This window comes from Pistacia vera, unplaced genomic scaffold (genome assembly GCF_008641045.1).
Source record: "Pistacia vera cultivar Batoury unplaced genomic scaffold, PisVer_v2 Contig461, whole genome shotgun sequence".
Lineage (NCBI taxonomy): Eukaryota > Viridiplantae > Streptophyta > Magnoliopsida > Sapindales > Anacardiaceae > Pistacia > Pistacia vera.
In genome coordinates, this window is record NW_022196292.1 from 506,670 (window position 1) to 578,758 (window position 72,089).

Genomic DNA, 72,089 nt, shown 5'->3' on the forward strand with positions numbered 1-72,089 from the left:
TACTGAGAGTAATCAATCACTTTTTGATGACTTTGAGGATGGTAAATGGCAGAACTGTTTTGACAGGATTATTAAAGGTGAACAGACAAGATCCGAAATCTTGTAAAGAAGAATGAGAATTAAGAATTAGATGATATAACATTAAAAAACCAATGTTCATGTCAAGGGAAAACCGAACGTAAGAAATCCTAAATCCACTTAGTCATATAATATTTCCATTTTGAGCTGCCACACGGATTTGCTTTTGGGTTTCACTCGAAATATTTCAACCAAAACACATATTTAGTTAAGTGGATCCCCAAGTCTTACATTTGAATCCAACTTCCTTTTTTGGTATCCGGGTGTTCGAGCTAGCTTGTGCGCACCTTAACTATTTTTTTGATGCCCTGAAGTTAACGCTGTCATAAGCCTCCATGACTACCCTAGTATTCGTGGAGATTCAACTCAAGACCTCTTGAGTAATACACCCAAGAATCCTAAAACAAAGCATCAAACTACTTAGAGATAGTTGTCCAACTCATTCAATAATGTGGATGTGACAATAAATACTCAATGTAAGCCAACTTTACTAAATTTTTTTCCTAAATATAACTTGAGTTCTTGGATATGCCTTCAAATACAAGTGGGAACTGGGTATGCAAGTCATCTAATATAAAATATTTGACTAAAAGACTTCCAAATGGCGTCCCCTCCAAGCATACTGATGAAAAACACCCATCAAGTATCAAACCAACGTTTCTTTGCACCGCACTTGTTTCTTGAATGCCCCACAAAAGTGGCTCCCTCATTGCCATGAAGAGTTAATCATCTCAATATAAAATTGTATGCAGGATTGTTTACCAGCATCTGGGCACCAATTTTTTCAAGTATCATTTTGTGTATCACATTCAATCTTTAGTTAGTATCTGTTCATTGTCACACCAATGGCCATGAAATACTTGTGAAGGCAGAGGAAGCTTCACTGAAGAGCAAGAAGCTCTTGGTGGTCAATTCATGGAATGTAATGAAGAAAATACTGGAGAATTGGGTCTGAATTCTTCTTAAGTAAGCATATGCCTGTACTTGATCTTCCTTATATTATATAAATTTTCTCCACTATTGATTTTTTTCTTAATAGGATATTTGAGATTGCACCATCAGCCCAGAAGCTGTTCTCATTCTTGTCGAAACCACCTGTCCTCTAGGCAGAACCAGAACTCACAAGTCTCATGCCATGTCTGTTTTTTGTCATGGTGAGTTCATTAATCGACACATATATTGATAAACAAGCTTGCTTTCTTTACTATTTTTGTTTGTGTATGTATTTCTTACAGACATGTGAATCAGCTGTACAACTCAGGAAAGCTGAAAAGTAACAGTACAGAGAGTCCAACTCTGAAAAAATTAGGACTAACCCATTTTCAAATATGAGAGTTAATGAACATTTCGAGTATAAATTCATTCTGTTATTGAAAACATGCATACTTTCTTGTTTTCTCTGGAAGTTAATTAATTTTATGGCCATATGAACTGTTCAACAGGTCCAAATTTGCACTATTGAAACCATAAAGGAAGCATTTCAGAAATGTGGTCACCAGAATAAGATGCTTGGGGAGAAGCTTATGATCAATTGGTTCTGCTATAAAGCTGAAATGAACCTTCCTCTTAGAATGTTGCTGAAAAATAAAACACATACGGTTGTATACGTCGTATTTGTATCTTTTAGTGTTAGTTGATGATAATACCCGTTTTGATTATTGTCTCAGCCATATTCCTGAAAGAGTTTGCAGAAGAGACTGGGACTGATTAAATTAAATAGTAAATGCTAAACAGTTACGAAGATTGCGCACGAATGACTGTGGAAAATCCTGAACCATTTAGTCATTATTAGTTAATATTAACACGTCTAAGATTTGTCCCATCATTGGTGTACAATCGGTTACACTTCGTGGCCTATTCTTTTTCTATTAAATTCCTTTACTCAACAGTAAAGTGCCTTTTGAGTGAAAAAGCTGGGCAAAAGTTCGGGTCCTCCCCAAGAACGGCCCCTGTAGACCGTCCCATGCTCGGCCTGGCCGATTATCTTTTAGAATGCCTCTTACCAATAATCAAGACCTCCTGGCAATAACCTAATCCCTTTATAATATATGATACTTAAAAATTTACAGGATCATTCCCTTGTAATTACAAAACCTCCTTACATATTATCTAATATATATAAAAAGGGGTTAAATGGATATTTTAGGCCTGTATAGCACTGGCTCAAGGTTGGACCGATCTAAGCCCTCACAAAAGTGACGGGTCAGACCGGTCTTTGAGGGCCTGGGTTTGGGACCAACCGGGCCCCAACTTTGCCCAAAGCGACTATAAATTTGCAATCTTAGCCGACTCAACAGTGTTAGATCAATTAATAACATCCAATTAGGGATGAATTCTTTCTACAAAAAAAAAAAAATATAGTGTACCTAATAACGACTAAACAGCGAATATCCTCTATAATAATACTCGAATGTGAAAACACAAAGGGCTCCACTAATATTTTATTTCCCCTTACAATTCCAAAGCTCTAACAACTATCTATGCTGTCAAATATGATCAACTGTCGCTTTATCACTCAATTCTCCGTGCCACGCTGTCACCGCCACCTGAGCTTTTTTTTTGTAGATGGTGTTACCCTAATCCGTACTGTAAAACATTTAACATCATTTTTGTCCGATACATTGCAATAATTTAATCCGATGAGTAACCCCATGTGGGCACTAGCTTTAATGGCTAATTACACAATTTCCTTGAGAGTGAAAATGGAAGGTGTGATTTGTCAGTGCTGAGAAATAAATCTTGCCCAGTTGTGCAGTTCTTCTTCCGCCGCCAATGTGTGGCAAGTGAAGTCAATGGTACATGAGTTTCTGAGTGCAAATTAAGCAGCTTGGTATTCTGATAAGGACATGGCTGGGCTTTGATTGTTTGTTGAATTCTGCAGCCTGCCATCCAAGTGAATTATTTTGGCAGTTGATGATCCCATTTTCAGCCTTCTCCACCTTGTTTGTGCAGTGAGAAGAGCCACAAACTCCCCATTGGAATGTCTTGTGTTTAGAGATATAAGAGAAGAGAGAATCGGTCATTATGGATCTGAGATGTTGAGGATGCATTTAGTTAGGCAACTATGTTATAGTCCAGATTCCCCACTAATTTTTGATTTTACAAAATCAGCTAGCCCTTCTCAGAGGTCTGGATCGTACGAACTCCAACTCTTTGTAATGTGTGTTTTTGAATAGGGTGAGCATGTAGCGTACAGGGCGGTTCTTAGGTTCCTAGAAAAATTGGAAACTGAATTTTCCTATGTCCGATTCCATTCTTATATACTGAATCGGGGAACGGAACCGTTCAGGTCCAAGTACTTGTAGATTGAGACTGAGTAATTATTTGTAAAGTTTGTTGTTTGTTGTAATTTTTGTGGGTTGTATTTGTGTCTTTTTTTTAAAAGTAGGGTGCGTAATTGAATTAACTGGGTAGCCAGAACCGAAACCGAAACCTATGTTTTGTGTCGATTCCAATTCCAAATCTTATGAACCTGACCAGTTCCGGTTTCTTCAAATATGCAGGGAACCCAAACCACTCACCCCTAATTTTGAGTATAAACAAATAGATGTTGTTCACTTATCAGTTCATAATTTACTCGAAACACGTCTAATTAGTTAAGAGAATTCACAGCTTATGCATAATTCAAACTCTTATTCACTTTTTTTTTTTTTTTTTTTTGTATGACGAGGATATGTCTGAGTCTGCTTACCATACCTCAATTAATTTCTCGGAAACCTTGAAACTACAATCGAGTAAGAGCTCCAATGGCTACTCTATTAACAATCAAGAAAGAATCTCGAACTTAGAATCTCTTGATTATACACCCCAAAGTCCCTCTCGAACCATTCAAATCAGACTCTTATCTCACTCATCCTCGTACTATCTTTTAAGTCGAAGCCACTATAATAAGACTGATATTGTCCGCTTTAAATTATACCATGAGAAATTTGCTAACGGATACATGTTAAATTAATGTTTTGGTTAGGTACTTGATTTGAAATTTGTAGAATATTTGACAAAGATATCACTAGCATAGCAGATATTATACAAGGGGGAAGCTGTCTACAACTTGGACAGTCTTGAGAGGCTCAAAATATCCTTGGGATAAAGAATCCAAGGCGTAGGCTCCATGCCTCTCATATCCTCCATCACTTTTCTGACGCTTCTGAATCCATTTTTTAACTCCAAATATTTTAAACAATGTGTTTCTAATGTGAGTTTTAAAAAAAAAAACAAAAAAATCTACTTCTGAATCCTACACATCCACGTCATGGTCCCCAACAGTAAGAACGAACCAAAGAGATGTGTACTATACTTCAATCCACAATTCCAGATCGATTCTCGTTCGACCGTAAATATCATATATTTCTTTATAATATTACTTAAGGGTCATGACGGTCATTGTCTATGAGATAGCTATCCTCTAAATATTGAGGTTTCTAGGCCTGTCCCACACTCATGACATGTGTCAAGTCCAGGGGACTCAGCCTCTCAGTCTTTTTGAAAACATAAAACATTTCCTTTAACAAGTTAATCAAAACGAAATAGTAACAAAAATAAAGTTATAAAACCATAAAAGGAAGGGACCTAGAGGACCAATTACTAGAATATCTTGTAAAATTTATACTAAATTTCTAAGGACACAATTTCTAAAACATTTACAATAGAAGATTCTTCTGATTTTTTTTTTTCATTATGTTGTATTTTAAAAAACCAAGACTATTTTTTTTTTTTTTTTTTAACTATGTATTCATACTTTACCAATATATAACTTCAAGGGAGAAAACTATATTATACATAATCCACCGCGTCCATGGCTCCTTAGGAAAGATGCATTTATTCCTAACAAAAGCTCATTTCAACCGCATACCTAACAATCTTAATTAAAAAAAATTAAACCCTTTGTGAAGGTAGTGTGAACAAGACATTAACCTATTAAACTCTAATTATTGACCAATCAATCTATAATTAAGCCAATTCACTATTATAACACAATGTAAATTCATATAGTTATTTTGAAAATAAGTTTTTCTTTTCCCCTTAACAAAATTCAAACCCTCTCTCAATGTTTCAAGTATTATTCATCGAGCTACAATATTAATCTTTTCAAATTCAAACACATCCTTTAAAATTTTAAAACCTATATTCTATTAAATTCATATATTTTATGAACTTAATAACAATTATTAAGCGCGTTACACACTAAACTCTAACACTTAAAAAAAAATATTAAAGCTTCCAGCTAGGGGACATCTCTTTCTCTGGTTCATCGGTCTCGGTCGTCAGTCTCCCTCGCCGAACCTGAAAGCGTCGGAGACTTCACAGAAACCGGCTGGCGCGGCGTGGCAACCACTTGATACTTGAAAGGTCCGGTTGTGGGGTTAACTTGGGAAGAGATGGCTAGCTAGCCTTTTATGGCTAGTGAACACAAGTCCTGGAGAGTGAGCGGCGCCTGAGACTTGGAGAGTGGCATGAGGAAGTAAATTTGACCCTGTTGGAGTTGTTCTTCTTTTGCGAGATGAGGGACTTGGGAGCCGATGAACATGGACTCGGAGCTGCAGAGATAGCAGTTGGGGTTCTGGGAGAGGATGTTTCTGGCTTCAATGGGTTCTCTAAATTCCTGTAGCCGTCCATCCAAGTGAATGATCTTGACTGTGAGTGGCCTCTTGAAGTTGTTGTTGTTGTTGCCACCATTTCCCTTCCTGTATGAAGGAGATATTGCGCAATTCCCCATTGATTGATTCTGTAAAATGAGCTGAGCTGAGTTGAGTTGAGTTTGGTTGGATTGGATGAGGAAGAAGGTAAAGAGAATTGTGTTATATATAGGGAGAGAAAAAGCATATTTCAAGATCGACATTCCAACAGTGATTCCTGCTGTATTATATAATATTAAGTACAAGCACTTGGAATTTGATATATGTAAGAACTTTTTATTTTTTAACCTTTATGGGCTGCTAAGCGAAGATATGTGAAGTCAGTGATTATGTATGATTATAAAGATAATCATCTATGATTAATTTAATATAAAGAAAAAGCCACATGACATTTACTAGTGGATCATAGACTAGTTTTCTTTTTTAATAATTGAGATGTTCGGTTCAGTTTACGTACATTTTAACTAATCTTCAGGGAGAGTTATCCCATAACAACTTACAGTCGCAACCCTCCAAATAAATCATGAGTAAATGTATTATCTTTACACCTAACAAGGAATCAAACCTAGGATTAAAGGTTAGACCATTTGTAGCCTCATCGGTTCGCCCTTACCCTGGACTACCCATGGGTGGGTAATTGTTGCATGTTTGCTTCCAGGATCCACTAGAAAATTAAAGATGTTAGGAGGATGATAACTTGAAAATCCGGACTAATTTGTATACACCTCAACTAATCCTTGAAATCTATTGTATACCCTACAAACTCAAAAGACTAGGTAAGCTATAATGTTATTGTGGTAAGTGAACCAATGTTTGAATCCAGAAATTCAAGGAATGGAGTAAATCTCTTTAATCGTCAGGCTAACCTTTAGGGTTAAATCGATATACTATTCATTAGTGTATGCCTCCCATTTACAAAAAGTATTAGCATAGTTTTAGCCTATCAATCTAGAATATACTCAAATAATTAATAAGAAAAAGAAAAGCGTGTGTTGGGAGGAGAAATGTACAGATTTTGATAGTGAGATCACGAGGGGACACATTACAGGAAGGTAGAGAGGAGAAAGAATCGAGGTCAATACAGGGAAATTGACAAAACCGCGGCCTTCAATTAACAATTTATGATGGTCGTGTGATTCACATTTGAGAGGCAAAGACTTGGTTTCTGAAACTGCTTTTCCTCTTTTGACCTTTTTTTTCTCTTCTCATTGGATCTCTAATCCTTTAATGGGGTCCCTCCTCCATTTTATATAATCACTTCACTTGCTACACGAATGAGGATGAAGCAGATGAATTTAGATACAGTGAAAGGTCTTAACAATAATTTATAGTCAATATTCTTCACATATATATGGTCATTCTTTAATCAAACAATCGCTTTAATTAATCTTTATTAGGAAGTTCAGAAATCGGATCAGTTTGAACTTACTTTAACTAATACCTTAAAACTCTGAAACTACAAATAATCGTACAAGAGCTTTAGAGGTTACTATATATTATTAACAGTAGCGGGCTTCGAATTCAGAAAACTATGTAAATTTAAATATTTTTTTGTCTTTACCATTAATTGATTAAAGTTTCCCTTAGCATTATTGTTACTTTTCTCTGTAGATGTCACTTCAAATGGAATAATATGAGCATTTACACTTTAATTTCTTTGACTCTTTCTTGTTGGAATAACCAAGAACAAGCTCAGCTCCTTCCCCAACACATGCATCTCACTTCTTGACTCTCTTTTAATTTGATTTCTTCACGTGATTTTCCGCCTTCATTGCATGTAGCTTTCACTATATATCATAGCAAATTTCGACTGTTGTTTCCATATTTAACAAAAATTAAAATTAAAATTCTAAAAAATATCTTAGTTGCAAGAGATAATGAGATTGTATTAACCCTAAGGGATTGGTCTGGCGATTAAACAGGTTTGCTCACTTTCTTGAGATCTTGGATTCAAACCTTGTGGCCATCTACCTCAATAATATTGTGGCTTATCTAGTCTTTTGAGCTTATAAGGTGTTTAATGGATCCGAAGATTAGTTGAGGTGCGCACAAGCTAGCCTGAACACCCTGATTATTAAAAAAAAAAAAAAAAAAGGGTTGTATTTACAAGAAAAGCAACGACTAGGGTTTTCTCTGAAACTTAACTGGAAATGCAAATTTTTTTTTTTTTTTATGAATAAGGATGTCTGGGCCAACTTATGTACACCTTAACAATACCTCGAGATCTTGAAACTATCGGTCGAGTAAGAGTTCCAGTAATTACTCCTAATAGCAACCGAGGAGGGACTCAAACTCCAAACCTCTTGAGTAATATACTCAAGAGTTTCTATTGAACCACTTGCCTACCCAGAGATAGTTAAAGTGCAAATTCTTTAAGTCTGCCATCTTGCAGGATCACTTTGGCCGTGGCTACATTTGTTGCCTAACGAACTGAAAATGCCCATATGTTTTCTTGATCAATTTCATGAAAAGATTCCAATCCCATGTTTTTTTCGAAGCAAACCAATCATAAGACCATTCGGCTAACCCCTCGTGGATGGATGAATAGTACAAGAATTTAATTATATACTGAAAATAAATAGATTCGAAGCTATTGCTATGGCATATTGATGTGGTCAAGATTTTGTCGCAAGAGTAATACTACATCAACAACCCTTTCTCACAACTCTGACNTTCCTACCAACAAGCCCATTGTTTTCAGATAAAATAAGAATGAACTAAAATAATATATAAGAAACTTTGACCCTTTCATAGACTGAAAGGTTAATTTAGACTCCCTTTATTATATGCATAGCCAAGTTGAGGACTTTAATTACTAAGTAAAGTTGACTGGTGCAGCGACTAACTACCTAGGGGATGATTGCTTTGTAGACTATTCCTATAAAGAAACCTCTTTAAAATTTTATGCTGATATTTTGCAAGGTCTTTCTCAATTCTCTGCTATGGATCTCATGAACATTAACACTGTTGCTTCAAAAACTACCACCATGCTCCTCTCCAATGGTTAGCATCATTTTTGCACTTTCTGTTTTCTACTTTGACTTGTCTTTTGCTGAACACTATTTCTCATCTCAGCTCCTGGCATCCTATGCGATTCAAGGGATGTTTCTAAGATGTGTTCAACTCCAAATTCATCAAGACTAATGCATAAGCAATATATGGACTTATCATGGATCAGGAGAGATGGATCATTGAAGCGGCTAATTTGCAGAACTCCAAATTCTATCAGAAGTACTTTTTATTTCTTCTTTCTCTGCCTTTTTTACGGAGACAATTTTCATTTCATTGTGTTTTTTAACATTATTTATGTATTTATGTATGTATATATATATAAAGGTGTGGAGAGGAGTGGAAGATTCAAAGTGAGAGCTTTTACAGAAGAACAAGAGGCTTTGGTGGTTAAGTCTTGGAATTCTATGAAGAAAGATGCTGGAGAACTTGGTGTTAAGTTCTTTTTGAGGTCATCAACAGCCTTCCTTTATTATTACATTTTAGTTTCACATTCCTTTCATTCTAACTGAAGGGTTGGTTGTTAACTTTGAAAACTTTACAGGATCTTTGAGATTGCACCATCAGCAAAGAAGCTGTTCTCCTTTCTGAGAGATTCAGATGTTCCTGTAGAGCAAAATCCAAAGCTAAAACCCCATGCCATGACTGTCTTTGTTATGGTCTGTTAATTCTCTTCACATCCTTCTATTTTAGCTGAACAATCAGCAATGTTATTTGCCTAGGATCTTACAATTTTTGCATTTATAATATATTGCAGACCTGTGAATCTGCTGTGCAACTTAGAAAGGCTGGCAAAGTTACTGTGAAAGAGTCCACTCTAAAAGATTTAGGTGCCACTCATTTAAAATATGGTGTTGTCGATGAACACTTCGAGGTAACACTTTTGCTTATTGAGTATCAACAAGTTAAAACAAAGTGCAGATCAATCCTCAAATTGCTTGTTTAATTAATAAACTGCAAATAGTCCTCTGGACTCTCCCAAATGTTGGAGTTGTCGACCACTTCAGCATTAATAGGCCACACTTTTCTCTTGTAGCGGGGGGTAGCAATCAATAGGACAAATTCAGTGAGATGTGAGGTAGTATTGAAATAATATTGACTGTGTTGGACATAACTTGTTAATTGGGTAAACCAGGGTAAATCGCGCGTTTTCTTCTTTCTCTTTACTGTTTGTGTTTGCGTGTTTTCTGTTTATTCTGTTTTTCGTATATTCCTATGTAGGGTAAGAAGTTTGAACAGAATTTGCTCAATTACGAATGAAATTTTATGTATGTGTTACAGGTAACAAAATTTGCCTTGTTGGAGACCATAAAAGAAGCAGTACCAGATATGTGGTCACCAGAGATGAAGAATGCATGGGGAGAAGCTTATGATCAATTGGTATCCGCCATAAAAAATGAAATGAAACCTTCTGTATAAGTTTCATACGTATCAGTGATAGCTTTTAATGAAAATTAAGCTTGAAATATTCAATCTTTCTCCAAATAGATCAATGAGCACTCTGATTATCTTCTGGGTTTTCTACCATTTACTGCCTCTTTACATTACTATATCTGTACTAAAGAACAATAAATAAATTTTTTATTGATGATCAAATATTATCAGGCCTTATGAACCCATTAAATGTTTTCATGAGTTAAAACATGAACACAAATTGCCCTGCAGGGTCATGTCCAACAAGCCATGAGCCAAAAAGTAAAGTCAAGTTTTTCTTTCTTCTACTGAGAGTAATCAATCACTTTTTGATGACTTTGAGGATGGTAAATGGCAGAACTGTTTTGAACACGGATTATTAAAGTGTGAACAGAACAAGATCCAGAATCTTGTAAAGAAGATGAGAATTAAGAATTAGATGAATATAACATTAAAAAACAAATGTTCATGTCAAAGGGAAACCGAACCGTAAATCCTAAATCCAACTTAGTAGATACAGATATATTGTCCATTTTGAGCTCCCACACGGATTTGCTTTTGGGTTTCACTCGAACATATTTCAACCAAAACACGACTATTTAGTTAAGTGGATCCCCAAGTCTTATAAATTTGAATCCAAACTTCCTTTTTTGGTATCCGGGGTGTTCGAGCTAGCTTGTGCGCACCTTAACTATTTTTTTGATGCCCTGAAGTTAACTGTCAAGTAAGCCTCCAGTGACTATCCTAGTAGTCGTGGAGATTCAAACTCAAGACCTCTTGAGTAATACACCCAAGAATCCTAAACAAAGCATCAAACTACTTAGAGATAGTTGATCCAAACTCATTGAATAATGTGGAATGTGACAATAAGATACATCAATGTAAGCCAGACTTTACTAAATTTTTTTCCTAAAATATAACTTGAGTTCTTGGATATGCCTTCAAATACAAGTGGGAAACTGGGTATGCAAGTATCTAATATAAAATATTTGACTTAAAAGACTTGCCAAATGGCGTCCCCTCCAAGCATACTGAATGAACAAGTAAACCCATCAAGTAGTCAAAACCAAGTTCTCTTTGCACAGCACATTGTTTCTGAATGTGACCAACAAAAGTGGCTCCTCATTGCCATGAAGAGTTAATCATCTCAATATAAAATTGTGTATGCAGGATTGTTACAAGCATCTGGGCACCAATTTTTTCAAGTCATCATTTTGTGTATCACATTCAATCTTTAGTTAGTATCTGTTCATTGATCATCACCAATGGCCATGAATACTTGTGAAGGCAAAGGAAGCTTCACTGAAGAGCAAGAAGCTCTAGTTGTCAAGTCATGGAATGTAATGAAGAAAAATACTGGAGAATTGGGTCTGAAATTCTTCTTGAAGTAAGCATATGCCTGTACTTGATCTTCCTTAATATTATTATAAATTTTTCTCCACTATTGATTTCTTTTTCTTAATAGGATATTTGAGATTGCACCATCAGCCCAGAAGCTGTTCTCATTCTTGAAAGACTCAAATGTGCCTCTAGAGCAGAACCAGAAGCTCAAGTCTCATGCCATGTCTGTTTTTGTCATGGTGAGTTCATTAATAGGCAATATTATTGATTAAATCAAGCTTATGCATTTTCTTTTAATCTAATTTTTGTTTGTGTAATGTATTTTACAGACATGTGAATCAGCTGTACAACTCAGGAAAGCTGGAAAAGTAACAGTAAGAGAGTCAACTCTGAAAAAATTAGGAGCTACCCATTTCAAATATGGAGTAGTTAATGAACATTTCGAGGTATGAAATTCATTCTGTTATTGAAAACATGCATACTTTCTTGTTTTCTCTGGAAGTTAATTAATTTTATGGCCATATGAACTGTTCAACAGGTCACTAAATTTGCACTACTGGAAACCATAAAGGAAGCAGTTTCAGAAATGTGGTCACCAGAAATGAAGAATGCTTGGGGAGAAGCTTATGATCAATTGGTTGCTGCTATAAAAGCTGAAATGAAACCTTCCTCTTAGAATTGCTGAAAAAATAGAAACAATAAATACGGTTGTATACGTCGTATTTTGTATCTTTTAGTGTTAGTTGATGATAATAAACCGTTTGATTATTGTCTCAGCCATATTCCTCGAGGTTTGCAGAAGAGATGGACTGATTAAATTAAAGAGTAATGCTACAGTTACTGAAGATTGCGCACCGAATGACTTGGTAAAATCCTAACCATTTATTCATTATTAGTTAATATTAATCAACGGTCAAGATTTTGTCCCATCATTTGGTGTACAGATTCGGTGTACAACCTTCGGTGGCTCTATTATTTTTCTAAATTAAATTCCTTTAATTTCAAACAGTAAAAGTGCCCTTTTGAGTGAAAAAGCTGGGCAAAAAGTTCGGGTCCTCCCCAAGAACGGCCCCTGTAGGACCGGTCCCAGGCTCGGGCCTGGCCCGATTATTTTTAGAATGCCTCTTACCAAATAATCAAAGCCCTCTGGACAAATAACCAAATCCCTTTATAATATATGAAATACATTAAAAATTTACAGATCATTCACTTGTAAATTACAAAAACCTCCTTACATAATTATATAAATATATATAAAATTAGGAGGTTAAATGGATATTTACTAGGCCTGTATAGGACTGGCTCAAGGTTGGGACCGATCTAAGCCCTCACAAAAGTGACGGGTCAGGACCGGTCTTTGAGGGCCTGGGTTTGGGACCACCCGGGCCCAACTTTGCCCAAATGGACTAATAAAATTGCAATCTTAGCCGGATCAAACAGTGTTAGATCAAATTAATAACATCAATTAGGGACTGGAATTCTTTTCTACAAAAAAATAAAAATAAAAATTAGTGTACTATAAAGAATAAACAGCGAAATTCCTCTATTAATAATACTGAATGTGAAAACACAAAGGGCTCCAATAATATTTTATTTCCCCTTACAATTCCAAAGCTCTAACAACTATATTGCAGTCAAATATGATCAACTGGCCTTTATCACTCAATTCTCCGGCCACCGTGCACCGCCAGCCTGAGCTTTTTTTTTGTAGATGGTGTTACCTAATCCGAACTGTAAAACATTTAACATCATTTTTGTCCGAAGTACATTGCAATAATTTATCCGATGAGTACCCCATGTGGGCACTAGCTTTAATGGCTAATTTACACAATTCCTGGAGAGAAAATGGAAGGTGTGATTTGGTCAGTGGCATGAGAAAATAAATTTGACCCAGTTGCAGTTCTTCTTCCGCCGCCATGTGTGGCAAGTGAGAGTCAATGTACATGAGTTCTGAGTTGCAAATGAAGCACTTGGGATTCTGATAGAGGACATGGCTGGCTTTGATTGGTTTGTTGAATTCTTGCAGCCTGCCATCCAAGTGAATTATTTTGGCAGTTGATGATGACCATTTTAGGCCTTCTCCAGCCTTGTTTGTGCAGTGAGAAGACGCACAAACTCCCATTGGAATGTCTTTGTTTTAGAGATAGAAAGAGGAAGAGAGAATCGGTATTTGGATTCTGAGAGTTGAGATGCATTTATGTAGGCAACTTATGTGTTAGTCCAAGATTCTCCACTAATGTTTTGATTTTACAAATACAGCTAGTCCTCTTCATCAGAGGTCTGGATCGTACGAACTCCAACTAATTTTGTAATGTTTTGAATAGGGGTGAGCATGGGTAAAGGGCGGTTCTGGGTTCTAGAAAATTGGAACTGGGAATTCCTATGTCCGATTCCAATTCTTATAGTACTAGAATCGGGAACCGGAACCGGATTCAAGGTCCAAGTACTTGGTAGGAATTGAGACTGAATTATAATTTTTGTAAAGTTTTGGGTTGTCTGTGTAATTTTTTGGGGTTGTATTTGTTCTTTTTTTAAAAGTAGGGCGTAATTGAATTAACTGGGTAGCCAGAACCGAAACCGAAACCTATGTTTTGTGTGCCGATTCCAATTCCAAATCTTAGGAACCGACCAGTTCCGGTTTCTTCAAAATATGCAGGGAACCCAAAACCACTCACCCCTAATTTTGAGTATAAACAAAATAGATGTTGTTCACTTATCAGTTCATAAATTTACTCGAAACACGTCTAATTAGTTAAGAGAATTCACAGCTTATGAAATAATTCAAACTCTTATTCACTTTTTTTTTTTTTTTTTTTTATAACCAGGATTGTCTGGGTCTGCTTACGCATACCTCAATTAATTTCTCGGAACCTTGAAACTACCAATCGAGTAAGAGCTCCAATGGCTACCTCTATTAACAATCAAGAAAGAACTCGAACTTAGAATCTCTTGATTAATACACCCAAAAGTCCCTCTCGAACCATTCAAATCAGACTCTTATTCACTCCTCGTACTATCTTATTAAGTCGAAGCCAACTATAAAAGTGAATAGATATTTGTCCGCTTTAAATTTAATCCATGAGAATTTGCTAACGATACATGTTAAATTAATGTTTGGTTAGGTACTTGATTTGGAAATTTGTAGAATATTTGACAAAGATATCACTAGCAGTACAGATATATACAAGGGGGGAAGCTGTCTACAACTTGGACAGTCTTGAGAGGCTCAAAATATTCCTTGGGAGAAAGAATCCAAGGCTGAGGCTCCATGCCTCTCATTATCCTCCATCACTATTTCTGACGCTTCTGAATCCATTTTTTAACTCCAAATATTTTAAACAATGTGTTTCTAATGTGAGTTTTAAAAAAAAAACAAAAAAAATCTACTTCTGAAGATTCTTACAACTATCCACTCATGGGTGCCCCAACAGTAAGGACGAACCAAAGAGATTGTGTATAACTTCAATCCACAATTCCAGATTCGATTCCTCGTTAGACGTAAATATAATATATTTCTTTATAATTTACTTAGAGGGTCATGACGGTCAATTGTTATGAGATAGCTTCCTCTAAATATTTGAAGGTGTTGCTATGGCTGTCAACACTCATGGACATGGTGTCAAGTCCATGGTGACTTCAGGCCATCTCTAGTCTTTTGATAAACCATAAAACATTTCCTTTAACAAGTGAATACAAGAACGAAATAGGTAAAAAAAATAAAGTGATAGAAACCATAAAAGGAAGGAGACTAGGAGACCAATTACTTAGAAATATCTTGTTAAAAATTTTTATACTAAATTTCTAAGGAAAATATTTCTAAAAACATTTAATAGAAGTATTCTTCTGATTTTTTTTTTTTCATTTGTTATTTTAAAAAACCAAGANAAAAAAAAAAAAAAAAAATTATCCTTTAAACCGTTACATTTAAGTCATAGAACATAATCTCCATTGCAGGTGATAGTGTTAGTTTCGGAGAAGGGGGAAAACGTTTATTAAGTCAAATGTTGGGGATAACAGTGTGATTATCCCTTTTAAAAAGCAAAGACTATTGCAGCACATACCTAACACCTTTCCCCAAATATAAACACAAATTTGAATTAAGACTAAATCCATTTAGTACCCCTAAGATATCGAACCTTCAATGCGGTCCCTATATTATCCGACTTATCCAACTACCTCCCCTATTGTTAGTTTTTTTCCGTTAAAACTAATGTTTGACCAATCTTGAATTTTAGAATGATCAAATAACCCCTAAAAATAAGTTTATACAAAATTAAGAAAAATATCTAAATTTTTCAAAGAAATTTTAACTTAGGATAAAAAAATTCAATAAAATTCTTTGAATTTAATATTTTCTTTTTAAATTGATTGATTTTCAATTATTTTTTCAAATTTTTAATGATTTTTGGTTCTTTCAATCTTCTTATGAATTCAATATAATTTAAGATTTTCTAGTATTTTTAAGAATGTTTTTCGAAAATTTCAGGTTTTTCAAAAAAATTCTTTAAGGGCAATATTGTCATTTAGTGGTCAAAACTAGTCAAAAGTCAGTTTTAACAGAAAAAAAACTAACGACAAGGGAGATAGTTGGATAATTTGGATAACACAAGGACCAAATTTAATTTCAAATAACCCAGGGGTACTAGAGGATGTAGTCCATTTAAATTAATCCCTTAATGGTGAAGGGTTTGTATGAACAAGATATTGTCTCATATTGACCTTATTAGATTTCTAAATTTTTCTCCATAAAATCTATAAGCAATCAAACATTTAAACAACTCACTCATAGTTTGTCCAACGGTAAGGGCGAACCAAGGAAGATGTGTATAGAGCCCCGTCGCTCACCACTTAGTGGCTCCGCTGTTATGGTTGTTAACACGGACATGAAGTCAAGTCCATAGTGACTTTAGTCCCCCATTTCTGTCTTTTGATAAACCCATCTCTTTAACAAGTCAATACAAAAATATAAAGTGATAGAAACCATAAAAAGGAAGGAGACTAGGAGACCAAATGCTTAGCAATACCATATTGTATAACTTTTAAAAGGGTTTATTACACTGACACCCCTAAGATTTGGTAAGTCCCCCCCACCCCTGATTTTGGGAAACTAACACCCTCACCCTCAATTTTTGTCAGTTAAATATAACAGTATTAATCATTTTGATATTATTGCATTTCTCACATGGGAAAAAAGGGTCGATAGTTTATTAATTTTTTTTTTTTTTTATCCTTAGTACCATTATATTTGAGTCATAGGACATAATCTCCATTGTAGGTGATAGTGTTAGTTTCCAAAAATGGGGGAAAACGTTATTATATCAAATCTTGGGGATAACAGGTAATTATTCCTTTAAAAAACAATATATATTTCAGCACATACCGAACCTAACACCTTTCCCCAAATATAAACACAAATTTAAGTTAGGACTAAATCCATTTAGTACCCCTGAGATATCGAAACTTCATCCGGTCCTTGTGTTATACGAATTATCCAATTACCTCCCCTATTGTTAGTTTTTTTTCCATTCAAACTAATGTTTGACCAATTTTGACTTTGAGAATGACCAAATAACCCCTAAAAATAAGTTTATACAAAATTAAGAAAAATATCTAAATTTTTCAGAAAAATTTTAACTTAAGATAAAAAACTCAATAAAATTCTTTAAATCTAAGATTTTCTTTTTACATTGGTTGATTTTCGATTATTTTTCCAATTTTTTTAATGATTCTTAGTTCTTTAAATTTTCTTATGAATTCAATATAATTTTTAGATTTTCTCGTATTTTTAAGAATTTTTTTTTTAATTTTAGGTTTTCCTTTAAAATTTTCAAAAAACATCTTTAAGGGTAATATTGTCATTTAGTGGTAAAAAACAATCAAAAGTCAGTTTTAACGGAAAAAACTAATGACAACAAGGGAGATGGTTGAATAATTTGGATAACACAGGGACTAGAATAGAACTTCAAGTAACCCAGGTGTACTAGAGATTTAGTCCATTTAAATTAATCCCTTAATGGTTAAGGCTGTGTATGAACTCGATATCGTTGAATTGACCTTTTTAGGTCTCTTAATTATTATCCATAAAATCTATAAGCAGCCAAACATTTAAAGTTTTAAACAACCCACTTATGGGGGTAGCCTAACGATAACGGTGAACCAAGGCATATGTGCTTAGATTTAACCCATAGTTTTAGGTATCGCGAGCGGTAGGTTGATAGTTTCTTCTGAGAATTAGACGTGTTGGAGTCTCACACTGACTAGACATGCTCAAGTCTACTAGTTTATAAGAAGGGATAATTCTCTCATTCAACAAGACTTTATTGGGTGAAATCTACTGGTATTAGAGCTCAGATTCAGTTGAGCTGAGTGCTTGACCAGCGGATGAGAAGTTAGAGTCGACAACTATTTCTAATAACAGACATAACCTAACATATGGGCTTGATCATGAGAGGAAGTGTTAGAGTCTTACACCGACTAGGTACGCTCAAACCTACTAATTTATAACAAGGAGTAATCTTCACATTCAACAAGACCTTATCGAGTGAGGAGTCAAACTCATCTCAAATTATATCAAGTCGAAGTGTGTCGAACACCTCAATTAACAGATAAAATAAAAAATAAACATTTAAACACACAATAATATTATTTATTTATATGAAAATTTTATGTATTTTCTTTTGTCCCTTACACAATAATTGTTCTATTATTACGTCACCCTCCACGCTTTGGGCTCGAGCTTTGCATCAAAAGCTACAATATTAATGTCAAAATCCAAAGCATACCTAATTATAATTAAATTATATTCTAATTAATAAATATATTATCATTAGTCAACAAGCTGATCGTCACTTTGGTTTCATCGTCATCGTCATCCTCTCCTCGCCGGAGCCTGAAACCCGATCGGAACTTCACAGAAACCAGCCGGCGGCGTCGTGACTGCTGCTGCTCGATACTTGAAAGGCGGTTGTGAGGTTAACTTAGGGAGAGCTGAGCTAGCTTTTATGGCTAGCGAACACAAGTCCTGGAGAGTGAGCGGTTCCTGAGATTTGGAGAGTGGCAGGAGGAAGTAAATTTGACCCGGTTGAAGTTGTTCTTCTCCGGCGAGATGGGGGACTTGGGAGCCGACGAACATGGACTCGGAACTGCAGAGATAGCAGTTGGGGTTCTGGGAGAGGATGTGTGCGGCTTTGATGGGCTCTCGGAACTCCTGTAGCCGTCCATCCATGTGAATGATCTTGGCCGTGAGTGGCCTCCTGAAGTTGTTGCAGCCACCATTTTGTTGTGTGTATTGAACCGATATTGCACAATTTCCCATTGATTGATATTCTGTAAACTGAACTGAGTTGAGCTGAGCTGGGGAAGAAAGTAGAGAGAATTGAAGTATATATTATGAAGATCACGTGATCTGTAAGAGGGGTTACGTATATTATGAAGGTAGCGAGGAAGCAACGAGGTCAATAAAGGGAAATTGACGAATTTCAGGGGGCGGGGGTTGTTTCATATTTGTGACGGGAAGACTTGCTTTCAAAAACTTCTTTTTCCCCTTTTGACCTTTCTCTTTTTCATTGGCTGTCTAATCCCTTTCATTAATCCTTTAATGTCTGAGTAAATGACTTTTTCCTATCTAAATAATTGTTTTTTTTTTTTACACGTTTTTCACGAATAAATTTTTTAAATACTACTTTACTATCTAAATTTATATTTTATCGATGAACAAAGAGCAAATTTGATCCAGACTGTTGAGGCTTTTGAAGAGCGGAGGTCGATGAATCTTTTGGTAGTGAAAGGTTGAATTTTGGTGGTTAAGATTGATCAAAAATTGGCTTAGTAGGAGTGACTATACAAACCATAATCACTTGATTATCAGCGATTGGCAGGGTCGACGGGAATAGGGTTTGAAAGAATTTAGTGAGTGATGATCGGAGAAGAGAATGATGGTAGTTTAGGGTTGTAAAGATGTCAGAATCAGGGAAAAGAATGATGATAGTTTGGGGTCGTAACGATGCCAGAATCGGGGAAGAAAATGGTGATAGTTTGGTATATTTTGAAGAGAATCAGGGAAGATTTAGATATGTTTCACATTTGTGAGGGGAAGACTTAGCTTTCACAATCTTCTTTTTCCTCTTTTGACCTTTCTCCTTTTCATTGGGTATCTAATCCCGTTCCTTAATTCCTTTAATGAGTCATCTTTATTTTATCAAATAAAGTTTTATTCACAATTCAATTTTACAAACTCTCTCATAATCCTGATTGATCAGTTTGTAATTAGGCAGGTAGGATCGACAATTGGGTAAGTGAGACATATTACGAGTTGACCAATTACGAGCTGTCATATATGAGTTGTGATATTATATTATAAGTGTAGTATTACCCTTATTTTATATAACAATAAAGATTGACTCACAATCCAATCTTACAACCTTGACGTGACAGCTCATAATTGGATAAACAGGACCCATTACGAGTTGATCAATTACAAACTTCCACGTTAAGATTGTAAACAAAGGTTTGCGAGATTGAGTTATAAATATAATATTGTCCCAAACTTTATATAATCACTTGCTACATGAATGAGGATGTTTTAATTATTATTTTTTTTCACATATTTATAAGTATTATCTGATATAAATATTTTGAAGTTTGAAATTTTTAACGAGTAAATCAAAGGACAGGAAAGTATGATAATTTGATTGGATTAATTGACACTTTTCGATGAAATTAGAATAATAATGCTTATATTGGATTCTCTACTACCAAATTTTGAATTTTGATGCATGAAATTGCCATAGTCCCAAATTTTAATTACATTAATTAATTCCCAATATTTTTCGAGCTGAATGGGTAAAAATTAAGTGCCCTTTCAATTAATTACGTAGCAATCAAGAATTTTTTTATTTTTTTTTAATTGTAAAACCTGTGTTTGGCCTTTTGTAGTGAGCATCCGTTAGTTTCAGAAATATGAGTCTAACCCTTGAGGGTTTTGTGTGTGTGTGTCTAGTGAGTACCTATTAGAAGTGAAATCGAGTTGAGTATCTGGCTTATCGTAAGGGTGAGCGGTTCCGGGTACCCTCCATTTTTCGGGAGAACCGGAACCGGAACCGCATAGTATAAGTTCCCAAAAAAAGGAACCGGAACTGGAACCGGACAGTGCAGGTTCTTCAATTCAAGGAACCGGAACCTAAAATGCAAGTTCCGGTCCTTTCCGGGGTACCCTGTAAAAAATAATTACCCCCTATTAGTTTAAAAAATGATAAAAATACCTTAAAAGTTTACAAATACACCCCTAACAAATTTTGATTATTCATTCATTTGTGTCCAATGTAACTCATAACCTGTAATCTCTAAGCAACACTTGAATTCAATCAATTCATCACAATTCACATACAATTCGTCAATCAAAACCAAAACACAAACAATTATTCATCGCAATTAATGTTATAATTGGCCAATTGGGTATTTATAATATACTAAATATAATTTAGTAAATTTAATATTATAAATTAATAATGTTATACTAATTAAGTGATCATACTACCATGTAAATTGTAATGTTATAATTAATTAAGTAATATACTATTTAATTATAATGTAATATTATAATTAATTAAATTGTTAATCATTTAATTAAGTATTGTAATATTGTTTATAATAGAATGTTATAATTAATTAAGTAATCATACGACATTATCATGTAATGTTATAATTTAAAAATTCTAATCATTTATTAAGTATTATGTAATTAGTAAATTACTAATGTTTATAATATATGTCATAATCAATTAAGTAATAATTAATTATGTAATGTTATATTAATTATATGATCATACAATAATAGTATAATGTAATATATAATGAATTAATTATCATACTATAAATCTATAATTTAATATTATAATTAATTAATTTCAAATCATTTAATTATATCTAATGTTTATAATGGAATGTTATAATTGATTAAGATCATATTATAATATATAAGGTAATGTTTAAATTAATTAAATTTTTAATCGTTTAACTAAGTAATGTATATATAGTAAATTACTATATTTATATGTAATGTTTAATTCATAACTAATTATGTAATCATTTAACTATATAATGCTATAAAAGTAAGTGATTTATATATATATAATATAATAATCTTATAATTAATTGAGTATTATTTAATTATAATGTAATGTTAATTAATGTTTATAATGAAATGTTTATAGGGTAATGTTAAATTATTATATTGTGCTAAGGTTTATGTAGTAAATTAGTAATTACTAATGTTTAAAACATAATATCATAACTCATAATCAGTTAAGTAATCATAATTATGTAATGTTATAATTAATTATGTGATCATACTATAATGTAATGTTATAGTGAACTAAGTAATCAGATTATAGATCTTTAATGTTTATTTAAAATTATTAAAATTTTAATTGTTTAATTAAGTAATGTAATATAATAATGTGGTAAATTACTAATTTTTATAATAATGTTATAAATTTATAACTAATTAAGTAATCATTTAACTATATAATGCTATAATTAATTAAGTGATCATAATATAATGTAATATAATAATGTTATAATTTAATTAAGTTTATTTACTATAGTAATATTTAATTAATTAAATTTTTAATCATTTATTAAGTAATCATTTGTTTATAATGTAATGTTATAATTAATGTTTATAATATAATGTCATAATCAATTAATAATCATCTAATATGTATGTTATAATTAATTATGTAATCAATTTCATACTATGATGAAATAGTGAAATGTTACAATGAATTAAGTAATCATACTATAAGTCTTTAATATAATATTATAATTAATTTGTTTATAATAGAATATTATAATTAATTGTAATCTTAATTATAATGTAATGTTACAATTAATTACATAATCGTACTATAAATTTATATATAATGTTGTAATTAATTAAATTTCTAATCATTTATTAAGTATTATGTTAATGTTTATGTAGTAAATTAATAATTAATATAATGTCATAATCAATTAAGTAATCATTTAATTATGTAATATTATAATTAATTATAATCATACTATACTGTAATGTGATAGTGAATTAACTATAAGTAATCATACCTAAATTTAATGTAATATTATAATAATTAAATTTTTAATCATTTAATTAGTTTATATATGTTTATAATAAAGTTATAATTGACTAAGTAATTATACTATAAATGCTTAATTAATTAAATTTTTAATTATTTAATTAAGTAATATACTAAGTTTATAACTTATAAGTCAATTATTAAGTAGTAATCAATTAATGTAATGCTATAATTAATTATACTATAAATCAATTAAGTAATGTTATAAAATTATAATTAATTAAGTAATCATTTAACTATAATGTAATGTTATAATTGATTAAGTATGATATTTAACTAGTAATTAAATTTATTAATGTTTATCAATTTATCATATATAATTAATTAATTACTAATTTATTATAGATATACTTAGAACTTGATAATTGAAGTAAATAACTAAATATATTATTACTCCATCAAATATACTATTTTATTCAAAAATAATTCTTTTAATAACATTAAAAATATAAAACACTTTTAATTGGATCATAATTCCAATTATTCACTTAATTGATTAAAACTTTAATATTAATGTATTATAATAGAGTAAACAACAAATTCCCACCCAAGGTTTGACGAAATCCCAGGTTAGTACCACTGGTTACATTTATTCCAGATTCCCACCCTTAAAGTAACAGTGTTATGAATTTTTAGGGTTTAAAGGGTACAATTACCATAATGCCCTTAACCCTAAATTAATTAAAATTATGTTTTAACCCCTAAAATAGTAGAATTACAAAACTTACCATTTTATTTTCAAATTATATCAAAAACACCCTCGGTCACTATACACCCTCACCGAAAACAGCCCGATCTGGGCTGTTTCCGACGACGTCGAACCCCCTGGTCACCTCCATCACCTTCCCCGTAGTCCGTCGTCCAAAACCCCTCTGGTTCCCGACTCATTTGCCCCTCCAATCGCCGGCACCGTTAGGCTTAGGGTTTTGGTGTTCTTCATCGGATTCCGGCCGATTCCGACGGTGAAAATCCAATTGGACACCACCAATGCAACCACCGTCCCCAAATCTGTAAAACCCCTATGTCCCCAGCAACCGTTTCGTCGTCATTCGCTGGCCGAGAGTTCGTGTTCATCGGCCGTTTTTCGTTGCCGTGGCCGGAGATCGGCGAGTGATGAGGGGTTGTGAATGGTATGGTTTTGTAGAGGGGAGGATGGGGGTTCAAATGGTGGTGACTATGGTGATTTTGGGTGGAAGAATCGCCGGAAAAGAGCGAAAAACGTAGGGAACGACGGCTGCTAACGTGCGCTGGGGGAGTGTTATAGGCGGTGGTCTGCTAACGTGCGCCGTCCATGTAAAATGACCAATTTACCCCTTTACCGTTACATCAAACGTTTTTCCGTCACTTTAAGGGTGGGAATCTGGAATAAATGAAACCAGTGGTACTAACTTGGGATTTCGTCAAACCTTGGGTGGGAACATGTCGTTTACTCATTATAATATATTAAAGCTTTTAATATGGTGTAATTTATCTGTAATAAGTATAATTATATTCGTATATCTATTTTAAAATTTTTTATATGTAAAATAATAGAAACCCTCCATTATTCACATTTCACAAATATTTCATTGTAGTCCAGGTTCCAAAACAGGTTCCAAAACAAGTTCCAAAATAGGTTCCAAACAGGTTCCAAAACATTTAAAGTTTTAAACAACCCACTTATGGGGGTAGCCTAACGATAACGGTGAACCGAGGCATATGTGCTTAGATTTAACCCATAGTTTTAGGTATCGCGAGCGGTAGGTTGATAGTTTCTCCTGAGAATTAGACGTGTTGGAGTCTCACACTGACTAGACACGCTCAAGCCTACTGGTTTATAAGAAGGGATAATTCTCCTATTCAACAAGACCTTATTGGGTGAAGCCTACTGGTATTAGAGCCCAAATTCAGTTGAGCTAAGTGCTTGACCAGTGGATGAGGAGTTAAAGTCGACAACTATCTCTAATAACAGACATAACCTAACATATGGGCTTGATCATGAGAGGAAGTGTTAGAGTCTTACACCGACTAGGCACGCTCAAACCTACTAATTTATAACAAGGAGTAATCTTCACATTCAACAAGGCCTTATCGAGTGAGGAGTCAAACTGATCTCAAATTATATCAAGTCGAAGTGTGTCAAACACCTCAATTAACAGATAAAATAAAAAATAAACATTTAAACACACAATAATATTATTTATTTATATGAAAATTTTATGTATTTTCTTTTGTCCCTTACACAATAATTGTTCTATTATTACGTCACCCTCCACGCTTTGGGCTCGAGCTTTGCATCAAAAGCTACAATATTAATGTCAAAATCCAAAGCATACCTAATTATAATTAAATTATATTCTAATTAATAAATATATTATCATTAGTCAACAAGCTGATCGTCACTTTGGTTTCATCGTCATCGTCATCCTCTCCTCGCCGGAGCCTGAAACCCGATCGGAACTTCACAGAAACCAGCCGGCGGCGTCGTGACTGCTGCTGCTCGATACTTGAAAGGCGGTTGTGAGGTTAACTTAGGGAGAGCTGAGCTAGCTTTTATGGCTAGCGAACACAAGTCCTGGAGAGTGAGCGGTTCCTGAGATTTGGAGAGTGGCAGGAGGAAGTAAATTTGACCCGGTTGAAGTTGTTCTTCTCCGGCGAGATGGGGGACTTGGGAGCCGACGAACATGGACTCGGAGCTGCAGAGATAGCAGTTGGGGTTCTGGGAGAGGATGTGTGCGGCTTTGATGGGCTCTCGGAACTCCTGTAGTCGTCCATCCATGTGAATGATCTTGGCCGTGAGTGGCCTCCTGAAGTTGTTGCAGCCACCATTTTGTTTTGTGTATTGAACCGATATTGCGCAATTTCCCATTGATTGATATTCTGTAAACTGAACTGAGTTGAGTTAAGCTGGGGAAGAAAGTAGAGAGAACTGAAGTATATATATAAGGAAGAACTAAAGAAAGAAAAAGCAGATTTCAAGAATGACTTTCCATTTTCCAATGGTGCTTAATTCTCTATATATTATGAAGATCACGTGATCTGTAAGAGGGATTACATATATTATGAAGGTAGCGAGGAAGCAACGAGGTCAATAAAGGGGAATTGACGAATTTCCGGGGGGCGGGGGTTGTTTCAATTATTAGATATGTTTCACATTTGTGACGGGAAGACTTGCTTTCAAAAACTTCTTTTTCCTCTTTGGACCTTTCACTTTTTAATTGGGTATCTAATCCCTTTCATTAATCCTTTAATGACCCATCCTCTATTTCATATTTTGAGTAAATGATTTTTTCCTATTCAAATAACGGCTTAATGATACTTTTTCATCTATAGACTTTTAAAATACTATTTTATTATCTAAATTTATATTCCAACAATAAATAAAGAGCAACCTTGGTCCAAGCTGTTGAGGTTTTTGAAGAGGGGAGGTCAATGAGTCTTTTGGTGGTGAAATATTGAATTTTGGTGGTTAGGATTTATCAGAATTTGACTTGGTAAGAGGGACTATGCAAACTCTAATCATTTGATTATCAGTGATTGGCGAGGTCAGCGAGAGGAGGGTTTGAAAGATTTTAGTGAGTGATGATCGAGGAAGAGAATGATGGTAGTTTAGGATTGCAAAGATACCGAAATCGGGAAAGAGAATGGTGGTAGTTTGGGGTCATAACGATGCCGGAATCAAGGAAGAGAATGGTGGTAGTTTGGTATATTTTGAAGAGAATCGGGGAAGACTTGCTCTCAAAATCTTCTTTTTCCTCTTTTGACCTTTCTCTTTTTCATTGGGTATCTAATCCCTTTCGTTAATTCCTTTAAAGAGTCATCTTTATTTTATCAATAAAGATTTATTCACAACCCAATCTTATAAACTCTCTCATAATCCTGATTGGTCAGTTTACAATTAGTCAGGTAGGATCAACAATTGGGTAAGCGAAACACATTACGAGCTGACCAAATGCAAGCTGTCACATATAGGTTATGAGAGAAAAATTGTGAGATTAGATTATAAGTGTAGTGCCCTTATAAACTTGTAATTGGGCAGAAGTCCCAAATTTTAATTACATTAATTAATTCCCAATATTTTTGGAGCTGAATGGGTGAAAATTAAGTGCCCTTTCAATTAATTATGTAGCAATTAAGAATTTTTTTTTTTTTTAATTGTAAAACCCGTGTGTTTGGCCTTTTGTAGTGAGCATCCATTAGTTTTAGAAATACGAGTCTAACCCTTGAGGGTTGTGTGTGTGTGTGTGTGTGTCTAGTGAGTACCCATTAGGAGTGAAATCGAGTCGAGTATCTGGCTAATCGAGTCAAATCTAACTACTCAAACTCGACTCGATTGCTATAGTACTGAATTTGAGTTCGAATTCAAGTCTAACGGAGCTTGAGGAATCGAGTTTAAACTTGAAATCGATACTTGAAATTAGAATTCGAGTTCAAATTTAAGCTTTAATCGAGCTTGATTGAGCTTAATCAAGCTTTTTCGAGTCAAGTTGTATCTTGATCAAACTCGACTCGGGATCAGTCAAGCCCGAGCCAATGCCTACCCCTATTACCCAGTAAAACCTAACGGATGCTGACCACATAGAAAGGCCGGACATATAAAGGTTAAGATTGTATTTCTGATGTCAAATGGATGTTCACTACCAAAAAGATAAAAAAAACATGCCAAATTTTACTATAAAAAAAACTCAGAAATTAGTTACAGTTGGTATTTATTTATTTAATTACAATGATTGATTAAAGTTTCTCTATTATATGCTTTTTTTCTCTGTAGATGTCACCTCAAATGGAATTTAATTAATTACTTTTGTCTTTCTTCTTGGATTAATTAATAACCAAGAACAAACTGATCAGCTCCTTCCTCAAACATGCTCTCTTTTAATTTGATTTCTTCACATGATCATCGTCTACACTTTCCCTATACATCAGGGCAAAAATTTCGAATCTTCAATGATATTCTAGGGCTTAAATAAGTGAAACATGAGTGTTTGGCTTAAAGGAAAATCATAGAGAAAATGAAAGAAAAAAATCTCTAGTATTCATTCAATTTGCAGACAGTTAAAATATATATAACCTTCAAATTTTGAAGTTACTTACAAGGATATATTGAAACCCTAATATATGGTCATCAACTCCGATGATCATCTCCTTTTTCCTCTATAATAACGCTCAACTTTGTAGCAAAATGACCTCTTCCACGACCACGACCAAGACTACCGCCGCCTTGGCGTCTCTGCCTCACCATGGATCCTCGACTACCGGACCTGCTCCCACGTCCACCTCCACTGCCGACGACAACCTTCGGACTAGCCGGATCCAAAATCCTAGGGGCCGTAGTATACATTAAAACATCATCTGTTTTCACCCTACACGACCCGCAACACTTCCGGTCGCCATGGCGGCCACCACCGCCCTTCCTCTTCTTCAAAGCCAAGCTCGCTTTCACGACCAAAGACGCCATCTTCTCGCCTCTGAGCGGACTCTTTAACCAGCTCATCGGCAAGGCAAAGTAAAGCCGACCCGGTTGAAGATCTTCGTCGCCATTAATGATGGAAATGAAGCTGTCGAAGTCCATATCATCCATGTTGGACAAAAAACAGCTGGGGTTTTTCTCTAAAACCTGTGAAACCTTAACTGGACATGCAAATTCTTGAAGCCTCCCATCTTGAAGGATCACTTTGGCCATGGTGGCTACATTCGTTGCCTCACACGAACTACAAATTCCCATATGTTTCTGAAGATCAGTTTCATGAAAATTAATGGAGAGGAAGAATATGCAAACACGTCTAGATTATATAAAAAATATTAATGGATTTAAAATTATTTAATTAGTTTGTTGGTTTATGCCTTGAGCTTGAAGCAAAGAAAATCTAAGAAATTCGTTCGGTCGACGTTCATTCCACAATTGAATTAATTAATTAATTATTGAAATAATTTGTCCTAATATTTTGGATCCATTTGTCTTGACCAACTTTAATTTGATCCAACTCAAGAAACACGCAATGTTCATAGATTTTTAACTATATTTTGGAGGTTTATGTATGATGTGTGACGTAATTAATTAATGGATTATAGAAAGGGTAGACAACTTTTTTCCACCCCAAAAGTTTCAAAATACTATTTTTCCACCCAAATTTAATATTTCGTTACTATCCAAAGTCGATTCCGACGGCAAAAATTCTCTCTGTCACCACTATTTAAACCTTCGGTCTCTTCTATACTAAATCCCTCTTACTCGGGTACTTGATTTCTCGCTGATAGTTGGCTACCACAAAGTTAGGGTTTCCTGTTCTTAAATGATTTTCAATTAATTTTTACGGCGAATATTTAATCAGTCACCACAATTGGATCCATCGACCCCCACTCTACCAAAACTCTTTTATCTTGACTCTTGGTAACTCGTTGAACGCTGGCTGAGAAAGTGAAATATACTTTGGGTATTAACGGAATATAAACTTTGGGTGGGAAAGTGTCATTGAGGCAAACCTTGGGTGGAAAAAAGTCATTTACTCGATTAGAAATAATTTTTTTAATTAATGTTTTGAATGTTACTCAGTTAATTAATTTAAAAACAAATGTTGGACAGTCCGACAGGAAGCCAATTCAGAATGATTTGGAAATTAATTAATTTTGTGATTTTGTTGTATAAACTTTCAGAACTATATTTGGAAACAATGTATATATATATATAGAGTCTGTTTGGATTAGATTCTAGTTGGATCATCCTTGAGATCACGAAGACGAACTAGTCAAAAGAAGATTAAATATAAAGGTTTCTAAATTCTAATCTTCTTTATAAATGTTTAATTATTTAATTTTCTCACGGGTGGATCAAATAAGTCTAAGATTCTTCATTAAAAATATGAAACCTCACATCTGTAACTTCAAGAGAAAAGAGATGCTCATCGCAATGGATAAAAAAAAAATATATTATTTCCCTTCCAAATCAATATATAGCATTCAATTTTTTTTTAATAACTGAGCTTTCTGGACCCCAGGTAAATCATGGGCAAAGGCACTAATCCTCACCATTGTTTTATAACCCGGATCGGACTGACTAGTCGGGCCAGTTTGACTGGGACCCAACAGCCTCTCCTGTCTGGTCCAGGTTCCAAGGGGTTTCTGCTATATTTCAAATTTATAAGGATTACTTTGTACTTTTTAAGGGGTGTTTTTAAAATATTTCAAAACTTTAGAGACTACTTGAATTTTTTGGGCATTCTTGAAATAAATTAAAATTTTAGGGACTAATTTGAAAGTTTTTAGGGGTATTTTAAATATACTATAATTCAGGGACTAATTAGAAAATTTTTAAAATATTTTTGTTGCTGACGTCACTGGTCCAACTGGTTGGATCGGTTGATCTGTGACCCTATCACTTTGTTGGGTCTCACAACGAGTCTAGTTTTAAAACAATGATTCTAAGGGGGAGTTATCCCATAGTAACCCACCACCATGACCTATCAGATAAATCATGGATGAAGATATTACCTTTATACCCGGTAGGAACCGAACCTGAGATTATGAGTTCTACCCATTTGTAACCCTCTTGATTCGCCGTTACTATTGGACTACCCACTGGTAGGTTATAGCAGTCAATTTTGAAGGGCGTGAATCACGAGAGACAATAAGACACTTTGCCTATCCTATTTGATAAAATTTGAGGTGGGTCTGACTCCTCACCCAATAAGGTCTTGTTGAATGGGAGGATTACCCTCTCTTATAAACCAGTAGGCTTGAGTGTGTTTAGTTGGTGTGGGACTCCAACACTCCCCCTCACGGTCAAACCCATATATATGTTGAGTCATGCCTATTATTGAAGGTAGTTGTCAGCTCTAACTCCCCACCCACTGGTCAAGCACTCAGCTTAACTGAACCTGGGCTCTGATACCATGATAAAATTTGAGGTAGGCCTGACTCCTCACCTAATAAATACCATAATAAAATTTGAGGTGGGCTTGACTCCTCACCTAATAAGGTCTTGTTGAAGGGAAGGATTACCCCCTCTTATAAACTAATAGGCTTCAGCATGCCTAGTCGGTGCAGGACTCCAATACTATTCCTAGTCAAGTAGCTAATTAATCAGCTAATGAAGAGATTTGGGAAATATCTTTCATTGATTGATTAGATATCCGTTCTTTGTTTAATTTGTAATTAGTTTATTCTCTTTCACATAGAATTCACTGCATTAAGTTGTTATGTGAATGTTTAAATATATATATATATATATAATTTCATTCCTAAAATTTATTTTAGCTCGGCCCATTTATTTGTTAACTTTTACCTTTGACCCCCATAAATACAACTTTCTGAAATCATGTTTTATATTGTATTATCCCTCTCATAAGTGGAATTAACAGAATCTAGTTTACAAGTGAATATGTATTGATCATTTTCCCAACAATTTTGATTTCTTAGTTTGGTTTGGGTTAACACAATTTAGTGCATCCCATGAGTCTGTTAACACTAAATTATTTTAGAAAAATCAGCAAAAAAGATTATAATATTATATATTTCAACTTCAATTAGAAATAAAATTCACAAACCATTAGTGCAGATTAGGGGTGTTCAAAAAAACCGATTGGAACCGCAATCGGCGAGTACCCTAGGTTTGGTTCCGGTTCGTACCCGGCCGTCAACGGGTAGGTTTTGGTTCCAAATTTTTGGAACCGTTATTGTGCTGTTCCAGTTCCGGCCGGAACCAGGAACCAGGAACCGAGACTAATATAAAATAAAATTAAAGATTAGGGGGGTTAATAAAAACTTTTGTAGAAAAAGTAATGTGAATACATTTATATTTATATTTCATAACATTTAAAATAAGTTGGTTTAACTTTTGAGAATCTACCTTTACAAAGTAATGGAGTTTGTAATTTTGAATTTGTAATTTGTAATTTTATTTTTGTTAACAAATGCCAGATGGGGGGTATTTGTAAGTTTTTAAGGGTTTTTTTTTCTATTTTAAAAACTTTTGGGGGGTCATGAATTTTACAGGGTACCCAGAACCGGAACCGGAACCGTTGTTATAGGTTATGGTTCTTGGTACCTAGGAACTGGAACCATCGATTCTGGTACCTAGGAACCGGAACCGTCGATTCTGGTTCCTTTAAAAAGTATAGGGTACCGAGAACCGAACATCCTTAGTGCAGATAATGTTTTCTTTTTTTTAATTATTATTTGGTGATTAAGATAAGTATATACAACCACTTGTCTTGTGGGCGGGTAGTAAGATTTTAGGCATCTGAGTGGGTTATCTAGAGGTCTTGTGTTCAAGTTAGAACTTCGAAGGTTAGTTGAGGTACACGTAAACAGACCTGGATATCCTAGTTAAAATAATAATAATAATAATAAATTAGATAAGGGTAAATAAAAAAATTGAGATTAAGAGACTATAGTTGAAAAACCCACCAAAATATGCTAACTTTTATTTCAACCCCTTAAAAGGAACCAAGTTATATTCACAACATAGAGTTGAGATAGAATTTGGAGCAAACAACTTTTTCCCACCCAGACAATGGCTTAATGACACTTTTTCACTAACAGACATTTAAATATCATTTTACCACCAAAATATATATTTCGTTTCCGATTCCGGCATCGTTGCAACCCCGCATCACCACCATTCTCTTTTCCGATCATCACTCACCAAAACCCCTCAAACCTTACTCCCGTCGACCCCATCAATCGTCAGCAATCGAGCGATTAGGATTTACGCAACTGCCTCTCTTAAGTCAAATTCTGATCAATCTCAACAACCAAAATTCGACTTTCCATCACCAAAAGACTCATCGGCCTCCCTTCTTAAAAAACCCCAATAGTTTGGACTGAGATTACTCTTTGTTCATCATTGGAATATAAATTTGGATAGTAAAGTGATATTTTAAAAGTCCGTGAGTAGAGAAGTCGTTAACTTTAGAATTTATTAACATAGGGACAAGGGCACATGGACCTTTAACATTCCCCACAAATTAAGATAAAATGAATAAAGGATCGATCATTATGTCATTGAAATTAACCCTGTTGAATAAGAATAAAGTAGTCAATCTCTAATGACGATCTCTCATACTTATCCAATGATCCAAACATAATCGTTATTCATACCATCTGACATCATACAATTCTCGGAAAAGGATAGCATTACCGACGATCGATCGTCGATCATCATCCTCTCGACATCAAGTTCCCAATAACCCCAGCAATAAGAGTGGTCGGATCTCCGAGCACGGCCGAAATCACAAATTGTACCGCCATACCAGCCATCTCGCAGCATTTCTGCACCTTCCCTTTACTCTTCTTGTGGTGAGTCTGCAGAGTGTTCTTCAAACTCGGAATTCTAGTTTCCAATTTCCGGCTTTTCCCACGTCCAAAATATAACTCATGCCAATTCTCCACCAACATATCTTTCACACAAGCCACATGCAAATTATATTTCTTGCAGGCCGACCTGTAACTCCAGCTCCTCCCTTTGCGTCCACATTTGTGACACGAAGAGCTCACCTTCATGTACAGATACAGCTTCACTTCGCCGTCGTCGAGCACCATTGGAAGCTTCGCGCAGCAGGGATGGAGGTCGAACCCACACGTCTTGCAGTGATAGACAAAGCCGGTAACGTCCCTCTCGCAGGCGTTACAGTAGCGGGGTTTGTCCCCCGGCGGCCTCGACAGGAACTGGAAGGAGCATTTGGTGTAAAAAGGGTGAGAGATTGAAGGGGAAGGAACAGCACAGTGTACGTGAAGATCGAAATCACATGTGGAACATTTGTAACGCGATCCAATTCCTACTTCTTTGCAGCCGTCACACTTGAACGGAACTTCATTGTACTCGAATTTGAGCTTGTGTTGAGGGTGGCAGAAGTGGGAAATTTCATTATACTTCATGGTGAGTCTGTGATAATAATTGGCAATGGCTGACCTTTGAGAATTGAAGCGATTATATATAATGGGATTGAAAGGGATTAATGGTTGATTAAGGCTCGTTAATTGGGATTAATTTAGCTTGTTGATTAAGCTAAGTATAGAATTATGCTTGGGAATGGTGAGAATGAAGGAATCCCCACGCAAGATGAGAAAAAGAGTAAACGACTTTTTCCCACCCAAGGTTTGCGTTAATAGCACTTCACGCCCAAAAAGTTTTAAAATATCACTTTCTCACCCAAAGTTAATATTTCGTTACAGCCTAAAGTAGATTGCGTCGGCAAAAATTCTCCCCATCACCACCATTTGAACGTCTAGTCTCCTATGTACAAAACCCCTCTCACTCTGGTACCTAATTTCTCGTCGATTGTCGGCCACCGCAAAGCTAGGGTTTTATGTTCTTTGTTGATTTGTAGCTGATTCTATTGTCGAATATTCAATCGATTATCAACATTCAATTCATCGGTTTCCACTCTTTACTCTAGCTCTTGGCAACTCATTGAACGTCGACTAAGAAAGTGAAGTATATTTTGGGTATTAACGGAATATTAACTTTGGATGAGAAAGTGGTATTTTGAAACTTTTTGGTGGGAAAGTGTCATTAAGGCAAACCTTGTGTGGGGAAAAGACGTTTACTCATGAGAAAAAAGAGAAAGACACAGCATATTGAGTCATGTCCCACGTAATTAAGAAGAATTATATTCGAATTTTCCACTTTAAATCTATTAGTGTATATGTCAAAATTTGTATAAGCAAATCAGGAAAGTGCACTAGATGGAATGAATATTGTATTAGGAATTTTTTCTATTAAAATGAATTATGACGAACAAAAGCATGGTTTCTATAACACTTCTCTCCCGTCAGGTATCCTCTAATTATTCAATTTTGATGAAAACTTAGAGAATTTATGCGTGAAAGATTGTGTAATTTGAAGCATAAATCCTGTTTACAAACATCGTTTATAGTTTCTGGATCTATAAATACTTGAATTATCTCAGGAATGTTGAATAAATCGTTTAACTTTGAATAATAAATGAATAAATTATAGGGAAGATTTTTTATAAAGATGAATCTTGAAACATATGGCTATTCTATAGGACTTTGATGATGGAATCGAATAAGAACAGGGCATATAAAAAGTTGGTCTGGGCCAGATTAATAAAGATAATTAAATCAATTAATTAAGCTAATTATATGCTTGGAATTTTAATCTTTAATCTCTCTTTATCATAAGGCAAAGAATCCGAAACAGGATAGCTTGAAGAATTCATCAATGGATGACTTTGATGATGATGATGAATTTTCTATTATATATCGACTGGAATGGTCATCAAATTCTCAACATAAAAGAATAAAATCTCCAAGTGCAATCTATTTATATCCATTGATCTTGCGCAACATGATAAAGAATAACTTTTTCTTTTGTCATGAATATATATCTTCTTCTTCTTCTTCTTCCATGGAAAGATGTGTTCTCTTAACTTGTATTAAGGAAACATATGCTTGGTGACCTCCATTTGATTTTTTAAAGAAATCTATACACCATAAATTCACTTAATTTGATGCAAATCCCTGGGTGGACGTCACGTGTCATCTTTTTTAGGTTAATTTTATTTACAAATTTGTCATTGTAACAGTATATAAGCTTATTTTTTTAATTCAAATTAGGGATCTGATTTTGATTCATACTTTGTAAGCCTTGCTTGTACACTAGGTTTTAAAACCCGACCTGAGGAGTGACTCGGTCAAGTCACGTTGGCTGGTCGAACCGATTCAACCACCAGGTCGAACCATGATGTCATCATGCTGACGTCATTCTGACATTAACATGACATATAAAAAAAAAAAAAGCGGTTCAACAGCTAGGTCAAACCGGCAATTCGTAACAAAAAAATCGGTCGAACCACGATTCAAACAAGGTCACTTGAAAATTCCGGTTTTTTAGTCGAATCGACCCGGGTTGATCACCAAACCGGTCGGGCCAGGCCGGGTTTTAAAACCATGCTTGTACATAGAGAAAACACAAAAAATAATACAAGAACAGTAAACGTAGGATTTGCACTTAGCATCCGAACCATTTTAATTTTTTTTTCTTATGCTATTGTTTGGTTTCTTATTCATCCATTGATCTAACATCGAAATCACAGGTTTATACAAACTCCTACGTAGATTCGACCATAGAACCTACATACTTCTCATTAGTGCAAATCACAACATCAACATATCCTTTTAATATTATTGATTAAATATATATATTGTATTATCCAATTGTACGATTGTATATATCTTGATCAACTTGTAGGAGTGCTTGGAAAATTCGAAAAACTTGGCATCTTTGCATCCATTATAGCCATTTGTTGACATAACATAACATTAAATGAATCGATTCCCCTTTTAACATTGGAAATAAACTATGTTTCAAGGAGATAATTAGAGAGAGATCTTTGTTAAAGTGTTAGTTCAGCAATATAATATTAGGGTTATACCTGCTTTGATCAGTTTGTTGAAACGTAGATGATGACGATGGTGATGAGATTGTAATGAATATATGCTTTACCAATTACTGAATGAAGTTTCGTTATCAATTTGTACAAAAAAACTTCTGGAATATTTTGCAGTAGTAATGTATTTGTACTTGCCATCTGCAAGCTGCTTCATCTTCATCTTCATCTTCATCTTCATCTTCATCCACACTCATCATCTTATAATTCTCTGCTGATAGCAACTGTACTTGGGTCATAACATATCGATTCTCTGCTCTTAATTCTTTCTTCATTCGTTTTCTTCAACACCTTTTAGTCCTCCTGTCCTTGAAAGCTATTGAATCTTCACTCTCAAAGAATTGTTACGTGTAGGTATTTTGATTTTGACAATTAATTGAGATGAGATGAGTACGTGTAAGTTTTGAGATGAGATGAGTAGTTGGTGTCAAAATCAAGCATGTTTACTCACTATTTTAATTTATAATAAATAAAGAAATTATTTCCTTAATCATTCATAAGTACTTATAATTTTTCGTACATCACAAATATTACACATGTGGGCACAAGACTGCTTTCTAACTATTTGCAATAGTATTTATACAAATGATATATACGAACAGAAAGGCACACATGCGAGAAACAATATTACATAAGAGCTTATCTTATTTACAAGGCTTAAAAGAGTAAGTCTATACAAGAAAATTAGAAAATGAGTTCGAAATTACTGATAATAGGGACGAAGATATTCAGCATTCCAAGCTCGCGGTACTTCGGAACCGTTGAGTCTTTTAAGGTGATAAGTTCCCGGTCATATTACCTTAGCAACGCGGTATGGGCCTTCCCAATTTGGTCCTCACACTCCTGCACTTGGTTCTCTTGTACCGAGAAGGACTTCTTTCAGAACACGGTCGCTGACCTGGAAGTCTCTTCTCCTAACCTTAGAGTCGAAGAACCTTTTTACACACTGTTGGTAGGCTGCTATCCTCATCTGAGCCTTGCTGCAATGTTCTTCAACAAGATCCAGACTTGCATGCATAGGCGCTTCATTGTCTGTTTCATTGAACAAGTCTCTCCGAAGTGAACCAGTCTCTACTTCCACTGGGATCATGGCCTCGCAACCATATGCTAGCGAGAAGGGTGTTTCCGAAGTAGAGGTTCTCAAAGTTGTCTTATATAATTATAGGACTTCTGGGAGGTCGTCGGCCCAATTACCCTTGGCAGCGCCAAGCTTGGCTTTCAAAATATGCTTGATGGTCTTGTTGACAGCTTCAACCTGGCCATTTGCTTGTGGTCCTGTGACTGAGGCGAATTTTTTATGGATCCCCAGGTCATCGCAAAACTACTTGAATTCCCCGTTGTTGAACTATTTCCGTTATCGGAAATGAAGGTATGAGGAATTCCATAGCGGTACACTATGTTTTTGAAGACAAAGTCCTTGAGCTTCTTGGTAGTGATTGCAGCCAAGGGTTCGGCCTCGGCTCACTTTGTGAAGTAATCCACCGCGACCACTGCATACTTGACCCCTCCCCTTCCAACTAGCATAGGTCCAATAAGATCAATTCTCCACATGGAAAATGGTCAGGGGCTGGTCATGGTTATCAGCTGGTGGGAAGGAGCTCGCGGTATGTTCGCGAACTGTTGGCACTTGTCACACTTTTTCACAAAGTTGAAGGTATCATCTTGGAGTAAGGGCCAGTAATACCCTTGACGAACAACTTTGTTGGCGAGGGATCGCGTGGTAGTGTGATTACCACATATCCCTTCATGTATCTGTCTCATGATGTAATATGCTTCCTCATCGGTTACACATCGAATGAGAGGGGCGCTAAACCCTCACTTGTACAACTGATCTCCTATAAGCGTGTAACGAGCAGCTCTAGTTCGCATGGTTCTTGCCTCGATCTTGTCGTTGGGCAAGGTTCCATCTCGGAGATACTGAATAATTAGAGTCATCCAGGAAACTGACTCTGTCACATTCACGGCCTGTTCGGGTGAGCTGATACTAGGGGTCTCTATAAACTGAATAGGAATACTTTTTGGCGTATCTAAGTCCAGCGACGAGGCCATCTTTGCCAAGGCATCCGCGACAGAATTACTGTCTATAGGGATCTGCGTGATCGTGAAGTACTTGAATGGCTCGAGCGCGGCCTTAGCTTTCTTCGTATAACTTATCATGTTTTCTTCCTTGGCCTGATATTCCTCTGAGATCTGGTTAACAACCAGCATGGAGTTGCTGTGAATGCTGATCGCGGTTGATCCCATTTCTTTTGCCAACCGCAAACCAGCGAGCAGAGCTTCATATTCAGCCTCGTTGTTGGTTGCTTTTAACCCAAATCGAAGAATACCGTGGATGCGATTCCTTTCGGGACTAAGGAGGAGAAGGCCTGCCCCGGTCATTTTCCTATTCGAGGATCCATCGACATAGAGGCTCCAGGTCGATAGATTCTAAACAGTTTCCTGGGTGACTTCGTTGGCCTGTTGCTCGGATTCCTAAACTAGTTGATATGAGAATTTCGAAATGAAATCAGCAACAGCCTACCCTTTAATGGTTGCTTTCGATCTGTACTGCAGATCGAACTGATTCAGTTCCATAGCCCACTTGAGCAACTTACTCGAAGCCTCTGGCCTCTAGAGGACTTGCTTGAGCGGATAGTTTGTCAATACATGGATTGTGTGGGCGTGGAAATAAGGTCGCAACTTCTTGGAGGCGATCAGCAGGGCATAAGCTAATCGCTCAATTTCTGGATACCACATTTCAGTGTCCAGCAGACGTCTGCTCGCGTAATATACTGGCCATTGGACCCTATCTTCTTCTCGAATTAGAGCTGCACTGATTGCATACTAAGAGACGGATAGATATAGGAGAAGAATTTCCTGAGGGAGAGGCTTGGACATAAGAGATGGCTTTCCGAGGTGCTCTTTAATGCTTTGGAAGGTCTGTTCGCACTCGGGAGTCCACTCAAACTTCTTATTGACCCTGAGTATATTAAAGAATGGCAAGCAGTGATCTATTGCCTTTGATATGAAGCGACTGAGTGCCGCTATTCGCCCATTGAGACTCTGAATCTGTTTTCGGTTGGTCAGACTTTTCATACCAAGGAGAGCTTGGATCTTTTCGGGGTTGATTTATATTCCCCTCTGGTTAACCATATACCCCAAGAATTTTTCCGAGGGTACTCCGAACGAACACTTGAGAGGATTGAGCTTCATTCTGTACCTCCGGAGTATACCGAACATCTCAGCGAGATGCGCTATGTGATCTGAAGCGACATGCGATTTGACCAGTATGTCATCAACATAGACTTCCATTGATTTTCTGATCTGCTCGGAATACATTCGGTTAACCAGTCGTTGGTAAGTCGCCCCAACATTCTTTAGGTCGAAGGGCATAACCTTGTAGCAGTACAGCCCCCGATCTGTAACAAAAGAGGTATGCTCTTCGTCCGGTGCGTACATTGGAATCTGATTGTATCTTAAGTAGGCGTCCATAAAACTCAACAGCTCGTGCCCGGAGGTGGCAACAACGAGCTGGTCGATTCTCGGCAAAGGAAAGATGTCCTTCGGATAGGCTTTGTTGAGGTCAGTGAAGTCAACGCAGGTTTGTCGTTTTCCATTAGGCTTTCTTACCAAAACCGGGTTGATAACCCAGCTCGGGTAGAGTGCCTCCCGGATGGATCCATTTAGGAGGAGATTATCTACCTCAACTTTCAAGGTAGCATATCGTTCCGGATCCATTGCTCTTCTCTTCTGGCGGACTGACCTGACCTTACTATCGACATTCAAGGCATGACATATGATATTTGGGTTGATCCCGACCATGTCGGCATGAGTCCATGTGAACACGTAGATATTTTCCCTGAGAAAGCTGGACAAGTCGCTGGCAAGCTAGGGGTTGAGATTACTTCCAATTCTCAACACTCGACTCGGCTCGCTCTAATAGACCGATCCTTCAGATAGGTCCTCAACCGGCCCACTACAAGTGCATTCTTGGATACGAGGATCCATGTTATCCTCAGCTGGGCCAGGCTGTGGCTCGATCCTGCTGATTGCCATTACCTGTTCAAGGCTGCCGACTAGAGTTCCTTTTCCTTTACACGCCATCTGCACTACCCTTACATAGTAGTCGCGAGATGCGCGTTGAAATCCGCTTACTTCCTCTATCCCCGTTGGGGTAGGAAACTTCATCTTTAGATGGTACATTGAGATGACTACTTTGAAGCTTCATAGTAGGGGTCGTCCCAAGATGTCATTGAAAGCGGATGGACAGTCCACTACTAGGAACTCAGTCATTTTGGTCATTTCATCGGTATCATCCAACGTGACCAGGAGCGAGATCGTCCCCTTGGGAATCAGATGATCCCTGGTGAAACCATACAGAGGGATGGAGGCAAGCTTCAGATTGACTTCATCCAGTTTCATCATTTCGAAAGCTCGCTGGAATAAGATGTTCACAGCGCTTCCATTGTCCACCAACATTCTGTGGACCTCACACTACCCTATTTCGGGCATGAAGACAAGAGCATCATCATGACCACCATTTGATTTTTTAATGAAATCTATACACCATAAATTCACTTAATTTGATGCAAATCCCTGGGTTCACGTCACGTGTCATCTTTTTTAGGTTAATTTTATTTACAAATTTGCCATTGTAACAGTATATAAGCTTACTTTTTAATTCAAATTAGGGATCTAATTTTGATTCATACTTTGTAAGCCTTACTTGTACACAAGGTTTTAAAACCCGACCCGGGGAGTGACCCGGTCAAGTCACCGAGTCACTAGGTTGGTTGGTTGAACCGATTCAACCACCAGGTCGAACCGTGATGTCATATGTTGATGTCAACGTGATGACGTCATTCTGACATCAACATGACATATAATAAAATAATAAAAAGCAGTTCAACCACTGGGTCGAACCAACAGTTCGTAACAAAAAAAAGGGTCAAATCGTGATTCAAATTGGGTCATTTGAAAATTCCGGTTTTTTAGTCAAATAGACCCGGCTCGATCACCAATTTCTGGTTCAACCGGTTGAACCAATCGGGCTAGGCTGGGTCTTAAAACCATGCTTGTACATAGCGAAAACACAAAAAACAATACAAGAATAGTAAACGTAGGATTTGCACTTAGCATCAGAACCATTTTAATTTTTTTTTTTTCTTATGCTATTGTTTTGTTTCTTATTCATCCATTTATCTAACATCGAAATCACAGGTTTATACAAACTCCTATGTAGATTCGACCATAGAACCTACATACTTCTCATTAGTGCAAATCACAACATCAACATATCCTTTTAATATTATTGATTANCTTCGTTCGATTCTTCGATTTTCGGCTCTCTTCCTTGGAAACAAGCTTCATCGTGCGTTGTCCTGCTCCGGAACTCTCCTATCTTCTGAAATCCGCTCAATTCTGAGTCAAAATTATCCAGTTTTGTCTTTATTTGCTCAAAAAGTCCATTTTAAACCTGAAACATGAAAAGTAAAGAATTAAGCACCAATTCAGGTAAAAATGCACTAGAAAGTACCTGAAATCCGTCAAAAAGATCAAATGAAAACTGTATAATTTACGGATTATCAGTGTGGTACCCATTATCCTGGTGATAGCGACAATATTTTTTACTGCTTCTGGCCGAAGGGGGATTTTTCATGGGTTCGGGCTCTTCGAGCAGACCGACCTCTTCTGACTTATCAATGATAGTTAAGATTGAGGCATTTAGAGGGGTGTAATGACTCTTATTGTGACCGCGACGAGGAACTAGGGCGTAAGATTTATTGGGCTCATATCGCTGCTTCTTTCCTTTCCGTTAATCATCATTAGCCCATCTGCGATCAGTCCTCCTGTTCTCCCCTCGATCGGGAGCATTACCTGAAGGACTAGGGTCATGGCGGTTGAGCGCCGCCATGGAGTTTTCAATGTGGAGGTACTTTTCTGTAAGGTTGTAGAAGCGGGTGAAGGAAACATCGTCCTCAGATTGTAGCTCCTTCCACAAATCCGTCTGTGGACGAACTCCCGCGATGATAAGAGTCCGAACGGATTCTTCGGGAGTGTGAGCTACTTTATGGAGCCTCTCTATGGAACCTGTCAATATAAGACTGGAGGGGCTCATCCCTCTCTTGCTTTATATTGCTCAGGTAGCTTAGAGGTATTGAGAACTTCCTGTTTGCTTGGAAGTGTCTCAGGAATATTGAGCTCATCTAGGGCCACGAGTTTACTTATCCTGTTGGGAGCGACCTGAACCATCGCTTGGCATGAGAGGTGAGAGTTACTGCCAAGCAACGACATTTTGCCAAGTCAGAGACTTGGTGGAGTTCCATGAGGTCGTTGAACTCGTATAGGTGATCATGCGGATCAGAATTTCCATCTGAATCTTGATGGGAGAAGAGCGGCTAATACTATTGGAGAAAAGGGAGACGCCTCTGCGACCTACCCTTGCTCATTTTGTTGAGCCTTTAGCTGATCCAGAGCTCACTACAACTCCTCAATCTGAGGCAGCGGGGCTATCTAGGGATTACTTTCTGCAACGTGGGTTCGACCCTCACGGTTGCAGTTAAGGAAAGATCATAGGTCGGATTCCTCCTCGCCTCGGCCAACAGTTTCGGCCAATCTCGACATACATTGGCTAGAGTTGTGTGATGGCGTTGAATGATTTGGGAAACTTTCCTGACCTCCGCGGTGGTACGAATCGACCCGCAGATGGTGGGAATCTTCCACGCGACGATGATCAAAGCCGTCATTTTGGTGATTATGGGAATCTCCTCGCCTTGGACTTTTGTGGGAGTGCTCATGCGACGTGGCACGGGACGGCTCGGGCCGCGACATGTCACCAAGTCACAATGCTACAGGTATCCTACCCAGGGTGCAATCGGTGTTCGCTGGTCCCTTAGAGCCTTTGGGTCTGCCATGCGCCACTTGCTTTCCCTTTCTTTGACGCGCTGTAGTGCACAAGGTATGGGCTTTTGTCCTTTTTCGCGCTTTCGCGTGACCTACAGGCTTTTTTGGCGATTGCGTCGCCTCATTTGATTCGGATGGCACTACCTGATCCAATTGGTCTAGCCTCCGACTGACCGTTTGGAGAGTATTGTTGAACCCCTCCAAGTAACTCATAATGGCTGGATCAAGTCGTGAGCTTGAAGGGATATCCCCCATTTCATTTTGCTAGGCTGGGGGCACTTCGGGAGGAGTGTCATCCTGTACCTAGGGGATTTCTTCATTGCCATAGGTGGTTCGTTCAAATTCGAAGCCGCAAGCCATTTGCTGTTGTGGGACCGATTAGTCAGAGATTCTCCTGATGAAGAACATGTACTAAATTAGGCCCTCTTTCTAGTGTCAAACTGTTGATGCTTGATTTTGACACAAACTATTCGCACGTGAGAAATGCTGAGTGAGCTCAGAAGTCACACGTGATTATGGAAGTGTTTAGTTGAATAAAATAAAAAGAACAACGTCTAAAGTGGTTTGGATGCTCACAAGGCGAATCCTACGTCCACTAATATTGTATTACTGAGTAAAGTTAGGTCGCGATTAGCGAGCTGACTTCTAGCTTTGAGAATACAAGAGAGAGAGAGAGAGAGAGAGAGAGAGAGAGAGAGAAATTAGCAAATCCCACAAATAGGAGAGAAGTCCTCTATTTATAGTGGGATGAACCAAGGTAATGATTACTAAATCTGCGAGTAGGGTAGATGTTGTGCAAATCCATCTCTCCGTCCCATTGCTCACTTGCCCGCGTGATTTCCTCGACTAGCGCAGGGATTGGACACGTGGATCGCTTCCAACCATTCACCAACCTGACGTACACCTACTACACTGGCAGGAGCTTGCCATTCACGTCATTAAGCGACGTGGCCGCATCTGAGCAGTTGTATAACTTCCTTAAGTTCTGACCACCCATGCTGACAAGGCTTCTGCGTCAGCCCTACTTTTCCAGGCATAACAGAGATATTTAACAAAATTAACCATATTATATATATGGATATGATTTAAATTAAGAATTTGTTTTTGATGAATTTATAGTTTCTTTCATTAGACAATCCATTAAGAAAATTGATTTCTTAGTTATTCCAGAATATTAATAATTTGTATAAATATTAATAATCACATCATTCCTGTCCATTCTATAAATAAACCATCAATCGCTTCCTAATGAACAAACTAATTACATAATTTGTATTTTATATTTGTTTAGTATAATAATTTTAAATGTATATTTATTTACCATTATTCTTATGATGATTTATAGTTTATTAAAAAAATAAATACATATCATGGTTAAGGATGACAATTTTAACTCATAAATCTATTCTGTTGGGATAAGTTTAGGGATATTAATTAGTGGGTCTGGATGTATATAATATTTATGATAAAAGATTTCTTACCATGATAGATTTGAAAAAAGTCAGTGATTTTATTTCCTTAAGAGTCAAGTTATCCATTGTTATCCCTAGTCATATATATATTTTTATTTTTTTTTTTTTTTTTTTTTTTTTAAAATAGAGGAGGAAAACATAAATATAAAAGTTAAAAAATGGCATGACAAAAGCAAAAAGAGACATTGTAAGACCATGCAATAGACACAAACACCAACACAATCACCACTCAACACTCACAGAATAATTCTTTCCTCTTCTTTCTATATAAGTCTTCTAAATATTTACGAGTACATTTACCCCAAACATCATTAGTTAGAGCACACATCAACATGTTGTACAACAACAAATCCTTTATCTTTTTCATTTTCACTTCTCTTCTTCTCTCATCCCATCTTCTTCATTTTATATCTGCTTATGCTTCTCAACATGGTATGTCCCTTTCATTTGAATGTTATGTTTATCATTGTAAATGTTATACTTTTTTGAGAAATTCGCTAGTATTAATTGATATTAATCCATTAGTTAACATGCATGCAATTGTTTAAGTCATCTTCTGTGTTCTGGTTCTGCATAAAATTGTTATCAAATTATTTGCCTTTTGTCACATTGATTTAAATATTTGGCTGCCCCTTTCTTGCTTCTGTCTCGTTTTTGATTTAAAAGAGATTGGTTTGTTCATACAGAAACAAGTTATTACAATTAGTTTTATTGTCATTTTGAGAACAATTATTGGGTAATCTTGATTTAAGGTTATAACCTATACGGATGTTAATTATTAGTTCGAATGTCACTGTATGACCTGTCAAAACAGTAACCTGACCCTTTGGTTCTTAATTCATGCTTTAAAATAAAGAAGGAATTAGCTTCTTTGCTTAGTGATTAGTTTGTTTTGATTTTTTTATTATTTACTTGCAAGACCATATCATAATTTTCCTTTTTACTTACTAGGTTCTTTCTTTAAAGTTTAAACTAGTCACCCTTTCTTTGTATCTTAATTAACTGCATGAAAAGAAAAGAAGAAATACTCTTTGCTTTCTTCTCTCTTTTTGCATCACTACAGATTTTGGAAACTGTAGTAAATCTTCTTCACGATAGTGAATTTACGCTATGCAGGATCATACAATTAATAGGCATGAATTACTAAAATTTATAATGATTAGTTATATAAGGTCATGATGAACTAAAATTTGATGATTTCATGGAATGTAGAAGACCATGAAACTCCATTCTCCTACAGTGAAGGAACTGGTAAAGGGCCAAAGAGCTGGGGCAACATCAACCCAAATTGGCGAACTTGCGGGAATGGAAAAATGCAGTCTCCCATTGACCTTGTTGGCAAAAGTTTGCTAGTTTCAGCTACTCTAGGCAAACTAAAAAGGGACTACAATCCGGCTTCTGCTGTTTTGCAGAAAGGACATTTCATTTCAGTAAACAACTACTACCACTCTTCTTTTAACCTTGCGTTTTTATTTCGAGCAGTGTTAATATCTTTACAAGATTAGATGTTGGAATATGTTATGGTAAAATTGCTTGGGATTGATTATGTATTTGTTTGTTGATAGAATTTAATTTCTAATTTTGAAATGAGTGGTTGCATTTGTCAGGTAAAATGGAAAGGAGATGCAGGACAAATTAACATAAATGGAACTTACTATAAACTAGTTCAGTGTCACTGGCATACCCCGTCTGAGCATACTTTTAATGGATCTAGGTTGCTTCATTTCTCCTTTAATTTCTTTGAAACTTGATTATGTTTTCTTTTGCTTTCACATTCACTTTTTATCTGCTGAATTGTAGGTATGAGTTGGAACTTCATATGGTTCATGTAAGTTCTGATAACAAGAAAGCTGTTATCGGAATTGTGTATGAATATGGCCATCCTGATCCTTTCCTTTCAAGGGTATGATTTTTCTTCTGTTTGCTTAACATTCTTCAGGAAGTTTCGTTTTCCTAGCATTCATTGAAGTACTCCATTTAAAATTTTAGTTCTCTCTGAGAAATTTGATGCTTTTCTTGTTCATTACTGTTTACTTTTTGTTTCTCTCATTGTTTCAGCTTTTCCCCTACATAAAATCACTAGGGGAGAAAGAAAAAGAAATTAGAAATGTTAATCCAGGAGATGTCAAATTCGGTAGTCGGAAGTACTACAGATATATAGGTTCACTCTCAACTCCTCCTTGCACCGAGGGCGTGATTTGGACGATAGTGAACAAGGTAACTTAAACAATATAATTTTGTTATCAAATAAACTCTTGCAAATTATTCCAAATAATACTCCATTGAAGCACTCTAATAAAATACTACTTGTCTGATACAGGTGAGGACAGTTTCAAGGGAGCAAGTAAGAGCATTGAAGGAAAAGGTTGAAGATGTAAGTGCCTTTTCCTGTAGAATTTGATCAACATAAATTAATCTCTTGTTGTTTTTATCTTTGTTGATTTCTTGGTTACCAGGGATTTGTGGAAAATGCAAGGCCAACCCAGCAACTGAAAGGAAGAGCAATTTGGTTCTATAGTCCATGAGAAAATTGCTGAGAGGTTACTATTCATTGATTTTAATGAAGACAGGAAGAGAGTGTAATTCACTTCCATTATTACTGCCTAAATTTGGTTGGTTTTCTTTATGTGTTCATCCTATGCATTGTGATGTTTAAACTAAATCAGCAAACAAAGAGTTATTTTTAAATAAGAGGATGATTTCAGAAGGGGAATCAGCATATTATTTACTCTTTTCACCGCACTTTTAATTTGATCTGCTGATTCTTTTCTTTCTAGTCTATTAGGATACATTCATTAAAAAAATCAAGGCATTTTTTACGAAGCTCAGATTAAAATAGTTCAAATTTGAAGTACTTGAGAATTACATAATAATGACATATATTGTTCGCTTAATTGAAAGTTTTTATTTTATAAGTATTTAACAAATTGAAAATTTATTCGATGGTTTACTAAATAATTAAATAAACTAATAAATAAATATTTATAGTAGAAAATGATTACCTAAACAATAATAATTAATTTTAATCCCTAAGCGAAATTTGTAATAAGTTTATTAATTTTATTATAAATACATACAAAAAATCAATTCAAAATTAATTCAATAAAGTATTTAATTATTAAAGTAAATCTTTCCTTTTAGTATTAACCAAGCGAAAAAATTATATTAAGTTAGCATGTTAATTATCAAGGAGATATTTGAAATTAACCTGCATTAAGCTTGCCATATATAATAGTTTTTTTTTTTTAATTTAATAACCGGTAATCACAATTACAATTAATCCATGTTTGATGGTCCCCCGTCATGTCTCCCAAGTTTTTTCATGGAATGTAGTGTTGACCGCGAAAACTCGTAGGTGCTGAATATGGTTATTTCACGTCCTGGACCCTCGACTGTTATGCTGCTCGGTAGACACAGGAGTCTCGCCAAGCCTGGGATCAGGTCTTCATTTGCCTGAAACTCGGACCCCAAGAGCCTTCACACCAACTTTAACAGGCCTCGTTCCTTTCTCACACACAAAAGACGGTCAAGGTAGGGGTGAGTACGGATAGCGGGTAGAACCGAAACTGGGGGGTAGAATCGGAATCGAAACCGAAACCAAAACCTACCCAGAACCGGTACTGTGCGGGTAGGTTCCAGTTCCAATTTTTTGGAACCGATACTGTACGGTTTTTTATTCCGATTCTTGTGTGTGGAGGAACCGGAATCGGAACTGGAACCTGTGAAAAGGGTACCCTGTTTGGAACCTGTAGGGGGTATCCGATTTGGAACCGATTTTTGGAACCTGTTTGGAACCTGTTTTGGAACCTGTTTGGAACCTGTTTGGAAATTTGGACTACAATGAAATATTTGTGAAATGTGAATAATGGAGGGTTTCTATTATTTTATATATAAAAAAATTTAAAATAGAAAAAGTTAAATTTTTAGAATAACCTAATTAAATAAATATACAATACAATTGTACTTATTATACATAAATTACACCATATTAAAAGCTTTAATATATTATAATACATTAATATTAAAGTTTTGATTAATTAAGTGAATAATTGGAATTATGATCCAATTAAAAGTGTTTTACATTTTTAATGTTATTAAAAGAATTATTTTTGAATAAAATAGTATATTTGATTGAGTAATAATATATTTAGTTATTTACTTCAATTATCAAGTTCTAAGTATATCTATAATAAATTAGTAATTAATTAATTATATATGATAAATTGATAAACATTAATAAATTTAATTACTAGTTAAAGATTCTACTAATCAATTATACATTACATTATGTTATGTTACTTAATAATTATAATTTTATAACATTACTTAATTGATTTATAGTATAATTAATTATGCATTATATAATGGATTATTACTTAATTAATTGACTTATAAGTTATAACATTTAGTATATTACTTAATTAAATAATTAGAAATTTAATTAATTCTAGCATTACATTTAGAGATTTATATATAATTACTTAGTCAATTATAACATTTTATTATAAACATTAATACAAACTTAATTATGATAAAAATAATTAATTAAATATACATTAAAAATTTATAGTATAATTACTTATAGTTTTTCACTATAACATTACTTTATAGTATGATTATATAATTAATTATAATATTACATAATTATGATTATAATTATAGACATTATATATAAATATAGTAATACTAATTTATTACATAAGCATTAAATAATACTTAATTAAATGATTAAATTTAATTAATTACAACATTACTTATAAATTTATGGTACGATTATGTAATTAATTGTAACATTAAATTATAATTAAATGATTACTTATTAATTATATATTCTATTATAACTAATAATTATAATATTATATTACTTATAGTATAATTACTTAATTCATTGTAACATTTTACTATTTTATTATAGTATGATTAGTTGATTACATATTAATTATAACATTACATATAGATGATATTTAATTGATTATGACATTATATTATAAACATTAATTATAACATTACATATAAACAAATGATACTTAATTAAATGATGAAATTTAATTATTAAATATTACATTATGTTAATATACTTAATTAAATTAACATTATTACATTACATTATATTATGAATTTATAATCACTTAATTAATTATAGTATACATAGTTAAAGATTACTTAATTAGTTATAATTTTAAACATTACATTATAAACATTAGTAATTTACTACATTATTATTTATTACTTACTTAATTAAATGATAAATTTTAATTAATTATAATATAACATTAAAGATCTATAATCTGATTACTTAATTCACTATAACATTACATTAATATGATCACATAATTAATTATAACATTACTAATAAATGTTTACTTAATTGAGTATGAGTTATGATATTAGTTTTAACATAGTAATACTAATTTACTACATAAACATTAGCACAATATTTAATTAAATGATTAGAAATTTAATTATTATAACATTACCTTATAAACATTTCATTATAAACATTACATTGTAGTTAAATAATTATTCAATTAAATTATACATTATTATATTACATTAATTATGATCACTTACTTAATTATACATTACATAGTTAAGTGATTACATAATTAGTTTGAATTTATAACATTACATTATAAACATTAGTAATTTACTATATTATTACATTATTTAATTAAACGATTAAAAATTAATTAATTATAACATTACCTTATATATTTATAATATGATTACTTAATCAATTATAACATTCCATTATAAACATTAGTATATAATTAAATGATTTGAAATTTAATTATTATAATATTAAATTATAGGTTATATATGATTACTTATTCATTAAAACATTACATTATGATGATCTATAATTAATATAACATTACATAATTAAATGATAACTTAATTGATTAGACATTATATTATAAACATTAGTAATTTACTAATTTACGCAATACTTAATTAAATGATTACAATTTTATTAATTATAACATTACATTATAATTTATGGTATGATTACTTATTAATTATACATTCTATATACAATATTACAATACTTATAAGATTAACAATTTAATTAATTATATATACATTATATTAAACCCTAAACCCAAATGTATATTTGTTAGGGGTGTTTTGTAAACTTTTAAGGTATTTTTGTCATTTGTTAAACTAATAGGGGGGTAATTGATTTTTATAGGGTACCCCGGAAGGAACTGGAACCTACATTTGGTTCCGGTTCTTGAATTGAAGAACCTGCACTGTGCAGTTCCAATTCCGGTTCCTTTTTGGGAACCACATTGTGCGGTTCCGGTTCCGGTTCCGGTTCTCCCGAAAAGTGGAGGGTCCTCGGAACGCCTCACCTCTAGTCAAGGCGCTCATGGGGGTGCCATTAGCTGCAGGGGTGTTCAAAAGCATTTAACCAACCCGGCTAATTGCTTTTCTGAACTGAACTGGTTTTTCGGTTCGGGAAAATTCTCGAATCGAAACCAAACCGGTTTGGAGGGAAACCGGTTTTCCCTTTTTTTTTTTATATAAACTTATTTTTTTTATTTTTCCTAAATAAATATAAAATAAACAATACATATCCAAATAAAAATTAAACATTCATACATATCCTTGGCCACTATTAAAATACATTAAAATTGATATAAATAAAGTCTGAAATGAATATTTTTTTTATTTAATATATAATTATATATAATATATATATATATATATATATTGTATATTATAATATATTGTAAAACCGTTTCGGTTAACCGTTTTTATTTTTTCCCGAACCGGAAATCCGGTTTTTTGAATTTTTGAACCATAACCGAACCATTTTTTCAGTTAACCGGTTTTTCGGTTTGGTTCATTTTTTGCATTTTTTGAATACCCCTAATTACATAGAGTCTTTGACGCTTAAGTTAGAGATCTAGTCTTTATATTAAGACTTGGAATAGATTTATTTTAACAAATGCTTGTTGGATCAATTGATCCGGATAAAATAGGGATATATTTGGCTTTTGATAAGATGCCCATGTATAAAAAGACCTATTTATCCTTGCTGAATTATAAGTAAAAAGAATGATTTAATGGTGAGAGAGAGTAATTTTAAGTTTTATTTAATTCTCTCTCTCATCATAAGTTTAAAATCAAATTTTAATAAGATATTTTCAAAACATTAGATTTGTTACCAAAGCCTAGTTTTAATTTAATTATATGATAAAGAGTTATTATACACTTGACTCATGCCAACAATTATAAGTTTAATTATAATCAAGACATTTGTGATAAAAATTCAATTTCAAACAACATCTTCATTGTTGCCGAAAATTGCTTCCAATACCGCGTTTCGCTCTTCGGATTCCACAGTTCCCTTCCAAATCGAACAATGAATAATGTTTTCCTTCCAACACAAAAATGAGCACTTATTAATAAACAAAACCATACCAAACGAAATATGAACACTTGGATTACAATGGTTGACTTAATCGAATTTTAAGTTGTCTGTGCATAGATTAAAAAAATCTCTTTTACAAAATCTATGAATATTCTTTGAATAGAGATCAATATATATATGTATTAATATTTTCGTTTATTTTTTAAATTAATACAATCTAATTTTATTAGATATACGGAAAATATTTTTTTTACAGCTCTCTCTATTTTATCCACACAACATTTAGATCAATATACAAAAAACATTTTTTTATCCGACTTTGTCTTTTTTATTCACACAATATTGATGCAGCAATGAACAATGATGTACAGTGTCATATGAACGGTGATGAATAGTGAACAATGCTGAATAGTGTCGACGATGTCAGAATGCGATGAACTTTGGCATGGCATTTTGAAACAGTCAAATAAGTTAGGCTCGTGATTAATGAGTTTTGTTGTTTCTTAGCCTTTCAGAATCGTTTAGATGGGTTTTTAGGCGTTTTTATGTATTTCAAGGGTGTGTTTGCAAACTTCTAGAGTTTTTTGGGTTTATTTACAACTTTTTGAAAGTTTTGGGACCTTTTGGTGATCATTGTTTAATGTTCTTTTTCTCGGTTTTTTGATTAGGGAAAACTATAAAAATGCTGTTATAGTCGTAATAGGGCAGTTTTTTGATGATTATTTTTATTAAATAAAAGTTAAGAACCTTTTGTGGTTGCTTATTCAATCCAGTATCCGAACTTGATAAATTTGGTGGTAGTTTTTCGTATCAATTGTTCCTTGATTGTTTAGTCGCTGTTTTTCTTGGTTTTTTGATTAGGGCAAACTATAAAAAGGTTGTTATAGCCATAATAGGGCAGTTTTTTTTTTTTTTTAAAATTATTTTTATTGTATGAAAGTTTAAGAACCTTTTGTGGTTGCTTATTCAATCCAGTATCCAAACTTGATACATTCGTTGGTGGTTTTTCATATCAATTGTTCCTTGATTGTTCAGTCATCTTATTATTTCGGCATCAAATATTCATATCAATATACATAAAACATTTTTTATCTAGCTCTATCTATTTTATCCACACAACATTTAAATAAATTACAAAAAAACATTTTTTATCCAACAACTATTTTATCACAATATGAACTAGCATATTCATTTGTTGGCAAAGATGAGATAAAAGGGTGTGCAGGTATGAAAATGTGTTGAAAATTAATGTGTTGCAAACGGTTCTTACACTTGCAATAAGGGATTACACTTGCAACTTTGGTTAATAAAGGTTTGACACAAGAAAAAAGCATGTGTTTGCAATAAGGGATTACACTTGCAACTTTGGGAGATAAAACGAGTACCTTTACATTTTTTTTTTATAGTAATTTAATTATTACAATAAATTAATTCCTACCTTCCAACCTCTATTCTTGGAAACATTGAAGTAATAATTACTTCTCTCTCATCCTTTCATAATGTTAATGGTGTAAATTGTTTTTCCTCCAAAAGATAGGTTTAAGAGCCAAAAATAATTTTATTTTATTAAAGAGTAAATTTGTAAATTTACTTTCCCAATCAAGTTTTTGATCTAAATCAATTGATCCAAATAGCATTAATCTATCTATATATCTATACAATCCTTAAGCCCACCCTTTTTAGCGATTGCCATTTGGACTCCACGTAGGATTCCAGCTAGATCTCTATAATTGGTACAGGTGTCTGGCCTATTTACTTTGTAGAAACCGTACGCGTTCACATTCGCATTTAATGTTCTGTGTAAATTACTCGCATCCACATTCGCTTTGGTTTGTAGAAACTGTTCACATTCGCATTCAATGTTTTCTAGAGGTTCTTGACATTTTGTTGATAGATACTGATAATTCGTATGCATTCATTATTTTGTAGAAACCTTTGGTTTGTATATGTGATCTGGTTTATTGTTTAATTAATGAAATAAATACTAATAATTCATATGTATTCATTGTTAACCTTTGGTTTGTATATGTGAAAGTGAAGCGGCACATTTATTTTTTTGGTTTATTCTTTAATTAATCAGATAAATACTGATAATTCATTTGCATTCATTGTTTTGTACAAACCTTTGGCATTTCTATTCATCGTTTTGTACAAAATTTTGGCATTGTGAATGTGAAGTTGTGCATTTTTTTTTTTTTTGGTGAATGGTTATACATGCATGGATAGGTGTGAATAGTAATGGATTGATAATGTCTATTATTGATTTTTGTGAATGTGAAAAGATGCATTGTATCAATTGTAGAATTAATGACTTTGAATCCTCTATATATAGGTCGATTATGTAATAGTTTGTTATACCATTCATATGAAGAAAGACAAGTGTGTCATTTCGAATTGTTATTTGTCATTGTTTTATTTTGGTTTTTTCAGTTTATTATTAAACTTTTGATGCTCATAATGTATTAATTTGTTTAGGAATGTTTAATTGGTTTTGAATAATTCACAGTTGTGTTGTTATAGTCCTGTTTGATTTGCAGGCGGACCAGAGTGAATAATTTTTTTGTCTACTTGGGTACCAATTTTGAACAATGCTTTTGTTGCTTGATGAACACTCTTGTTTAATCCTATAATTGTAGTCATTGCTGAACAATGTTGTTTAATGTTAAGAGTTAGGTTGTGAAGAAAATAAAGAATGAAAGTATGAAAGAAAACAGACTCAATATCTTCTGTGATATTCTGTATTGAATAAAGAAGACATAAATAGATAGGTTACAATAGTGAGACAATTTCGGAAAGGAATCTCTCTTAAAGGAAAAAATAAAAAATAAATCAAGAAGATTTGACAATTAGGAATTCAATCTTCTTGTAAAAGGAAAAGAATAATTAAGAAATAGTCATGTTTGATTTGCAGGCAGACCAGAGTGAATAATTTTTTTGTCTATTTGGGGACCAATTTTGAACAATGCTTTTGTTGCTTGATGAACACTCTTGTTTAATCCTATAATTGTAGTCATTGCTGAACAATGTCGTTTAATGTTAAGAGTCAGGTTGTGAAGAAAATAAAGAATGAAAGTATGAAAGAACATAGACTCAATATCTTCTGTGATATTCTGTATTGAATAAAGAAGACAAAAATAGATAGGTTACAATAGCGAGACAATTTCGGAAAGGAATCTCTCTTAAAGGAAAAAATAAAAAATAAATAAAGAAGATTTGACAATTAGGAATTCAATCTTCTTGTAAAAGGGAAAGAATAATTCTTCTTGTAAAAGGGAAAGAATAATTAAGAAATAAAAAACTCCTAAAATAATAAAAACTTCTGAAAAATGAGATACACTAGCTAATACATGACAAGGAAACAAAACAACCAAATAAATACAATGAGCGGCTCCACTTTCAACACTTACTCTGAAGCCGACGTATAGATGTTGATCATACGAAGTTTCTCTACAAAGTCTTCGAAGTTGGCTCGAGCAAGAGCTTTTGTGAGAATATCTGCAGTTTGACCAGTTGTCGAAGTGTAGCTAACCTTAAAAATTCCTTCTTCAATATTTTCTTTGATAAAATATCTATCTATCTCCACATGCTTAGTTCGATCATGATGAACCAGATTCTTGGCTATACTGATGGCGGCTTGATTGTCATTATATAATTCCGTAGGATGTTCCAAGGGAACCTTTAATTCTAACAATAATCTTTGTAACCAAATTCTTTGTGCCATGGCTTAGAATTCTGCTTCTGCACTACTACGAGCTACAATAGATTGTTTCTTGCTTCTCCAAGTCACCAAGTTTCCCCACACATAGAAACAATATCCTGATGTTGATCTACGATCCATCACTAAACCTGCCCAGTTTGCATTTGAAAATATCTCAATACTCCTCTTGATCATTCTTTGGAAGAAAAAACCCTTACCAGGTGTCATTTTGAGGTACCTCAATATTCTATAGAAAGTTGTCATATGACTCTCAATAGGATTGTTCATGAATTGACTTACCACACTTATTGAGAAACCTATGTCTGGCCTTGTATGAGATAGATATATGAGCTTCTCTACAAGGCGTTAATACCTTCCTTTATCAACCGGTGCACTATCATTGTGTTAGGAAATGATCATACATGGCAACGGAAACAAAAATTATTTAAACATTATAGATTGTTCATTTGAACCAAGATCAGGGCACAAATTTACAATTTATACAGCATATTAAAATCTGCAGTAAAACAGCTTAAGGTTAAGAAACCATACCCACGTTTAGAGGCTCCTCCAATTTGTCTCGGAATGGGTTTCGCTACTGACCCAAGTGTAGGATCGAACCAATTTAGTTCACACGAAGACAACCTCAAAGAACTAAAGAGGGATTTGCTAGATCCTCTTTAGCCTTTAAGAACCAAGATGAAAATCAAATGAAATATTTTCTTCAAGCAAAAGAAATCTGGCGTGAGAGAGAAGAAAAAGGGGCTGGAATATTTTGCCTTCAATGAATGAATGAATTGATTAAATAATTCACAAAGTGTTGCACTTATATAGTACACACTTTGCCCTATTTCATCATGGAATGGGCTTGGGCTCCAACCCAAACACCCCTTGTATCCAAACAGCCCCTTTAAGATATTTTAATTATAATTATTATTGTTATTTCAATTAAATTTAATTAATATATATATATTTCATATATTAACATTTAACAATAACAATAATTCATTTAAATATATGCGAACACATATTTAAATATAATTTCACTTATTTAATTTAATTAACAAATTAAATAAAGGCTACGACCTCAGCAAATTTAATTGCACTGTGAAATTACCAAAATACCATTTTTCCTAAAAAGACAAAAACGCCCTTCTGACAAACTGGTTCTTAAATTATCTTCTATGTGTGTGATCCGTAGGCTCCTTATCATACCGGCAGTGTATAGTATCGCAATTAACACCAATTAATCATCTCACTACACACAGACCATGATTAGCCCCTAGCAAGGCATCATGGCCACCCGATAGATTCAGATTCAGCAAAGCAACTACTTGTCAACGATATGGTTACCATGCAATCTAATCATTTCATCAAACGTTATCTCAACGAGACCGAGGCATAGAAATAGTGTCAACCTCGGTTACTCTCGATATTATGTATTCAGTTACTGGACCAATGACCTGAATTATAAACTGGATAGAGCAACAACTCAATCCCACTGTGGCCATAGTTTTAGTGTCATTGCCATTTACTGAATTGCGCCGTGAGATAACTTCTCTCATACCCGGGAGTGATTAATCCTCTGTCTATCCACCATAGTCTTGATACACTCCTTAATGCAGTCAATCACCACCGTATTGACAGCTCTGAATAGAACTGCGTTAGGCTAGTGTCAAATTACACCAATCGGTGCACAAGGCACTCCGGTGATCTCAAGTCTAAGGATCATATACACCACCATTTGTTAGAGGATTTATTCCATAGATACTAGGGTTACCATCCATATGGAATCCTTTGGTGGGTCAGTCCAGTGAACTTGCCTACAGCAAGCACCCATGTGTTACACCAGGTTATCACCAAACAACCTTGACAAGTGAGATCAGTCATTGCCTTTCGACAGGGTCGTTCAACACTATGATAGCCTTACCGTATTATATGTGCCCTTACTTTAGAATAATATTAGGGCTACGGATGTTTCTAGAATGACCACCATATGTGCTCATAGGGTTCTCACTATCAAGATTTGAAACACTTGATACCCTCGTCACAGTTCTACCATTCTAAGGATATTTATCAATACATACAATGATGATTTACGCGATATAGTATAAAATGTCTTTTATTGATCAATGTACATTATTACAAAGAGTTAACTCTACAATAATTGATTGGCTCTAGGGCATCTACTCTAACACATTGTTGTTAACAAGTTTGACAGTTGAATCCATAGGAGTTTCTGCAAGCTGGCATCCTAGCATTCTTGTTTCATTCAGTAAGTCCAGAACATATTTACGTTGTCAGAATGCTATACCTTTCTTTGACTGTGCAATCTCCATTCTGAGAAAAAATTTGAGGTTCCCAAGATCCTTGATTTCAAACTCCTTTGCAAGGAATTGTTTAATCTTACATAGTTCCTCCTCATGATCACCTATCAGAATGATATCGTCCACATATATAATGATAACAGCCAATTTCCTATCAAAGGAGTGCTTCACAAATAATGTGTGGTCCGACTGACACTGAGAGTACCTGTACCTTTTCACTACATTAGTGAATCTTTCAAACTAGGCACGAGGAGACTATTTTAAGCCATACAAGGATTTTCTGAGATGACATACCTTGTTGACATTGAATCTTGATTCTAGGCCTGCAGGAATTTCCATATACACTTATTCTTCTTCTAAGTCACCATTGAGAGAGGCATTCTTTACATCGAGTTGGTGAAGCGACCAATCAAGATTTGCCACCAAGGATAACAGTACATGAATAGTATTGAGCTTGGCAATGGGAGCAAAAGTTTCTTGATAGTCGATGCCATATGATTGAGTAAATCCTTTGGAGACCAACCTCGCTTTGTACCTATCCAAATTCCCATCTGCCTTGTACTCTACTATGAAAATCCATTTACACCCAACTGGTTTCTTCCCTCTTGGGAGTTCAGTAATTTCCCAAGTACCATTCTTTTCAAGAGCTTGGACTTCCTCATCAACTGCAGTTTTCCACATTGGACACTTGAAAGCTTCTTGAATGTTCTGAGGAACCTATATCTCTGTGATGTTAACAGTAAAGGCACGGAAAAATGGTGATAGTTTATCATATGAAATAAAATTCCTAATGAGATGCTGAGTGTATGATCTAACTCCTTTTCTCCATGCTATGGGCATATTTAGAATATCATTTTCTAACTCGGAATCAACAGCACCATGTAAGACAGAAATATTGTTACCTGGAATTTCGCTCAAATTTGGACTTGGTTCAGCTTTATGGATTTGTTGAGGAATTTCTCTTCTTCTGTTTCCTTTTGGATGTGCTCTTTATCTCGCAAGTTAAGAATGAACTTAGTTTTTTCGACAGGTAGGAGTTGATTAGGAGGCTTAATAATGAACTCAATGTTTTCAATAGGTAGGAGTTAATTAGAAGGCTCTGGAGGTGATGGATGACTCAAAGTCCCAAAACTGATATTCCTGAATTGAATTCTCCCCTTGCATATTAGTTTTGGGTTAGTAAGGCTGGTTATCAAAAAAGGTGACATCCATCGAATTGTAGAATTTTTGTGTGACTAGAGAGTAACACTTATACCCTTTTTTATTTGAGGAATACCTAAGAAAGATGCACTTGAGCGACCTAGGATCAAGTTTACTTCTATGTTGTTGATGGACATGGACAAAGACAGAGCACCCAAAAATTTTGGGTGGGATGGTGGAAATAAGATGAGTTGTTGGCAAGGATTTTAGGAGGATGTGACAAGGTGTGTTGAATTTTAGAACTCTAGACAACATTCTATTGATAAGGTAAGTTGCCATAAGAACTGCTTCCCGCTAGAGATATTTTGGTACATTTGTTGCGAACATGAGTGATCTAGCCACCTCTAGCAAATGTCTATTTTTTCTTTCAGTGATTCCATTTTGTTGTGGGGTATCCACATATGAACTTAAGTGAACTATTCCTTCTTTCACTAGAAATTCTCCTAGGTTGGAGTTGAAATAATATATGGCATTATCAGACTTTAGGATTTGTATTTTTTATTGGAATTGGGTCTGAATCATATTATTGAAATTTTTGAATATTTGAACCGTTTCTGATTTATCTTTCATGAGGAATACCCAGGTTAATCTAGTGTGATCATCTATGAATAAGACAAACCACCTTGCACCTGTTACATTTTTTATTTTTGATGGACCCCAAATATCAATATGAATCATTAAGAGTGGACTAGATGCTTTGTAGGGTTGAATGGGAAAATGAGACCGAACATGTTTTGATAATTGACAGATTTCACACTCAAAGGATTTTGGATTTTTGTTAAATAAGGATGGAAATAAATGCTTGAGATACATAAAATTTAGATGACCTAAGCAATAGTGCCACAACATGATTTCACTATCGTTATTTTGACAAGAAACAGAAAAAGAATTACCACTAATTGCCTTTTGAGGTTGTTCTTGGGATAGTGGTGCTCCTTAAGGATGTAGAATCCAGAGCATTCCTCAACATTGCCAATCGTCTACCCCAAATCCAAATCTTGAAATTAATAGTGAGTGGAGGAAAAATGAATAACACACCTCTTTTCCTTAGTGAGTTTACTAATTGAGAATAGATTACATTCCAAGTTAGGAACAAAAAGAACAGAGTTGTGAGTAAGGTCCTTTGATAGCACAACTGAACCTATACCGATAACCTTTGATAGTGAACCATCCGCTATTTGGACCTTTAAATTATTTGGACATGAGCTATATGTATCAAACATCATTGCATCTCCTATCATGTGATCAGATATTCCTAAGTCCACAATCCAAGGCTTTTTAAGTTTCTTACCCATAGTAAAGGCGCTAAAAAAATTATCTTTGTGAGTCAAAGTTCCGTAACAAATGACATGGTTAGAAGATGAGCCGGTTTGTGATTGAGCTGACAGAAGATGAGACAATAATTTTTGAAGTGTCTCCATTTGCTCTTTGTTAAACAGACTTGCTTTAGAAGGTGATGGCTCCTCGAGACGTGATTTCCTCGGCCTTTTTTCTCCATATATTGATGCAGAGATAACAAGTGGGAAAAACTCGATGATAGAGACAAAGAGAGGATTAAACCCATTCTGATACCATGAAGAAAATAAAGAATGAAAGTATGAAAGAACACAGACTCATTTTCTTCTATGATCTTATCTATTGAATAAAGAAGACATAAATAAATAGGTTACAATGGTGAGACAATTTCAGAAATGAATCTCTTTTAAAGGAAAAAATAAATCAAGAAGATTTGACAATTAGGAATTCAATCTTCTTGTAAAAGGAAAAGAATAATTAAGAAATAAAAAACTCCTAAAATAATAAAAACTCCTAAAAAACAAGATACACTAGCTAATACATAACAAGGAAACAAAACAATCAAATAAACACAATCAACAGCTTTACTTTCAACAGGTTGCAAAGTATTGGTATGTACAATGCAAACTTTTGATGCTCATAATGTATTCATTTGTCTACGAGTTTTGAATTGATTTTAATTTATTTGTTGTTGTGTTGTTATAGTCCTATTTGATTTGTAGTCGTTGCTAAACAATCTTGTTTCATGTTAAGAGTTAGGTTGCAAAGTATTGGTATGTACAGTGCAAACTTTTGATGCTCATAATGTATTCATTTGTCTACGAATTTTGATTTGGTTTCAATTTATTTGTTGTTGTGTTGTTATAGTCCTGTTTGATTTGCAGGTTATAAGAAGATGTAGGCGGACAATGACGAACAACTTTTTGTGTCTATGTGGGGACGAGTTTTGAACAATGCTTTTGTTGCTGTTTACCAATGCATTCTCCACACTGTTTCCCTATAATTGTTGCCATTGGTGAACAATCTTGTTTAATCCTATAATTGTAGTCATTACTGAACAATCCTATTTACTATTTACAATTAAGAGTCAAGTTGCAAATTCATTGGTTTGTACAGTGCGATTATGATTGATTTTTTGCGGAACATATATGGTTACTGAATGTAACATTGTAATGCCCTTTTCGGTTAATATTATAATAAAAGTTTTTTTGTTTTGTTCATGATAATTGATGCAATAAAGTTGCCGATCAATATGTCTTTTCGCAAATACTGAGCATTTTTTTATTGGTATTTTTTTTTTTTTTTTTTGATAAAGTACCTTCTTATTGCAAGAATTTCCGGTTCAAAAGCATATTACAGTAAACTTAATATTCTCCTCCGTGACTTACTTTTTTCACAACCCACAAATTCAACTTTTTTGGAGTATATCCTCACCAAATCCAGAAGAAGGTATGACAGAACTTTATATGTTATAGCATCAAAGTCATTTAGCAAGATATCATGTGAACAAAAAAAAAAAAAAAAAAAAAAAAAAAAAAAAAAAATAGATGGATAAAGGGGAAGAAAGTAAAGTGGAACTAGAAATAAACAAAAAAATTGCACTGAAGATGTGTAATATTCTATACAGTTTAAAACTATACAAGTTAATTTATTGCACAATTTGAAATTGAACAAACTTCGTGAAGGTCTTATATATTTAATTGAAATTGAAACCGTACAAGTTTAAAAACCTGTTATTATTCCATAGCATAATTTGATTCATGGAACTATGCCGAAGAACGAAGTTGTAAAATATAAGAACCAACTTCGTGAAGGTCTTATATATTTAATTAAAAATGTCAAAGTCATACCATGTTCTGGTGTTTACAAACATATTGAAGGTCCTAACCATTTATAATTTCTCATGATAACTTCTGTTGAGGAGATCAAAGAAGCTACAGTTGCCATTTTAAAATTTAAATTCCAATTTGTTGGTATTCATGATCTTCAGAATAGATCAAATGACACTACTTTGTTATCAGGTAAACTGCTTTTTGTTTATTCATGTTGTACATCTATCATAATCACTATATATTTCTTAATATAACAAATGTTTTGCAGATGTCATAGGTGTTTTGAGTGAAATAGGAGAAATTGAAAAAATCATATCAACCAAGAGTGATGAACGGGTATAATGTTTCAAATGGAACAATAAGTTCTTCTGCAAATATTTTAATCACTTGATACTATCAAAATATCTTACTGCGATATTATTTGTACTGAAACATTTACAGTCTCTTGATGGGGAAATATTTCTAAAGAGATTGATGAGAGTTGTCAAGTGGAGAATGACAAACCAGTTGTCGTAATTGTCACATTGACCAATGTTAAAGAATTTCAAGGTATTTCAACCTTTTTATATTAGATTAGAAACTTTTTTGATAATTAATTTATGAATTTTTATGAGCAGGAAAGTTATATCTGAATAGTACTTCAGCATCAAAAATTTATATAAATTTGGAAATTGAAGAGGAGCATCTTCTGCAAAGAAAGTACATATCTTGGCAGTTGTATGTTGAATTATATTATTAAATAATTGTATAATTTATATCTTATGTACTATACAATGTGCAGTAATGATCACATTCCAATAGTTAAATTGCAAAAGAGAAAGCTGAATTGAAATTCCGGTTGAGAAGGAAATGTTTCATAATAGAATATCTTTAAACCATCTCACCGGTCTTATGTGGCATAACTGGGATTGAACAACCGATTATACAATAAAAGCAACAATACTTGAAATTGAGATTAGATTCGGTTGGTGTTATTTATCTTGCAATACTTGCAAGAAAAAATTCCCTGATATGGACAGCAACAATTTCTACTATGTTAAATGCAACAAGGAGACTAAATTCCCACAGATGAGGTATATCAGTTGTTATTCTAAATTGAATTGTTGGTATAAACTAATGCATGATAATCTTAAAAATTGATGTTTAATAATGAATAATTGTTGATATAACAGGTACAAGGTTAATTTGCAAGTCACAAACGACAATGTTGAAATAACATTTATATTGTTTGACACAGTATGTCAGTCGTTAATTGGGTTGTCATGTTTCCAATTACTGAAAAGTCAAGAGAACAATCGTAAAACAGTTCCAAGTGTTTTAAATGCACTTTGTGGGAAGAGTTTTATTTTCAAAATTAGGTTGTCAAAAGATGGCTTGAAACAAGGATACGATTCGTATGCTGCATTAAAACTTTTTCCAGTGAATGCTGAACTTGAAGATGACCACAAGCTACTACAATTGGAAGAGGTTAGTGAAGTTTTTAGTTTTAAATAATGGATCATTGAACATTAAAATTATATTAATATTTTGTTAACTTTCAAATGATATTAATATTTTATAAAAAAACCAACACGCGATTGAAGACAAAGATGAAAAAGATCCTTCAACAGCAGATGTGTTTCAGTGTCAAACTCTAACACCAAAAATCACTGACAGGTCAACAAATATTGGATCATTTGTGGAAGGGCAAGAACAAGCCAGAGTATCAAAAGAAAAGGGCAAAGGAATAGAATATCAAGGAACAAAAAGCAACATAAAGAAAAAATTGAAGTTTTGATGAAGATTCTGTTATGCAACACCAAAAACAGTAATAATCTAAACAAGAGGTGGCAAAAGAGGCAATTGTATTGCCGAAGAATGCCAAGAAGAGTAAAGGATGGCAATAGAAGCAACTATGTTGCTGAAGAATGCCTAGAGGAAGAAAGAAATATAGAAGAATATGTGTATTTCATATATCTTTGTAATGTGTACAGATGCCTATTTATACAGAGGCTATGTAAATAATAAAGGAAATACAATCAATCCAATCAATATAAAATGATTACATAATATTACAGCAAATAAATCAATAGTATAATATCTGTAGTAATTTTGTCAATGCTTGATTCCAGCAACATAATCTTCAGCATTTCATATTACATCACTCCCCCTTGTTCTACAGTTCTGATGTGCATGGTCTTGATAATCCCTTCTTGAATCTTCTTTCTAACAAAATGACAGTCAATCTCTATATGCTTAGTCCTTTCATGGAATACCGGATTTGCTGCGATGTCATTAGCAACTTTATTATCACAATACAAAGTGACAGGTTTTCTTGTTTGTACCTCTAAATCTCTCAGTAATCCAAGGATCCAAACAATCTCACAAGTTGTCTTTGCCATGGCTCTGTATTCTGCTTCTGCTGAGGAAAGTGAGATCATTGACTGCTTCTTTGTTTTCCAAGAGATAAGTGATCCTCCAATTTTAATGCAGAACCCAGTGAGTGACTTTCTCGTCATAGGGCATGTACCCCAATCAGAATCACAATGTGTCGTGACATCCAGATTTCAATCTCTTGGTAACAGAAGTCCCATGCTAGGACATCCTTTCAAGTATTTTAGTACCTTAATTGTTGCGTCCATATGAGACTGTTTTGGCCCATGCATAAATTGACTCAAAATGTGAACAGCATAGCTTATATCCGGACGTGTCATTGTTAGATAAATCAATCTTCCCACAAGCTTCTGATAGTGAGATGGATCTTCCAATGGAGGATCGTATTCTGAAGATGATGTCGCATGATCATATTGCTGGGTTGTGAGCTTAGTATTTTGTTCAACAGGAATGGCGCTCGGTTTGCATGCAGATAAGCCAGATTCTGACACAAGCTCAAGAACATACTTTCGTTGACTAAGAGATATCCCTGCTGGAGATCATGCGATCTTTATCCCCAAGAAATATTTAGGCTCCCCTAGATCTTTTATACGAAAGTGTCTATTGAGATGTTCTTTTAGTGTATGGATGTTGTCTTCATTATTTCCTGTGATTAGAATGTCGTCCACGTAAATAATGAGAGCAATGAAGGACGTACATTTGCGCCATGAAAAAAGAGAGTAGTCATGCTTAGATTGGACAAATCCTATACTTGTAAGGGCCTCGGTGAACTTTGCATTCCACTGGCGTGATGCTTCTTTTAAACCATATAAGGACTTCCGTAGACGACATACCAGATTCTCCCCTTGTCTACGTAGTCTTGGAGGGAGATCCATGTAAATTTCCTCATGAAGGTCCCTATGGAGGAAGGCATTATGAACATCCATTTGATAAAGGGAACAGTTGCGGATAGCAGCTACTGATAAAAAGGCCCGAACGGTAACATGTTTGGCCACTGGGGAAAAGGTTTCTTAATAGTCAAAGCTTTCTTGTTGTGTGAAGCCTTTTGCCACGAGACGGGCTTTGTACCGTTCAATCGAGCCATTAGCACGATGCTTGATCTTGTACACCCATTTGCAGCCTATACGCTTCCTGTGAGGAGGTCGAGGAACGAGATCCCAAGTATGATTTTGGGAGAGAGCATTCAGTTCATCAGCCATGGCTTGACGCTAGTGGTTATGGGAGACATCATCAGAATAGCAGGAAGGTAGTTGATGTGCTGAAATCTGACTAATACATACCCTGTGTCTAGGAGAAAGCCGGTCATAACTGACATAATTAGAAGTTGGATAAAGTGTACCTATGGCAATTGGAATAGTGGGACAGACATAGTCCGATGTCCAAATAAGAGGTCGAGTGGACCTTGTAGATCATCGTGGAGCCGGTTCTAGAACCATAGAAGGATTGTCCAGAGGAGGAGGTGGTGGACTAGCTGTCTGATTCCCTATGGGATGATCAGAAAAAGCAGCATCTGAAGTGGATCTGGTAGGTTCCACATTAGTAATAGGATGTATGGTGAAGGATGGTCCAGAGAGATCAGAGGGATCTTCCAAAAAGTGAGATAGCTGTTGAGGAGCATGGTGAGATGTTGAACCGTCCAAAAAAGGAAAGCTATCTTCGTGAAAAATCACATCTCTAGAAACTCGAAATCTGGCGGTGGCTGGATCATATAGCCGATAACCTTTCTGATGCATCGGATATCCCATAAAGATACACCGTGTGGCTCGAGGATCAAATTTGTCGTGGCCCCCAAGATTAGTGGAATAACATAAACAACCGAATACTCGAAGATGATCAATTGTCGGTGGTTTGCCAAAGAGGAGCTCATAGGGGGTCTTACCATGAGGAACCCGGCTTGGCATCCGATTGATGAGATAGGTAGCTGTGACCACACATTCACCCCAAAAGCTAATTGGTATGTTGGCTTGGTGTTTTAGGGCACAGGCTACTTCTAACAGATTTCTATGTTTGCGTTCGACTATGCCATTTTGCTGGGGGGGTATACACAGAAGAGCTCTCATGGATAATACCAAGAGAAGCGAATAATTCATAACAGTGAAAGTTAAAGAAATCCAGGGCATTATCAGTTTGAATACGTTGAACTAAAATGTCGAATTGAGTTTTGACCATGGACAAAAAATTCCTAATGTGTGTGAGGGTTCGGGTTTTAGAATGCATGAGGAAGACCCAAGTTCCCCGAGAAAAATCATCAACAATAGTTAGGAAAAATCTAGATCCATCGTGATTTGGTGTGTGATAAGGTCCCCAAATGTCCATATGAATTAAAGAAAAAATGCATGTGGTGGAGGGTGTGTGTTTTGGAAATGTGATATGGGATTGTTTGGCAAGAGGACAAATATGACAATTAGGTTGGGGTACAGACGCACTATGACCCAATCTTTGATGCAAAATAAGAGAATTTTTATTAGTGTTTGTATTACAATGAGAAGATTTATTTTGTGTAATACAAGACATAGAATTTCCTAATTTTGTATCAGGATCACATATCCAATAATAGAGACCATTGTGGACTTTACCCGAGCCCATCAGTCTCCTTTACCATTTTCGTCTACACCCAACATATCAGAGTCACCATTTTGTTGCCATCGTTGTTGAGATACGTTGAAGGCGGTGGATCTAGAACGATGAGTGTCATGTGAGTTCAACCGCTGGCTTTCCTCTTGGACAGCAAGCTGGTAAGTGCGTCGGAGTGATGGTGCTGGTGAGGTGGCCAACATTTGGGTGCGAAAGGGAAGAAAGCTTTTGTTCAAGCCCATGAGGAAGTGGATCAGCCGATTTTGGTCCTTCACACGCTGGATCTGTTGGAGAATCATTGGGGGCCCTTCAAATGGTTCTTCAACCACATTGAGTTCATTCCAAATCGCCGAAGGGTGATTAAAATAGGAAGTTACAGCGAGATTTTGCTATTTAATTTCAACAAGAGTCTGGCATAAACTGAAAAGTTTCGCGAGATCTAATTGCCCGTACATCTCGCGAATGTTTGCCCACATTTCTTGGGCGATTTCTATCTGAGGTAGTCCGGCAGTAATCTCCTGGGTCAGGGAGTTGCTAATCCATGCTTGAGCAAGTGTATTGCACCGATTCCAGTGCTTGATGAGGTGTGGTTCATCTGGTCTTGGAAGGGTTCCATCAATGAGCCCTTCCTTATCTTTGGTTATCAAGGCTCGTCGAAAATCTTTGGCTCAAGTTGCGTAATTGGTTGATCTGGCTAGGGGTTGTTTAACGAGCACAAGCTCGGAGCCATCAGAAACCGGCGAGTAAAGTGGATCCCCAGGTTCTGGCTGATTGGTGGTGACTGGAATAAACTGAAACATTGGGTAGGGATTTTGACCCGTCGGGTTGGGAATCTGACCCATGAACTCAAATGGCATTGGGCCTGTGTTTGTGGTTGATCCAGAACTTGTATCGGGGTGGGCTTGATGTAGTGGTTCATTTGTGGCTGTTTGTTTTGGTGCTGATACTGGTGGAGTTTTGGTTGGATCCATGATGAATTTGTTGGCTGTATATGGTGTTTGTTGGTTTAATTTTTGGTTTGGACAACAAAAACAAAACTGATCTTAATACTTTGGTTTTGCAGGTTTTTGAAAAACTGGCTAAAAAAGGATTGTGTTGGCGGAAGCGAGATATTGTAGATTGCTCTGATACCATGTAATAATCTGAACAGGAGGTGGCAAAAGAGGCAATTGTATTGCCGAAGAATGCCAAGAAGAGTAAAGGATGGCAATAGAAGCAACTATGTTGCTGAAGAATGCCGAGAGGAAGAAAGAAATATAGAAGAATATGTGTATTTCATTTATCTTTGTAATGTGTACAGATACCTATTTATACAGAGGCTATGTAAATAATAAAGGAAATATAATCAATCCAATCAATATAAAATGATTACATAATATTACAGCAAATAAATCAATAGCATAATATCTGCAGTAATTTTGTCAATGCTTGATTCCAGCAACATAATCTTCAGCATTCCATATTACATCAAAAACCTGTACAAATATATAGTAATTAGCATAGATGTAATATACAAAACTTATCTAATATATACATAAGATATAAAAGTGTTCATGAAAATATATACAAAACTTGAATATTCGTACAACTGTTGTAAGATATGATCTATCAAGGATCAATGGTATCAACAGAAACATGGGTAGTATTGCATTCTGTCTGATCCTCTTCCAACATCGCATCTTCTAAAAAGTCTGCACTCTCATTTGGAAAAGCTGATTTAAATGCTTCAGCACAAGCTTTTCAAGTTTTGACAAACATGTCTGTCATAATATCAGAAGCCTCATCTCTATCTTTTTCAGCTTTAGCAAGAGCAGATTGTAAATTTGAGATTGTATCAAGTAATTCTCTATTTTCTTTTTTGAGAATATCAACCTGATCTTCAGCTTTTGCAAAAGAATTTTTAGCAACTTTCACAATCTGCTTTTGATCCTTTAATTCATTTACACATTCTTCCAATCTGTTTTCCAGGAAAATTTTCTCGACGATATTCTTCTTTCTGTCAAGATCTAAAATTTTTTGCTTTTTTTTCTAATTTTGCAATCACATTGCCTGAATCTTGCCATCGTCGCTTCATTTCTAAGTAACCTGGGAAAGCCTATGAACAGAAATATGACATAAGGATTACAAAACAATTCATTAACTGGAAGCCTGTCAATAGAAATAACATTAAGATTTAAAAAAAAATAATTACCTAAAATAAATACAACAATGACAAAATTAAACATCTGAGATAAGCAGAATTACCTCATTTGGTGCAAGTTTGTCTAGGTCTTCTGCAGACATAGCCTTGAGATCAATAAAAGATTGATGGTTTGCATGTCCTTCTACATTTTCTTTTTGCCGCTTGCTTCGCCTGATCAATTGGCACTCTTCTATATCCTGATGTTCTTCTTCAATCAGATTCTGATCTTCTTCAATTGTGGATTGTCCAGAATGCGGTGAAACCAGTAATTTGCGCGGCCAAACTGATTTTGAAGTCTTATAACTTTCTCAAATATTACTTTTACAAAAAAAAAAAAAAAAAAAAAAAAAGCAGATAAAGATAAGTTTGTAAGGATTACAAGTTAAACGAAAAGCAAATGCAGTATAATTCTTACAAACTAAACGAAAAGCAGATGTAGTAAAAATTATAATACCTTCTTTTGATTGGAAATGCGAATATCTGTTTAACATATAGGGCCGGCTCAAGGGATAGGCTGGTGAGGCACTTTCCTAGGGCCTCAAAAAATAGGGCAAAAAAGGGCCCAAATTTTTTTATAAATTTTTTTCTGAATATATTACAAAAATAAAAATAGTGTAGAATTTTTTATCTAGGCCGGCCTAAGGGCCCAAAAGAAGAAGAAAAAAAAAAAAAAAGAAGCTAAAAAGTCCAAATTGATTATAAACTTTTACAATATTCCCACCCAAAGTTTGACGAAATAGTAGTTTATACCTCTAGTTTCATGTATTCTAATTTACACCCCTAAATTAACCTATTGAATTTCTTTTAACAATGAAAGACTAAAATGGTTATTTACATGTCTCAAATTACTCACTCCCAATTCAATCCCTTACATTGAATTTCTTTAACAATGAAAGGCTAAAGTATTAAAGCAATAAAAATTCAAGCTTCACAAATATCAATTAGCAGAAACTAGTGAATATCTTAAAACAAAAAGTTAAGCTATTTCTTTAATAACATATGAGATTGAAAATTTTGAATTTCTATTAGGCATGATTATTTGGTATGAAATGAAATTATTTCATATATTTAGTTGATCATGTCATTTCCTCACTTCAACGTAGGTTTGAAAAATTTGAAATATATAGTGATAATTTTGGTTTCCTTTATAATATAGATAAGTTAAAATCGCTTTATGATGATAATTTGAAGAAAAATAGTTTAAATTTTGAAAACATTTTAAAACATTACATGCTCTCTAATACTGATGGTTGAGATTTATATTCAGAATTAAAAGATCTTAAAGAAATTATAAACATGGAAATTAAAACACCGCTTGAGATACTAGATTTTATAAAAAAAGTGACTTCTTTCCAAATAAATGGATAGCTTATAGAATATTATTAACTATTACTGTTACTATAGCTTCAGTAGAAGGAAATTTTTCAAAATTAAAGTTAATAAAATCTTATTTGCGTTCAATAATTTCACAAGAAATATTAGGTAATTTAGATATATTATTAATTAAAAAAGACTTAATTTCTGAACTTGAATATAAAAATTTAATTAATAATTTTACATCTTAAAAAATAAGAAAAATAAACTTGAAATAATTTTTTTTAATATATACTTATATTATTAAAAGGTTTTACAGTACCTATCGCATAATCTTACAAATGTTAATCGGACAGCTAACATATAAGATATATCGAATGTTTTCTGATTTGGACAAGTTGTTTCAGCGTTTGGATGTCACTTTCATAGCCTTCAATATGGCCGACATCATTGTCCCATTTTTTAATATTTGTCCACTCAGTTGGTGGTCCACCTCCCCTTCACTTTCATAGCAACCCAATAAAAAAAAATCTATCATTCCAACTTCGAAGTTTATTGCACAAACCTGTTAACAAACACTGACCTTCCCTACTCTCAATAAAATAAAAGAGGTCATTTTTGTAATCGCGTGAAAATAGTTAAAGATAGCGAAAATACGTCTGATTTTATGCATCTAGCATAGGACTTTGAAACTTAAAACTATTTTCCAAGCATGCAGATGAATCTGAGTGGGGACAATGTTATAAGCAATCATTACTTCTTCAACAAATGGAGAAAAAGGATGATCAAGTTCACATTGCAAAAACACTTCGTAGAAAGTAAAAAATTCAGGAGGAGGTTTGCTGGTTATATAAAAATTATTTGTATCACAAGGTAATAAATCAAAATCATCAGATATATTATATTGTTTTCGAAAAAGCAAAAGATCATCTAAAGAAATAGTACTAGTAATTCTAAACAAAGCATTTTTGAACAACCATTGGAATCGAAGGTAAGTAGAATAAAAAAATAAAATAAAAATAAAAAAATAAAAAAAAAACCTTGCTTACCGACAAATTGATGACAAAGACAGACAAAGGCCGAGGAAAACAGTGATGAGAAACCAGAACATCGATCAAGTCTACTCTAATTAATTTAACTATTAATGGCAGACTATGAAGCTATTCCGATGAAAAAGACGTAGAAGCAATAAGAAAATACCCTAATAATTGGTGATATTGGACTATCTAAACGTGGAAAAGATGTTACTGTTTACCGTTCCAAAGAAGGTCTTCAAAGAATTACTAATTTACATCCAAGTTTTATGGCATGAAGTTATCCAATTTTATTCTCATATGGGGAAGATGGATACATAATTGACATTGATCATAGAGTTATGGAGAATAAAAAACCTCCTAAGAGAAACAATTTAACAATGTGTCAATTTTATGCGGTTTGATTACAATATAGAGTAAATGAAGGTCACATTCTGATGAAATCTGGCAGATTGTTGCAACAATATATTGCAGATGCAATATGGTTATCGAAGAAGAAAGACTTCGTTGGATTAGAAATAA

At 34.6% G+C, this 72,089-nt stretch overlaps 8 protein-coding genes across 8 annotated transcripts; 3 read left to right on the forward strand and 5 right to left on the reverse strand.

Moving 5' to 3' along the window:
* Positions 1-5,464: 5,464 nt before the first annotated feature.
* Positions 5,465-5,794, reverse strand: LOC116145413. The gene has a single exon (XM_031430876.1). It carries the CDS (start codon positions 5,792-5,794, stop codon positions 5,465-5,467), a length of 330 nt encoding a protein of 109 aa, XP_031286736.1.
* Positions 5,795-8,543: 2,749 nt separating this feature from the next.
* Positions 8,544-10,196, forward strand: LOC116145373 (non-symbiotic hemoglobin 1-like). Its single transcript, XM_031430829.1, has 6 exons — positions 8,544-8,717; positions 8,790-8,945; positions 9,051-9,174; positions 9,268-9,382; positions 9,481-9,597; positions 10,005-10,196. Exons 1-6 carry the CDS (start codon positions 8,657-8,659, stop codon positions 10,140-10,142), a joined length of 711 nt encoding a protein of 236 aa, XP_031286689.1. The 5' UTR covers positions 8,544-8,656; the 3' UTR covers positions 10,143-10,196.
* A 1,076-nt stretch (positions 10,197-11,272) lies between these two features.
* On the forward strand, positions 11,273-12,253 carry LOC116145385 (hemoglobin-2-like). Its single transcript, XM_031430851.1, has 4 exons — positions 11,273-11,523; positions 11,602-11,716; positions 11,807-11,923; positions 12,016-12,253. The coding sequence occupies exons 1-4, from the start codon at positions 11,402-11,404 to the stop codon at positions 12,151-12,153; spliced, it is 492 nt and encodes a 163-aa protein (XP_031286711.1). The 5' UTR covers positions 11,273-11,401; the 3' UTR covers positions 12,154-12,253.
* A 6,092-nt stretch (positions 12,254-18,345) lies between these two features.
* Positions 18,346-18,792, reverse strand: LOC116145414. The gene has a single exon (XM_031430877.1). It carries the CDS (start codon positions 18,790-18,792, stop codon positions 18,346-18,348), a length of 447 nt encoding a protein of 148 aa, XP_031286737.1.
* A 6,221-nt stretch (positions 18,793-25,013) lies between these two features.
* LOC116145415 lies at positions 25,014-25,460 on the reverse strand. The gene has a single exon (XM_031430878.1). It carries the CDS (start codon positions 25,458-25,460, stop codon positions 25,014-25,016), a length of 447 nt encoding a protein of 148 aa, XP_031286738.1.
* Positions 25,461-27,327: 1,867 nt separating this feature from the next.
* LOC116145471 lies at positions 27,328-28,339 on the reverse strand. Its single transcript, XM_031430926.1, has 2 exons — positions 27,686-28,339; positions 27,328-27,506 (listed from the first exon to the last, which is right to left on the reverse strand). The coding sequence occupies exon 1, from the start codon at positions 28,314-28,316 to the stop codon at positions 27,717-27,719; it is 600 nt and encodes a 199-aa protein (XP_031286786.1). The 5' UTR covers positions 28,317-28,339; the 3' UTR covers positions 27,328-27,506; positions 27,686-27,716.
* A 4,312-nt stretch (positions 28,340-32,651) lies between these two features.
* Positions 32,652-33,502, reverse strand: LOC116145368. The gene has a single exon (XM_031430824.1). The coding sequence runs from the start codon at positions 33,464-33,466 to the stop codon at positions 32,750-32,752; it is 717 nt and encodes a 238-aa protein (XP_031286684.1). The 5' UTR covers positions 33,467-33,502; the 3' UTR covers positions 32,652-32,749.
* Positions 33,503-44,689: 11,187 nt separating this feature from the next.
* LOC116145416 (alpha carbonic anhydrase 4-like) lies at positions 44,690-47,045 on the forward strand. Its single transcript, XM_031430879.1, has 7 exons — positions 44,690-44,789; positions 45,570-45,787; positions 45,965-46,071; positions 46,158-46,260; positions 46,416-46,574; positions 46,678-46,731; positions 46,814-47,045. The coding sequence occupies exons 1-7, from the start codon at positions 44,690-44,692 to the stop codon at positions 46,880-46,882; spliced, it is 810 nt and encodes a 269-aa protein (XP_031286739.1). The 3' UTR covers positions 46,883-47,045.
* Positions 47,046-72,089: the final 25,044 nt, after the last annotated feature.

What these genes read in the sequence shown, in the direction of transcription:
- LOC116145414 (XM_031430877.1), bottom strand. Translation starts at nt 18,792, where the DNA reads ATGGGAAATTGTGCAATATCGGTTCAATACACACAACAAAATGGTGGC.
- LOC116145416 (XM_031430879.1), top strand. Translation starts at nt 44,690, where the DNA reads ATGTTGTACAACAACAAATCCTTTATCTTTTTCATTTTCACTTCTCTT. An exon ending in AGAAAGGACATTTCATTTCA is followed by an intron (nt 45,788 to 45,964) that starts GTAAACAACTAC and finishes TGCATTTGTCAG; the next exon opens with GTAAAATGGAAAGGAGATGC. An exon ending in CTGATCCTTTCCTTTCAAGG is followed by an intron (nt 46,261 to 46,415) that starts GTATGATTTTTC and finishes TCATTGTTTCAG; the next exon opens with CTTTTCCCCTACATAAAATC.
- LOC116145413 (XM_031430876.1), bottom strand. Translation starts at nt 5,794, where the DNA reads ATGGGGAATTGCGCAATATCTCCTTCATACAGGAAGGGAAATGGTGGC.
- LOC116145368 (XM_031430824.1), bottom strand. Translation starts at nt 33,466, where the DNA reads ATGAAGTATAATGAAATTTCCCACTTCTGCCACCCTCAACACAAGCTC.
- LOC116145373 (XM_031430829.1), top strand. Translation starts at nt 8,657, where the DNA reads ATGGATCTCATGAACATTAACACTGTTGCTTCAAAAACTACCACCATG. An exon ending in AACTCCAAATTCTATCAGAA is followed by an intron (nt 8,946 to 9,050) that starts GTACTTTTTATT and finishes ATATATATAAAG; the next exon opens with GTGTGGAGAGGAGTGGAAGA. An exon ending in TTGTCGATGAACACTTCGAG is followed by an intron (nt 9,598 to 10,004) that starts GTAACACTTTTG and finishes TATGTGTTACAG; the next exon opens with GTAACAAAATTTGCCTTGTT.
- LOC116145471 (XM_031430926.1), bottom strand. Translation starts at nt 28,316, where the DNA reads ATGGGAATTTGTAGTTCGTGTGAGGCAACGAATGTAGCCACCATGGCC.
- LOC116145415 (XM_031430878.1), bottom strand. Translation starts at nt 25,460, where the DNA reads ATGGGAAATTGCGCAATATCGGTTCAATACACAAAACAAAATGGTGGC.
- LOC116145385 (XM_031430851.1), top strand. Translation starts at nt 11,402, where the DNA reads ATGGCCATGAATACTTGTGAAGGCAAAGGAAGCTTCACTGAAGAGCAA. An exon ending in GGTCTGAAATTCTTCTTGAA is followed by an intron (nt 11,524 to 11,601) that starts GTAAGCATATGC and finishes TTTTCTTAATAG; the next exon opens with GATATTTGAGATTGCACCAT. An exon ending in TAGTTAATGAACATTTCGAG is followed by an intron (nt 11,924 to 12,015) that starts GTATGAAATTCA and finishes ACTGTTCAACAG; the next exon opens with GTCACTAAATTTGCACTACT.